Below are 57302 nucleotides of genomic sequence, written 5' to 3'. Positions count from 1 at the left end.
TTTTCATCTTAAAAAGTGGCTTCAGTCCGAGATCCTTAGGAACTTAAGGAGGGGGAGGAGGAAGGTTAGCTAGGACTTGAGCTGGGATTTGGGACTTACTGGCCTCCTTTGAAGTAGACACTTGGTTCCTCATGGCCATAAACTCCTTCAAAGTTTTACTCCCTCCTTTATTCAGAGCCATTCCTTCTTCTTCTTCCTCTTCCGAGGTGTCGTTTGGAAAAGCAGTTATTAGAATTAGGGAGTGGACGCTTGATTGTCTGTCGGTCTCTTCCTCGGCATCCGAGAGGGGAATCACTTGTACCTCTTGAGGCACCTCTTCTTCAAAACGGAACTTGTCAATTTGTTCCTTTAGTGAAGAGTTCGATAAAGCAAACCCTTCTCCTATTGCGGCTACTTCAAGGGGAACCTATTGAACTGGATGGGCGAGTAGGGGAACACCCTGTAGGACCGGATGTGCTACTGGTGGAAGATTGTACGGAGCCAAAAAATTAGGCTGAGATACGTCGATCTGAGCTATTCGATGATCATTCGCACTTATAGCGTTGCCGACTTCTTGAAATTTGTTTGAAATAAGTTTGAAGTCCAAAATTAGGTGGACGACACAAAGTTGCCCGTCTTCACTTACAAAAATTTGGGATCTCAGCAGGTAGTTGAGGACTGCAACATTAGTCAAGCTGATCCGAGGAGCTACGTGCCTTCTATCTGTTAATACCAAAAAAGAATTAAGCATAGTTAGAAACTTAAAGTCCATTGTTTAAAAACAGAAAACAACACCAACAAACAAACAAACATCAAAACAATAAGACAAAAAGAAGTAAAACAAGGCCGAGCACAAAGAGCCTAAATCTATTGTTAGGGGACCTAAATCTAAGATATCCCACCTGGCTCTCCCACTTGGGTTGGGCAATGAAGACTGTTATGCCACGCTCCTGAAGCAATCAGGTAGTCGTCTTTCATCCCCTTGTTAGATTTAGGGAGACAGGAGATGAGCCTGATAATATCGGATCAGGATTTAAGGTAAAATCCCGCCCTTTTGTTTATGACACTCATACATGTGGACCACATCGTGCCAAGTGAGTCCTAAGCCTAAATGTTGGTTCAGAGCATCGATACTACCTAGGATTCTAAAAAGGTTAGGTGCACACTGGTGAGGACAAATCCTATGGTTATAGAGATATTCCCTTGTAATATCACCCATGGGGAGAGTCATTCCCCTTTCTATGAAAGCTATCATAGGGATTATGACCTCCCCCATTTCTCGGTTAGTTGCTATTTCTTCTGGGGAATAGTACCGCAGGGCAACCTCTTGCAGTATGTGATATTCTCTCTTAAAAATCTCTATCTTCGCAGGGCTGTTTACTAAATACTTACATCTACCCATTTCGGACAAATAAAAAGGAAGAACACTGGAAACGACAACTGGGAGAAATGAGAATTTGAAGGCTGAGGAGGTTGGTCGAGGAGGAAAAGAAAGGTTCGAAGAAATCAAAATTTACGCAGAAAAAGATGAGTGTTGATCCTTAAAATCTTTAAAAGAACTCTCAAAGATCTCAAAAGAAACAAGGGTTCGATGATTTAACAGGTCTTATGAATTTGAATGCTTGAGTTCGCTGGAGAGTTTGAAAGGTTGTAAAGTAAGGGAAAAACGATTTCCTGCCAGGCCTTATATAGAAGGCAAATAATGGGTGGGAATTATCCTGCACAAGCCTTAATGAAAAATATCGACCATCGGATTAAAGCCTCATCGTTAGATGCAGGGAACATAACTCTGCCTGGAGCAATTAATGGCGCTTCGTGGATTTTGAAACGTCAGTAGCAATGATGACGCGCACAAAATATACTTCCACACGTGTAAGCTCAGAGATTTTGATCCTATTAGCCCTTCATTTTGAAATAAATCAAAATCCCACTTTTTCTCCTCGGATGCGAGGGAAAAACCGGAATTTTAAGGGGCTATTGTAGGAGTAAGGGCCCAAATTCGTATATTGGGCCTTGGGCCTTATTTGAGGGTAGGGATATGTCCGAGGATGATTAAATAATTGGGAGGGGCACCAAAGTATAGGATTGTAAGGAAAGAATGGAGGAATATAGTCTGAGGGGGATCTCCTTTTTGAATACGATGAATATTGATCAATTCTGTATTTGGGCGATTTGGGTGACCTTCCAAGAAGCTTCGACGATAAGGATGAGATCTAGGCACGTACAAAGGCGATAGGAACTTAGAAATATCTGAAGGAAAAGTTGCTACCACCGCATTAAATGCACTGCAGCAACTTTCCTGGCTTCATTTATGTGGAGAAGACCCCTAAACAGTGTAGCATCAGTTATTACAAACTCACCAAAAGCCAAAAAGGATTCTGATGGGACATGCACTCAAGTGAAGGCCTAGATGATCAACACGTATAGGGTCAAGATGGTCTGAAAGGAACTACATAAGGGAAAAGATGTCCCATATATAAGAAAGGGATGAGAAAAAGAAGAGAGAAAAAAGAAAAAAGGAATTACTGTAGCACTAAGAATTGTATTAACTTTCAGAACTATTGGTTTAATTCATAATCCATCTCCTCGGACAATCATTTTATCGAGTTTTACGTGTGTTTCATACTTGTTCATCTTTGAAATCCTTACTAACCGTTGTCCAATCCACCAAAAGCTTAGCTTTTTCACCCGCTTTTTACAAATTTATTGTACTGGGCTCATTGGGTCTATATCCTATATCCTTAGGGCTTGAGTTACACATTGTGATCCTTCAAGTATGTTAAAAGAAGATATTTCTACGGTTTAGAACAAAACTTTTTTTTTTTTTTCTTTTTTCTCTTATATAGGCTCCATTTGAGATTTGTTTATTTTGCTGAAATTGAATTTTTTTTTTATTTTTTTATTGAAAGTATTGTAAATAAAAATAAAAGTTAGCTGAAATAGTACAGCGAGACCCATAAATAATACCAAAAAGTACAGTGAGACCCATAAATAATAGTAAAAATAAGCTAAATAATAAAATAAGTTTTATTTTTTTTTATTTTTTGAGAATATAAATAGTAAAATAAGTTAGCAAAATTAATTTTTGCCAAATGGACATATAATACACAAAAAAAAGGAAAATGTTCATTTAATTTATTTGTGGTACTACCATGACCATATTCTGTACGTCAAAATTTTTTTTGGAGAAATTTTTGTACGTCAATTTGAGAATTAATTTAAATTTATTTTTTAAAAGACATAATTAATAATAGGATTTAGTCTCTTAATTATGTCATATGTCATCATTAGTTTTGAAAGAAATTGCTGAGTCTTCTTAATTTCACGAAAGAATACTGAATACTGAATACATTTCCAATTGCAATCAAGTAATCAATATGTGTAGGCGGGTTCAATCCCTGCCTACACTAAAATCCGATTTGTATCTTGGTCTGAAAACAAAGAACTATCATTAAGAGTGGACGTCGTAGGTTGAAATTCTCTTAATAAAAAATGTGAATTGCCGTGGTCCATAATCACTGAATCATACTTGTTTGAACTCCGCCTACACCAAAAACCGATTAGTATCTTAGTCTGATAACAAAAAGCTATCAAGAGTGAACGTTATAGGTTGAAACTTTCTCTCAAAAAAAAAAAAAAAAAAAAAAAAGTGAATTGCCGTAGTCCATAATCACCGAATCATACTTGTTTGATATTAAACGTTGGAGAAAATTTCTCTTCGGTGGTAGGTGCTACATTGAACTTCAGCCATGACTAATTACAAAATAATAATGATGCAACTTTTTTTTTTTTTGGGTTAAAGGGATTATACTTTTATTTGCTCTTTGCTGATTCAAAATGATGACTTCTTCCTTCTTCCAATATTGCTTTTAGAAACAAAAATCTTTCCTATCAATTTTGCCAATTCTTTATTTCCAAAAATATTTTATTTTATTTTTTAAAAAACAAAGAAAATGATTTCTTATAGTTTATATTGGACTGTCAGCCATGCAAATCGACAGTCATGCATATATATATATATATATATATTTATTCTAGACACAACAAGAACAAGTCAACAAACCCAACTCTTCCAACAATATTTTAACACCCACTTTCCCTTCTCTTTCCTCCATGCTTCCTCTGACATCTATAAATTATTGAATTTTGATCCATAACTTTGATAATAAGATTGAGAACATACCTTAGGAAACAATTTCAGTATCATCTGGAGCATACCCATATACTGAAAACTTGTTTTCTATTGAGGTGTTCATCTCTAGACCATTATACCTCAAAAATCCTCAAATCTTTATAGTTGCGATCACCAACCATGAGTAAAGCTTTGACAACTTTGTTGTTTTCTTGTATTCTGTTCTCTCTCTCTGTTTCATCCTATGCACAGACCTGTAAGTCCTACTCTTTCTCCTCTAACAGGGTATATGCCTCATGCCAAGACCTTCCTGTATTGAGTGCATTCCTTCACTATAACTATAGCAGTTCAGCCAACACACTTGATATTGCATATAGAGTCACTGGAGCCACAGCTTCAAATTGGATTTCTTGGGCTATCAACCCTACTGGACAACAAATGGCAGGGTCACAAGCCCTTGTGGCCTTTCAAAACTCTTCTGGAGCCATTCGGGCATATACATCCTCAGTAGCAAGTACTAATATTGCTACGCTGTCAGAGAGTACTTTGAGCTTTGGGGTGTCTAATCTCGCTGGATCATTTGCGAACGGTGAAATGACCATATTTGCTACTTTGACACTTACTAGTGGCATGACAACTGTGAACCAAGTCTGGCAAGTTGGTCCAGTCAGTGGAGATAATCCTCAATCGCATGATACCAGTTCCAGTGCAGCTAACATGCGATCAGTGGGCACTTTGAATCTTGTTAATGGAACAACTTCAGGAGGAGGAACCAGTTAATTAACTTCTTGTTGCAGTTAGTTTGTATGCCGGTTTTAACCTCAGCTCAAGTCTAATCATTTTATGATTAATTTGTTTTAAGCTCGTCTTAGTTATAGTGATATAATAATAATAAACCTTTATTGGAACACTGAATGGGTGCCAAGGGATGCCCAACTCTAATTATTTTAGAAGGAACAATGATCACATGTAACCAACATATTTTGGTTACAACTTACAAATGGATTAATTTATGGGTTGTATCTTATTATTTAAATTAAATAATGGGTTTTATATTGATCCAGGTTGAGGAAAGATGTTCAAAGCGATTTTAAATAATGATGATACCAAAAATCATTAGTGAGTCGCATAGTCCTCACGTGCTCTAGAGAAAACCTGCAGTGTACCGGTGTGGTACCAGCTAAATACCCTTTGAAGGTTAAGTTAGATAACTTTCACAACTCTAGAGTGCTAGAGTTTGGGTAAAATATGTATATCTTGATTTGTGAGGGTTTTAAGGTTTTTATAGTAGAGTAGAGGTGACTTTCATTTCTTGGCGAGGAGGGTCTTTTCTTGTAGGGAATATACTCATTAATTTACGTATTTTGCGGGATCCTTTACTTATAAGGGTTCCCTTGATTAGGGTTAATCGTGAGATACAAGATATTTCCTTGTATAGATATCTGTGGAGGTCAAGGTAGACCATGCTGGACCGGTCGGCTTTTTCATTCCGGTCGGCCTCTTTCCTTGTCTGGCGATCCCCCATCGGCTTCATGGAGATGCTTGTCATATGTTGTGGGTCCGTCTACCATGTGAAACTGTCGCCTTGATCCCCGTTTGTTAATATGAAACCGTCAGGTCCTGAGAGGCTGTCGGCTTCTTCATTATGCCAAAATACCCTTATCAAATAAATTAGTTATGCCAGCGGTTGGCTCAAATGATAGATGCAATGAAAGGTAATACTCTTTGCACTACATCAACTAGAACAGAGGGGAGTTGCGTTAATTTGTTTCGGCAGAAAATACTTTTTAGAATGATCTAGAATAAATTTATATTCTTCAACTTGCTTATAATTTCGTTAATATGTATTAACCTCTTCACATGTTCTATGCGCTTATCAAGATGGGCTTTTTCTCTTCTCAAAAAAAAAAAAAGATGGGCTTTTTCTTTTCTTTTAATTTTATTTTATAGTAATAAAAATAACATTTTTAAGTTGTTACTGTACATAAATAATTATAGTTTAAGACTACAAGTATAAAATGTGTCTTAATGACATTAGGGTTTTTTGGTGTGCAACTATATAGGCATACATAATCCCTAAGTGTGTAAAGCTCTCCGAATATACATTTCATTCAGAAAATATAGAACCACACACACTCTCATTAGCACTCTCAAATCTCAAGGTTCCATCACATGAGCTTTGAGTCCTGGCCTGTGAACAAAGAGTAGAATACCCTATTTGTGGTTTCTATCCGCCAGGAAGCCATTTGAGATTGTGGTGGCTGTCGAGGTTGTGGGAAGAGCTATGGTAGATTCATTTTTGCTGCACTAAGGTTTTTGGTTAGGGTTTAATAGTAAACCCAAGAGATATGAATTGAAACTCTTAGGGTATGTTTGGTAATTGTTTTTTCCCTTTATTTTCTGTTTTTAAAAACAATTTTCTATTTTTTAGATTAAAAAACTTGTTTGGCAATCCAAAGTGGATTGAAAATAAAAACTGTTCTCAAAACTCAATTTGTGAAGGAAACTGAAAACATGTAAAATGTTGTTTTCAGTTTTTAGTTTTCAAAAGTCAATGAAAACACGCGTTTGATTTAATGAATTTGTCTTATTTAATGAGTTAGCACTAGAGTTCAAATCCTAGTAACAACATATTTCGGTATTTTTTTTTTTCCTTCAAAAAACTATTTTTTAAATTTCAACTAACTAAACATGTTTTTTATTTCAAAAATACAAGAAATTCTTTTTTTCTTTATACTCCCAAAACAAGTTTTTGAAAATAGAAAATAAAAGCTGTTACCAAACATTACCTTAGTTTTTCATATGAGAATTCATTCCTATGCTTTTTCCTTCATCATTCAATTTGAATAGATCCATTAGCTATTTATTTTTATGAACATTGTATTTTTCCAGCAATTCATTCTAGGCAGTGAGAAATGTATCTTCATCATCATACCACTAATAAATGCTAAGAAATCTTGGTTAAATTGAGATTCACTTTTAAATAAATGACCCAAGTGTCTATTAGCATTATGCCACATGTGCGAACTAAGTAATGCAGGATATGTTTCAAGCTTGACTACTTGAATTGCAAATGACATTGCTGTATCTTAATCTAAAAAAAAAAAAAAAAAAAAGGTAATTGGTTTCTTTTCGGATATTGCTTCAAGGATGGTCTTAAATAATCATACAAAAAATTCAATTATTTCATTGTATAAAAGTGTAACTCCAAATATTATAATTTCTTTACAGTGACTGAGTCCCAAAAATACACCAAGTGGTAAAAAAAAAAAAAAAAAAAAAGAATGAAAATGCAAACGCAGCCATGAAACGCGTATCCAAACGCGTACGTAGTATCAAACGTTATTACATAAGCAAAGTGATTATAGTCAATGACCATTCTTGAATTAGCCTAGATTATATTAGTGATCAACTCTTTACAATCCAATTAAATAGTGTAAGAATATGAAGGGTTTTCCTTAACTTGATGACTGAAAGTTCTTTCCAACCTAATATCTTCCCCATAATTTAAGGCTCTTTGTTGCTTATTAGTATTACATAAATAATTATTGGGATCTTGCTTGGTAAAATTGAGGTTATCATTTCCCTCACTCGCATATTAATTATCCCATTTTACAAATTATTCCATTTTACTATCTTAAAAGCTATTTTATTTATTATACCATATCATTTTACATCACATCTAACATCCCAAACTCTATTTGTTTTTGCCATTTTATTTGAATATTCTTTTTTTTACTATTTCTCTCTCTTCCTCTTTCTCTCTCTTCCTTAAAGTAACCAACAACCACAACAACACCACCACCATCACCATGCCACCACCATGCCAACACCACACCAAAACCACCATACAACAACGTAACCACCACAGAAACACACCACCACCATCAATGACACATCCCCACCACCACGGAAACCCTCCACCACCACGAACAGAAAATACAAAAAAAACCCACCCCACACTACCAACAAGGCAACCCCCACCTCCACCACCATCAATCACCAACTAGCACCACCACATCAGTCACAACCCTAACCACAACCACACCACCAGGGAAAAAAAAAAAGGCACCACCACAATCCATCAACCACAACCATAATCCCCACCATCAACAACACAAACACCACCCATACCTAAATTAACTTAATCAAACCATGACCATTAGGACCTCCATGGCCAAAACCCATCACCAAAACTGATTACACGAAGTCGCAAACCACCATACCTACACCGATCTCACAACCAGAACCATAACAACCCTTGACCACGCCAATCTCACCACAAAAAATCACCCAGAAAAACACCAACATTGCTGTGAGAGAAGTAGTGAGGAGTGAAAGAGATCTCAACTGAGGATTGAAGGAGATCTTAGCATCGTCGGAATCACTTTCTCGCTCATCCAGTGACTGCTCATCTAGAAAGTCAAGTTCACGCCTTTGTCGAAGCATGCTTCGGCCAACAACGGCTTCAGACGAAGGAGGGAGACGAGAGCGAGTTAGAGAGTGAGAGAGGGGGAGACGAGAGATCAAAGATGAGCAAATAGAGAGTTGAGAAAGAAAAGGAGACCATAAGACCAGAGAAAGAGAAAGAGAAGATAGTGGAGAGAGATAATAAAGTGATTAAAAAACAAGATGTAGTTGTCTACAGTAATTTCTATAAGTAAGATTGCACTATAGCAAAATTGTAAAATTTTTAGATTTACAAGTCTGGGTAATGCATCATTTTTGTGACTTGATGCTAAAATATACCAAAATATGGCATATGGAAGACCGGATGTGAATGCTCTAATAAGCTGATAAGACTCATTTTGTCTTAATCATGATTCATATGACAAATCAATATCAATAGATTGAGTTGTAGACATCCTTTGTTGTGATGGCATCATGGGTATAGTGTTTGGGAGATAAAGATAGTGGATATATTCATCAATAAATTCATTTGTGCAGGGACGGAGCCAGAACTTAGAGTTAGGGGGAGCGACTTTGTTGTTGGTTATGTGCAATGACTTTAGCCTCCAACTTTGTTGCTACTTAATCGCTTAGCTACTGGCTGTTTAAATTTTTTTAAAGGATCAGATTATTTGATTTAGGTAAAATTGGTTGACTAGGCTTTTTTTTTTTTAGTTTTATTATTGGTAATTTTTGTTGTTATACTAATTTTTTTGGGCTTGTATATTTCTTTTTTAGATTTTAGACTAATAAATTTTTTAATGATCTTTAAAATGAGAAAAATGTTTGAACTATAAACTTTTTTACAAATTGTTGATAATGTAAATGATGAGCCCAAATGTGAACTAATAAGAATTTGCTGCTTTAACAGTTTGCAAAAATGTTATAGAAAAATTTGTGACTATAACAATACTCTTAAAAGAATCAATGATATTTTTAAATGGGCAAAAGTGTAATTTTCTAAAACAAAATTGCTAAAATTAGTACTCATATATATAGTAATATTTTTTTTAAAAAAAATTGGGGGGTGGGCGGGATTTACCCCTCCAAGTCCAACCATAGCTTTGTCCATGTATTTGTGCTTCACAACCACGTCTTGTTGTGCATGAGTCTTCTTAATGTTATGATCTCACTTGTTTATGTATCGAAATCCCTCATTGGCGCATGCAAATCTCCTTGAAGTAAATATTTTGGTCTTTTAAAATTTATTTAAGTACTCTTTTTCTACTACTAATTAGTAATTAGTAGAAAAAGAGTACTTAAATAAAACCTATTTTTCTTTCATACTGATTATAAAAATCAAATATAATATCATTAATTTGATTCAAACTCTATCCATCAAATTTGATGGTGTAAATTGCATGGACACATTAGGAGGAACAAGTACTCATATTGAGACATTCATCCCTAACAAAAAACTGAATATAAATTATAATTTTTATCTGTCATTTATTTATTTATTTTTAAAAGAAATGATATTTACCAAGAAAACAAAGTTTATAATGCTACAAAACATGGTATTGTATATAGTTTGATAAGAATTATACATGTAAGATATATGAAATAATTTTTAAGATGCAGAGATAATAAATTGATTTGATAAGAAATATTCCCAAAAAAAAAAGAGAGAAAAGAATATATGAATTACTTTTTAATTTGATTCTTTTAATGCTTTGACCCAACCCAAAAATCAACAATCCTACATTTCACCTATCGAAATCAAATATTTATACCAAACGCAAGACTACAAGAGTTTCACCAAATAAAAAAAAAAAAAAAATCAATATTCATCGTTTGAATTCTATTACATCTTTACCCAACCCAAACATTAAGAGCATTCGTAATAATGGAGGCAAAATTTTTAGCATTTAACATTTCAAAACACTATTTTATTTATTTTAATACATCATTTTATAATATATCAAACATAAAATGTTGTATTTTTTTTTCATCTTCATTTAAATATTATTATTTTTAGTCTCTCACTATGTTTCTCTCTTCTTATATATGTGTCTCTCCTTAGAGAAATTATAAAGTTTTTTGGTGTACCACGTCATCTGTTCACAATTCCACTAAAATACTCTTACTTGTTTAAAATTGTTGAGTCAGTAATCAATTTTTGTTTAAAAAAATTTCTAACTCAACAATTTTAAACAAGTGTAAGCATTTTAGTAAAATGGTGGACCACGTCACTTTCCCCATATGTACCTTATAATTTCTCCTATCCCTGAACAAACCCACCACTTTCTTCCCTATCCAACAAACCCACAACCATAGCCACACCCACAGCCAGCCACTACCAGCCACCACCATCAAAAAAAAAAAAAAAAAAAAAAAAAAAAAATCCAAGAACAAAGAAAAAAAAACCACCATCTAGCAGCCACCACAACTACAACAACTGCCACAACCACCACCTCCCACAATCACAATCCCCAACTACCAAAGTCACAACCCCAAACCCACTACCTCATCACCACCAACAAGCAGAAAAAGAAAAACAACCCACCAAAATCACAACCTCATCACCACCGACAATCAGAAAAAGAAAAACAAAAAGAAAAACAACCCACCAAAATCACAAACCCGTAATCCTCTCCCTCCCTAAGCTCACAATCACCGCTAGAAAACCCAGCCACATTCCCCAGAAACCATCCACACCCGTCGGAAACCACTGCAACTCTAATTAAAAACCCATTGCGAGACCCATGAGCTGAGCCACCCATGAACCACGAAGTCGACCCACAAAAAAAAAAAAAAAAAAGGAGAAGGAGGAAAGGGGGAAAGATGGAGTGACAGAAATGGGAGTGATAGAAATGGTGAAGACTGAACAGAAAAAGAAAAAGGAGTGACAGAGATATGGTGAAGGAAAGAGAAAAAGAAAGAAAGGGAAATATTATTTTAATAGAAAAGAGAGGAAGAATGATATAAAATATTATTATAGAAATTACACTTTACCACCTTAAATTATGCGTCGGATTATATTTTGCACCTTAAACTATTTAAATCCATAGTTTATATCCTAAATTATGACTATTGTTACACTTTACACTTTGCACTTTACACTCTAACGTTAGTTTTACTATTAAGTTTGAGAGAAATATAAAACATGTAACTTACACCTGTGTATTACTTAAATATTACTTAAATGACACAAACTTAAAAGACCAACCCCCTGTCTTCTCAATCAATTAAATTTTTTTCCCACCTTTCTCATGCGTACCAGCCCCTCCCCAAATCAAAAATACCTGCAGTCATAAATCCCCAAATCAAAATCATCTTCGCCACTACCCCATTGCTCCACCACCGTGACACCACCCTTAATTGTGGAGCAACACATTTTATTTATCAACTTTCAGATAAGCCAATGATTTTGCAACATAGCAAATGAAAATTCCTGAATGGTTTTGTAGGAAAAGCTGTTACGGTGGAGCAATGAGTAATGGTTTTCAGAATAACCCTCCATGCCATCCATGCTAGTTTCCTGGATTGCTGTAAAAAAAAAAAATATGTGCACAAACAACAAAGAATAGCAAATGATGATAGAAAAATTCAGTTGAAAGATTTGTACATAATCCAATTATTAATACCGCAGAATAGTATCTTCTTGTCCTTCCCTAGGCATCAGGATTGAAGAATGTCAAATGTCATCCATATCTACACACTTCCCATCCTTAAAGCACACTACCAACTATATAAATATGAACAGCAAAAAAAATACTAAGCTGCAACGAGCATGGAAATCTAGATTTTTTTTTTTTTTTCCCTAGAAAGTTATCGAAAACATGAAGTCCAGAGAGACTGATGCTTCTAGGAATAGCGGTAGTGGAGTGGTAGTGGTGTCAAAGATGATTTTGATTTGGGGATTTAGGATTGCAAGGATTTTGATTTGGGGGAGAGGGGCTAATACGCACACGCACATGAGAAACCCGGAAAAAAAAAGGTTTTGTTTTTAATTGATTAGGAAAAAGGGGTTTTTGGTCTTTTAAATTTGTTCCATTTAAGAAATGCACATGTGAAAGTCACATTATTCATATTTCCATCAAACTTAACTATAAAACTAATATTGTGGTGCAAAATGTAACAAGAATCATAGTTTAGAATGCAAATTGTGCATTCAAATAGTTTATGGTGCAAAATATAATTTGGAGTATAATTTAGGGTAGTAAAGTGTAATTTTCCCTATTATTATTTATAACTTTACTTTAAAGCTATAGTAGGGTATCAAAGATGACACTCTGCTGTAGCTTGGATGCTAAATATTATAGCAATAGCATCATTGATGTAGCCTTATTTTATGGTGTGAGCTGTTAGAACTTTTTTAGCATTTTACAGCTTTTCTGTGAATGCTCTCCTACATTTCACATATTATTCCTTCAATGCTAAACCCATCCATATAATCTAAACAAAGACATGATTGAAATTTCGCTATTACTTTGTTTATGGGGTGGCCAAAGAGGAGTGCATATAGAAATAGAGCTGCGGTTTTTTGTTATAAAACCTTGCATCCCTAACAATAACTCATTTGAGGAAAATTATTAGGTACTTCCGGAGTACCATAAATGCGTAGTCTCCCCTCTCAGATGAATGTCCACCATGAATTTAATTAGTAGGACCTACCATTCATTTGAGAGAATGGAAAACACATTTATGATACTTTGGGAGTCCACAATAAATTCCCCTCATTTGATATATTAATTTGTCCCCTCCTCAGTGTGAGCCATATGTTTCTCTCTTTGTATTTTTTTTTTGTTTTGTTTTGTTTTTTGTTTTTTAAGTTGAGGTAAAGCTAGTTTTGTTAAATTTTCTATTAAGTCAAGTTAAAGGCTTTTAAATGAATTGTCATATTCCAAACTCTTGATTTCTTTCAAATGAATCATGACCTTCAAAGTCTATATAAAAATGAAATAGAGAAGATTCTAGATTCATGGATTACTTAGGTTTTGGTTGGTCACTTTTGCTGTGAGATAAAGAATAGTTTATACTTATTTTGTTTTCCTAAAATTATTAAAATATTTTTCCTATTAAAAAGGACATCATTTTGGGACTTGTCAATAGCAAATTAGAAAGTCTATTGCCTCCAATTTTTTCACAGGAAAAAAATCCCACCATGGTTTTATATTTGTATTGTGGTGGGGTCTAATGAGATGAATTTGTTAGAGTGTGATTTAAAGAAAAAAAAAATAGCGGCAATTATATCGTGTATCTTCAGGAACAAAAACATTTAATAAAATTTATTAAAATATTATAGATATATATATATATATAAGGTATATTCATTATAAATTTCGAATATATTCAACTAATGACTAATTTGTTCATCTCTTATGTAATAATATTTAATAAGCCAACTAAATAAATCAAACTAGCATGTGTTTATAACATACACATTTAAATTGCTTAAATTCAAATGTGATAATATTTACAAATTACCCAAAAATAATAATTTATTTTCATCATATTGCCTAATTAACCCTATTTCAGTCAAATACTATCATCATGTTTATCATTTTGCAAACTTATTTTTTCGCTAAAATTTTCTTCATCGTCATTAACATTTACTATCTCTTCTTGTTCTTTTTATTTTATAATTTTTTTAAAAAATATTTCTTCTTGGCATTCTAGTTTCTTGGACATATAACAATAATGACAAAAATAAAAAATAATTCTATTTTCAATTAATATCTATTCATAGAATAGAAAATAAAGTGAAGTGTAAGTGTGTAATGTATAATCCAAATTTTGTAGAAGAAAGAGAGAAAAACAAAACTTATGAATATGTTATTTTATTAGGCTAAATTAAGTAACTTAGTAATTGTGTTAAAAACAAGTCTAGCAACATGTTAGATTCAAATAAAAGTACAAATTCTAACAAAAAATCTCATTTAAAAGCATTTATCATAAGATTTTACGATACGATATGATTCATACAATTCATGAGCATTTACAATACATTGATATAATATGAAACCTTTTACACACGATATGATATGTATTGTACAATATGTGATATGTATTGCGTATTGTACAATACTGACAATTATGCTCACATCAATGTGTTAAATAGTCGAGGGTGCAAATGGTTTATTGGAATTTTTTTTTTTAATCCAAAAGGCGGAGTGCACATAAAAGAGTTTCATAAAATAACGAACTAAGTTGGCCTACAAACCAATGGTTACAAACTCTCCTTTTATATATATATATATATATATTAATAAGATGTAAATTTTGAAAAATCTACCATTAGATTGCACTTTCTTATTAAATCTTCTATGCTTGTAAAATTTCAAGAAAATCAAATATCTATATTTATGTCATCAATCAAATGATTAGTTTTAAAGTTTTTAGTCTTAAATTATGCATAAAAATAAGTTTATGGATCAAATAGTAAATAATATTTAATTTGAACGAAATTGGACATGCATGTTGAGAACATAAATAACATGCAATCCAACGAATATATTTTTAAAATATGTAAATATGATAATTTTTTAGTGGGACTTTGTATCCATTGCCTACAAAATTTTAGGCAACCTTTGTTCTATAATAATTTTTCTAAAGTTTGAAAAGTGTTTGGTTTGACGGAAATTGATTTCAGGAAAATATTTTACGCATTTGTGGGTGTTTGGGGTGACTGAAAATGTTGGTCAATCCGATTGATTGTAAATAATGGCATTTATGATAGAAATTGGTTTATACTTTTATATTTTATAAAAAAATTTCCGCATCACCCAAAACTCATCAACAAAACTTCTACCACCACCGTCAGCCACCCAATTGCCGGCCCTACTAATTAACATCTCCAAATCTCAGGTTGCCAACCATCGCTATTGCTAGTCTCCGCCACCGCTGGTTGCGGGTCTCCACCACCATTAACGGCTATCGGTTTTTTGTAGCATTTTTCTCAACACAACTAAATACTTGAAAATATTTTCACTTGAAATTAGTTTGTAGTCTGAAAATATTTTCTATCAAACCAAACATAGCCAGAATAAAAAGAGAGAGGGTAAAATATAGTTAACACCCTTGGGATTTTAATTAATGCCAATTAGGTCCAAAACTTTTAAATTTGACAAACTTAGTCCTAAACTCAACTTGGATCTTAAATCGTTACTTATTTTTCTCATCTCTCTCATTGTGATTTGGGACCAAGTTGATTAGTTTTGGATTTGGTTGACATTAGTCCAAACCTCCGCCACCATTGGTTGTCGATTGCCGGTTTTCCACAGCATTTTCCTAAACACAATCAAATACTTGAAAATATTTTCCGGAATATTTGTTAGAATGCAACCAAATACTTGAAAATATTTTCATTTGAAATTATTGTTTGGTCCAAAAATATTTTATGTCAAACCAAAACGTAGCTAGAGTTTAAAAAAAGGGTAAAATACAGTTAATGCCTTTGAGGTTTGAACTAATTCCAGCCTTCTTAAAAGTGACAAACTTGGTCATAAACCCAACTCGGAACCTAAACCGTTACTCATTTATCTCTTCTTTCTCATCGTGACTAGAGACTTAAGGGCATTTTTATTTTATTTTATTATTATTTTTTTTTAGAGTCAAGGGCCTGTTTAGTTGTATTGTTTAAACAACTGTATTCGTTGTTTAAACAAAACAACACGTATTTCTACAATATATTTTTCACTTACATGTATTTTTAGAACATTTAAACAATGTTCCTAGAATAACGTTATCAAACAGTTGCTTAAGTTGGTTAGTACCGAAACTCCTGTATTTAAAAAAGAAAAAGAAAAAGAAAGTGTTAAAAAAGGTAGCGTTGTTCTGAAACGGCAGTCGTTTTGGGGAGAACAAAACAGTAGTGAAGAGGCAAAAGAGTGAAGATTGGCGTTCAGATCAACTGTGTGGGAGACAAGGAGTTAGACAGAGAGAGTAGTCAGTATGGGGGAGTGTTAGATAACATGAAAAAAAAATGGAGAAAAAGAGAGTGAGTTTGGAAGGAAAGAAGGTGATAATGGTACCGTACATGGAGGCACACGTACCAAAGTACCATGAGTGGATGCAAGACCCAGCTCTCCTTCAAGCCACTGCCTCTGAGCCCTTCACCCTTCAACATGAGTTCCAGATGCAGCTCACCTGGACCCAAGACTCTAACAGTTCTCTCTCTCTCGCTCCCCCTTTGTGTGTGTGTCATATTTGATCTTTCTGTGCACCGACTCAATTTTTTGATGAATGATTAAGGTTTTGGATATGGGTTTTCTAAAATTTTCAGTTGGGTTTGTTCAGTTTTGATTGTACATGCATATATGTATCTGCCTGTGGCACCAACTAATGTTGGAGGTGGGTTTTGCAGAGCTGACTTTCATTGTATTGGATAGGGAGATGTTTGTTGGAGAGTTCGTTTGCTGAGAAAATTGCGGTCGAAAAAAAAAATTTACATAATGCAAGGGCTTTTTAAATAAACAAAATTAATTTAGCTTCCCATATACAAATATAGTAAAATTCACTTGAACTCTAAGGCCTCGCTTAGGAGGAGGGAATAGAATGAAATGTAAAAGAATGAAAAGAATCATTTTAGAATATTCTTCAATTCCTTTGTTTGGGAGTTTTAATGGAGGGAATGGAAAGTCCATTACCTTGTTTGGGAGTTTAAGTGGGAGAGAATGGAATGGGTAGGAGAGAACACTCATTCCTTTCTATTCCCTTAAAACATCAAATTTTCATTCCCCTTGAAATTGGGAGGAATGGGAGGGAATGAAATTAGATTTAATGATTGTTTTACTAGAACTCCCAAAATACCCCTATATATTCAACTCTTTATTTTAAAATTGGGGTCTAATAGTAATATTATTATAAAATGATTCCATTTCATTCCCTCTATGCTGCTCCCAAACAAGATTACTTACATTTCATTCATTTTCATTCCTTTCCATTCTTTTATTTTAAAATATCCAATCCAGGTTACTTAATTCCATTCCATTTCATTCTTTTCCATTCTTTTCCCTCACTTAAATACATTCTATTACATTCCATTCTTTTCCATTCCCTTATGATCATTCCATTCCATTACATTCTCTTCCCTTATGAACTCCTAAGCGGAGCCTAAGTAGCCCGTTTCCATTAGTCTCTATTAATCTATTATAAGGGATTGATAGCATGCCCTTTTCCAGCCATGGTTGGTGATGTGAATTTATACATGAACAACTTCGATGATCCCAATATGGCAAAGATTGAGATAATGATAGCTGGACCCAAAAGGTACACTTACCCTTACTTTTAGGGATAATCTTTCAAATGAGCTCTAGCTCTACTGACACCTCCTTCAATTATAAGTTTTTGGTGGAGGCTGAGGTTGTGAGCTCAAGACCCATCAGGTGTGTGTAACTTACCAATTAACATAAGTTAACAAAATTCTGATGATAAACAGATTTTTATTTAGTGGTGGAGGATTGTGTGATTGCCAAATGCCTCTTTTCATTATTTTTTTAATCTCATTTATATGCATATTAACACCACCTTTGCTGGGATTTGGGTTTCATTCATTTTCCTTATTGTTTTTGCTTCATATTCAATTTTACAAAAGGGAAGCTGTGAATATAACACATGCATATAATGAATTGAGGAATGCAGCTAGTGGAGTGTGCTTATACGCACGAACTTCATATAAATGTAGTTAATCTATGTGTTTTTTGTGATGAGCTTGGGGTTATGCATATGGATTTCATATACATATAATTATATGAACTTCATTTACACATCCTATTCTCTTAGGGTCCGTTTGTTTTGGCTTCAAATCAATTTCAGAAATGCTTTTCTGTAAAATGATGTGTTTGGTTGTTACGGAAAATTGGGTCAAACTGAAAATATTTTCAGTGTTGACCATAAAATAAAGGACCCAAGGCGTAAAATATTTTCAGTTTTCATTTTCACTTCAAACCATTTCACTCCTCACATTACTCTTTTTGAGCTTCTCTCACACACATTCCTCACAGCAGCAGGTACTCTCCAAGCTCACTCACACTAAGGTCCAACCTCTCCCTTACGCTAAACACAGTCGATCCTCTCCCTCACGCAGTCGATCCTCTGCACCCACGGTGAGTTTCCCTTTTCCATTTCTTAGTCCGATCCACAGTGAGTTTCCCTTTTCCATTTCTTAGTCCGATCCACCCTCTCAATTCATTTCTTAGTCCGATCCATACACCTCCGACCCACCCTCTACAAAAGTCGATCCACATTCCCTCAAACCCATCTAGCCAAAACCCACCCTCAAACCCATAAACAACCCAACCTCCGATCCACCCTCTCGGATCCGATCTATATATATATATATATATTTATATAATTATTTACTTCATATAATTATTTATTTATTTACATCCGATCCACCCTCTCGGATCCGATCTATATATATATATATATATTTATATAATTATTTACTTCATATAATTATTTATTTATTTACTTTTTTTTAATTATCCATTTTTTATTTAATTATTGATTTAAGAATTTAACTTTTGTTGGTGTTACAATTATACAGAAATAGAATGCAATGTGATTTGTTGGTGTAAATATTGATTGTGATGGTATTATGTTGTGTACATTGTTGATGTTACAATTATACAAAAATATATGTGCATAAAAATTTTGGTACTCGTTATAAATGTGGTTTAGATGTTTTCTATTTGTGTCTGTTTTTATATACTGTGTAATCAATAACATGCTTGTTTTCATACCTCTTAGACCACAGTGTTTGTGATTTTTTAGATGAAAAAAAAAAAAACCAAAGCCGCAATTCTTGCCTTAGTTGCATTTGTCCTCCTTGTGGGGGTTGCATTGTTAAGGAAATTGCGGCGTAGATGACTGCCTAGGGCACCTTATGTTAATCATGCAGCTGAGAGAGAGGAATACATAAATAGTATTTTGCATGGAAGTGAGAGACATTGTGTGAGTCAAATTAGGATGAAGCCTATAGCTTTCCACCACTTGTGTCACATCCTCATTGAGGGGGAGCACGTACGCCCAACTGTTCACATGTCTGTTACGGAGTAAGTGCTAATTTTCTTACACATTATTGGTCATAATGTGAGGTTCCGTGTAATTGGTAGTCAGTTCCATAGATCGACTGAGACTGTTCATAGATACTTCAAGGTTGTCCTTAGGGGGGTCCTGAAATTATATAGAGCTCTAATAAGACTGCCTAGCAAAGATACACCCCCAGAGATAAGGAATAGCAGAAGGTTCTACCCATATTTTAAGGTAAATATTGTGACTTGTGTATTTTTGTAAATTTTGAAGATTTGTGTAATTTTAAACCATTATGTCTGTTCAAAATTAGGATTGTGTTGGAGCAATAGATGGTACACATGTTTGTGCATCTGTGCCACCTGAAATACCAGGAAGGTTTCGTGGTCGCAAAGATGGAACCACGCAAATGTGTTAGCTGCCATTAGTTTTGACTTAAAGTTCACTTATGTATTAGTTGGATGGGAAGGTGGTGCACATGATTCACGTGTGTTAAATGATGCATTTGCTAGGCTAGGGTGATTTTCAATTCTCGGAGATATTATAGGATTACTTCACCTTTTTGGTTTATTAGTTTAATAAATATTGTGCATTTTCCTAAGCATAGTAGTGATTTGGTTTTATTTTTGAATATATGTAGGTAAATATTATCTTGGTGATGCTGGGTATGGTAATAAAAATGGAATTTTGTCACTTTATTAGAGTGTGTGATATCACTTGAAAGAGTTTAGTGATCGCCCTCCTAAGAATGAGCAAAAACTATTCAACCTCCGACATTCTTCATTGAGAACTACCATTGAGCGAGGGTTTGGAGTGTTGAAAAAACGTTTTCGAGTGTTGGATGCAAAACAATTTTGGTCTTTTGAAACCCAAGTGAAAGTAGTGTTAGCATATTGTGTGATTCATAATCACATTATGGGGGTTGAACCAAATGACCATATTATGGAAGCTACAATGAACCAAGTAGAGTCTAGTGGCCCCCAACAAGAAACACAGTCATGTCAAGACTCCATTGAAGATAGTAGAGTGTGGAATGCTAAGAGAGATTAGATATGGCAAGCTATGTGGTCTTATTATACTAGGAGTGGAGAGTAGTACTTTATTTAGATTTTTATGATTGTAATATGTGTTGTATTTTTTTTTCTGTAAGGACAATGTATTTACTATAGACTTCTGGTGGTGAAAGGAAAAAGTATTTGCAGCATTAAAAAGTATTTCTAGCATTACATTGTTATTTCCAGTGTTAGCATGTTTCATTCTGTTGTGCACATGTATAAGCGTGGTTGTATGTGTGTTTGATTTGTTGTTCATATTCTGAGCGCAATTACTAAATGCTACTCTCACTATACATTTTTCATATGTAGTAATGTCAAAGGAAAAAGAGAAGGTGGGCGGCAGTAAACAGTTCAGGTGGCTGCCTCCCATGCACACGACTCTACTTAGGCTACTTGCTGAGGAGGCTGCAAAGGGCAATAAGCCTTCTAACACTTTCAGGGCCGGCTCCTTTGCTTTTGTAGCGAAGGAGATATCTGCACAATTTGGGGTCGAGTGCCACCCCTCTTATATAGAGAATCGGATGAGGACTCTGAGGACTATGTGGACCACTATTCAAACTATTAGGAAGAAAAGCGATTTCGGCTAGGATGATAATTTAAAGATGATAACATGCGATGAATAAACATATCAAGAAGTGATGGTATGGCTTCCAACTATATTTTCTTAATATAAATGATAATATATGTTTTTGGCTTTATAATCTATGAATTGAGAACAAGACAAGGTTGCTCAAGTACCCTCTTTATATGAAATTTATAGTGTCATTCTTTTTAGGATTCCATTGCTTTTACAAATTTTCAAATATAACTGTTATGTGCGGATCTACTGACAAATCTGGTCTTAGCATTTGTACATTGTATTTTCTGTTGTACTTATCTTCAAAATCATGGGTTATGTCTCCTGTTCCCTAACAGATTTTTCTATTTATCATTGACCTAAATCATCTAATGGCATCAGTGTTTGAATTGAATATTGAATTTATGAGTGAAGTGATTATTGCATTGTTATTAAACGTTCCTTTCTCCCTTATAGGCTCATCGGAAGCATGCAGAGTATCTGAACAACAAGATTGAGATGTATGATGAATTAGCTATTGTAGTGGGGAAGGATATAGCCACGAGTAGCTTTTCTAAGTCGTATGTGGATGTTGAGAATGAGCCAGACAATGGGGACAATACTAAGTTTGTGGCGGACAATGCGGAGGAAGGTGTGGTGGACAAAGGGAAGAATGCGGTAGAGTCATCCACCACTGGGTCGGGAATTTCCAAGTCTCGCAAAAGAGGGCATGCACCTCCCTCTAAGGATAGTGTGCTGACTGATCTGTCTGATCAGCTGAAGAAATTGTTGTGGCTATGAAAGAAATCAACTAGGGGCTTGTTGATTACACAACTCTTTACTCTGAGGTCATGGCTATAATGACGGCTGGGTATAGCGAAGACATGCTCGCAACTGCCTTTAACCATCTATGTGAAAATAAGAAGGCAGCATGGGGATTTCTAGCCAAGAATGCTAAGCTGAGAAAGCTGTCGATGAATAATTTTTTGTGCACACACCTCTGACTTGTTTGTTTCATGTTGACTGTGACGGTAGCTTTAGGGATTAACTTTTGTTGTAGTTCCAACAATTAGCTTTAGGGATTAACTATGGTATTATATATGTAAGTCTTTTATATTATTGGGACGATAAATTTGCCCAAATTATGTATTTGTACTATTCAGATACCATGTGTAGGTATCATTTTTGTACAACATGGAGGTGTAATGCCAATGGTGAAAGACTGATGTGGCTGTTTTGATATAAATATTATGGGTATATTCGGGTGATTAATTTTGATGTTGTGGTGGATCAAACATTTTGTACTGTTATAGGTTTGTAATGCAGGAATTTGTAAGGCATTTCATATTTTCTGTAAAATGATCCACAAACCAAACATGGGAATTGATTTTTCGTAAAAAGATCACCATTTTCCGTAAAATGTTTGAACGAACCAAACACCGGGATTGATTTTCTGTAAAACTGGTAGCATTTTCCGTAAAATGTTTGAACGAACCAAACATTGAAATTGATTTTCCGTAAAACAAATTCCAAGACAGCCAAATAGCCTGAATACATTTTCCTTTACAGGAAAACAATTTCCCTTGAAATGATTTTACACTCGGAAAAGCATTTCCGTTGAACTAAACACAGCCTTATTACAGAAAAAAGGGAGGGATGGGGGTAAATTACACCAACCTCCCTTGAGGTTTCAAGAAATGACACTGCCTTGAAACTATTGAAAATAGTACTCAATCCCTTGAGGTTTGTGATGAAGTTAATAGATAAGTCCTTTCACTCTGACGCCATTACTTACTTAAGCAGAATATTTCAAAAAAATGATTCCTACTCAAACTAACTTTACTCTGAACTATGATTAAATGTAACCCTTAAACTATTCTTACTCCTAGGATTTTCCCTCTTCCATTTCAACCCCACTATGCACTTAAAAAGTTGCTGGTTTAGTCTTAATTATAAGTGTGCATTTGGCATTAGTTCTTTAGCATTTTGCTAAAAGTGTGCTAAAATATACTTATACCTTGAAAAAGTGAAAAAAATAAGGTTTTAAAAAGCTGTACATAAAGCTAAAAGCTAGGAAGTAAGCTGGACAGGGGCGTAGCCAGGAATAAATACATGGGGGGGCCGGGTTGTAACATAAATATACTAAACGCCAAAAGAAAAACAATCACACGCACAAGACAGTATTTACGTGGTTCAGCAATTTGCCTTCGTCCACAGAGTTGTAGGGATTTCACTATTATCAAAGAAAATTACAATGTGCTGCTACAGTGTTTTTCTTTCTCAAAAATAACAACAAGACAAAACCCTAATCACAAAAAAAAAAGGCTTTTATATCACATGACGAATTAAAGGACAATTCATTCCATCTTTCACCTTTTTCCAATTATTAAAACCTCTTGAAATGAATACATCTGATCCGGGACGACCTATTGGTTTCTTACTAAAAAGGTAGCAAGGTAAACAATATATCGCATCCATTGAAGGTGAGTATTCCAACCAATCCTTATGTGAACCATACCATGAAGGTTGAAATCGACGACGATGAGTATCATCATTGTATGGATATTCTATATTTTCAGGTTGATATGGACCTTCTATGATATAAGCTCGTCGAATTTCATCTTGTATGTTGATAGGAAATTCACATATTTGTTTACGTGATCCTAGATCACGATCTATCTCTTCAAATTGAAGTTTTGGACATTTGGAGGGGTGTTCATCAGGCATTGAAATATTAACATTTGTTTCTACAGCCACAGGTGTCCTAATTTCTGAATTGCTAACATCTTTTTTCTTAAAGAATGCATCAATTGTTTTTCATTTGCTCATAATTCTTTTAGCTTTAAGAATATGACTCAAAAATTAACCTGAAAAGAATTTAAAAAAAAAAATTTAATTAGAAATTTTTATTTAGTTATATGAATGTTATTCATACTCAAGAAAAAAACAAAATTTTCACTATAATTTAAACAGTCAGCCAATTTTTAATACAACTTTAATTAATAATAACCCCTCAAACAAAAACAAAAATAATTTAATTAATTTGTCTTTTATAATGTATTGGTTAATTTAATTATATAGCTTTAATTATTATTGTTTAGTTTAACAATAAACTATATTGCTTTAATTTATTTGCCATTAATTATACTGCTTTAATTTGTTATATTGTTTAGCCCCTCGTACATATTACATTAAAAGAGCCGAACATTATACATTCCATGTGCAGCACAATAATTAAAGCAACGTAATGTGCTACACATTACATTGCTTTAATTATTATGTTGCATCCGGCCCCATGTGCCCATAGCCCATCTACCCCATCCCTACCCCACTTAATAGCCAAGACAAGCACAAAATGCGCCCCAATCACAATAGCTAGCTGCAATCAGAAAATTTCGCAATGCCAATCACAAATCATAACACACGTTACACTAAATGACAATTAATATTTCACCAAACACCTACACTGAGTCACTGACCAACAACAAAAAGGGATAAGATAAAGCCAAAAAAAAAAAAAAGACAAAAACACTAAAACATAAAAAAGCAAATTCAGCCAATCAGACTCTCAGAGAGTCACAATTCAAAAGAGAGAGAGACACTTACCGAGATGTGTGAATGTGTGATCAGAATTTAAAGATAAAAGAATAAAGAGTTAAGAGACTCTTCACTCTTCATAAATATTCTTTCATTTTTTTTTTCCTTCAGTGAGATAAAGAGAGAGAGACTGAGAGAGAGTTAGAGAGAAAAAGTGAAAAACCTTGTCCTTGAGAGGGAGGGCCGGACTGCCGGAGCGGAGGGAGGCAGGGAGCAACTGCCAACGTCAACGAGCACCGCTGCACAGCCTGCACTAGAGCAGAGGCAGCACCGCAGCACGATCTGCGATTTCAATTTTTCAGTGAGATCAGATAAAGAGAGAGACTGAGAGAGTCAGAGAGAAAAAGTGAGAAATACCTTGGGGGAGGGCCGGAGGGAGCACCGTCGCACCAAGGCCAAGCACCGGAGCAGAGGCAGAAAACTCTGCGATCTCCGATCTGCAATGAGCGGCGATCGAGCTGCGGCGACGATGATGGCGACGTCAACGTGACCGTGGGTTTGATGGAGCTGACGAGCTTTAGATTGTTGGAGTTTGATGAGCTTTAGATTTGGGGTTTGATGGAGTTGACCGTGGGTTTGTTGGGTTTGAGCTTTGATAAACACCTCTGTTTTAGTTTGTTGGAGTTTGATGAGCTTTAGATTTAAGGGTTTGATGAGCTTTAGTATTGGGGATTTGGGGTTTGATTTCTCTGCCACTGCTAGTGATGTGATGGGTTTCTGCTCTCTGCCAGCGACAACGCGACGTGATGCTCTGTAATGGTTTTTTTTTTTTTTTTGGTTGAGAATCCGTGGGCTAGCCGTGAGCGAGCTTGGGCTCGCCGTGGGCTTGGCTTGGCTTGGGCTTGGCTTGCCGTGGGCTGAGGCTCTGTTACAATTTTTTTTTTTTTTTTTGCTTGAAAGTAGAACAGATATATATTTTTTTTTAATTTGAGGTGTTCCTAATTTTTGATTGGGGGCTGGGAAAATGGGTGAGAAATGGGTAGAGGGGCCGGCTGTGTAATGTTGGGGGGGCCTAATTATTTTTTCTTCCTAGTCTAATGGGAAATTTTTTTTTTTTTTTTGCAGGGGCCTCGGCCCCCTCAAGCCACTATGTGGCTCCGCCCCTGAAGCTGGACACAAACAAACACTAAGTTTAACTAGAATGAGAGCAATCTAGTAATTTTCAGATTTTCTGGAACTCGCTATCTGTCATTGGCTGTAGGAAAGGACAATGAGTATTATTCAAAGTTTTGAGTCTTCTTTTTTTAATATTTGGTTTGTTTCCTTTGTTATCTAGAGTCCTAATCTTTGTAGTAATAGGTTATTTAGTCTCCTAGTCTTTCGACTAGAAAAAGGTTTAGAAATAGCTTGTATAAAGTCTTTGTTGTAGTCAATAAGACTCTTAGAGTTCTTGAATTTAATAAAATTCGAGCAATATATTTTAAGCTATGAGTGTGTGATTGCTTAGGGTTTATCTTTCTTTGTTTTTAATTCTATTCATTGTTTTAACCCTAAGAAGCCATCAAATTTCTTCAAAATCCAATCTTTTTATTACCTAAGTCTAACCCTACCTAAACCCTTAGACATCAAAGTGTATTCAAGAAACCTTCAAGATCTCATCAAGAACAGTGGTGATTCCTAAAGATTCTACATCAAAATTGGTAGCAGAGCCTATTAAGTCCTCTATCCTGTATCAATTTGGTATCAAAGCCCACTTAAATGTTTGTATTGTGTGAGTTTGGTATTAGAGCAGGTTTTGCCATGATGTATCCACACCATGGGAGATAATATACAAGTAGATTGACTTGCTAGAATGGTAGAACAGCTAAAGTGCCACAAAAGGAAGTAGGAAAGCCACAACAGGATGCTGAAAAATCAGAATAACTTTCTAGAATGGTAGAGCAGCTAGAGGAGCAAGTAGTAGACTCTACATGGCAAGTTCAAGAGTCAGACAATGTTCAAAAAATCCTAGACAGCCGGAAAACAAGCAAAAGAACCTAATGAGCTAGCTGAAGCGCTTAGACAACTTGAAGATGAGTCAAAACAAGCGGACCCCCCCCCCCACACATATATAAAAGGCATATTCATTATAAATTTTGAATATATTCAATTAATGACTAATTTATTCATCTTTTATGTAATAATATTTAATAAGCTAATTAAATAAATCAAACTAGCATGTGTTTATAACATACACATTCAAATTGCTTAAATTCAAAAGTGATAATATTTACAAATGACCCAAAAATAATAATTTATATTCATCATATTGCCTAATCAACCCTATTTAAGTCAATACTATCATCATCTTTATCATCTTGCAAACTTATTTCTTTGCTAAAATTTTCTTCATCGTCATTAACATTTACTATCTCTTCTTGTTCTTTTTATTTTAATAATTTTTTAAAAAAATATTTTTTTCTTGGCATTCTAGTTTCTTAGACATATAAAAATAATGAAAAAAAATAAAAAATAATTATATTTTCAATTAATATCTATTCATAGAATAGAAAATAAATTTGTAAATATTAAAGTGAAGTGTAAGTGTATACTATGTAGTCCAAATTTTGTAGAAGAAAAAGATAAAAACAAAACTCATGAATATGTTATTTTATTAGGCTAAATCAAGTAACCTACTAATTGTGTTAAAAGCAAGTTTAACAACTTGTTAGAACCAGATAAAAGTACAAAATTTAACAAAAAATTTCATTTAAAAGCATTTATGTATGTTTTGTATAATACATATGATTTTACGATATGATATAATTCATGAGCACTTACAATACATTGATATGATATGAAACTTTTTACGCACGATACGATATGTATTGCACAATACATTATATGTATCGCGTATCGTACAATACATACAACTATACTCACATAAATTTGTTAAATAGTTGAGGATGAAAATAGTTTATTGGATTTTTTTTAAAATCCAAGAGGCGAAGTGCTCATAAAAGATTTTCATAAAATAACGAACTAAGTTGGCCTACAAACCAATGGTTACAAACACTCCTTTTATATATATTGTAAGATGTAAATTTTGACAAATCCATCATTAGATTGCACTTTCTTATTAAATCTTCCATACTTGTAAAATTTCAAGAAAATAAAAAATCTATATTTATGTCATTAATCAAATATTTAGTTTTCAAGTTTTTGGTCTTAGAGTGCATTTGGCTCAAAATTAAAAAGCCAGTTTATTTTACTTTTCAGCTTATTTTTACTACTATTCATGAGCTCCACTGCATTTTTTTGGTACTACTCATGGATTTCACTGCATTATTTCAGCTAGTTTTTACTTTTATCTACCGTACTTTTAGCAAAAAGTTTTCAGTTTCAACAAAATAAACAGATTCCAAATAGATCCTTAAATTATGCATAAAAATAAGTTTATAGATCAAATTATAAATAATATCTAATTTGAATGAAATTGAACATGCATGTTGAGAACATAAATAACATGCACTCCAACGAGTAGATTTTTAAAATATGATAATATGATAATTTTTTAGTGGGATTTTGTATCCATTGCCTACAAAGTTTGTAGGCAAACTTTGTTTTATAATAATTTTCCTAAATTTTGAAAAGTGTTTGGTTTGAAGAAAATTGATTTCGGGAAAATATTTTACACATTTGTGGGTGTTTGGGGCGATTGAAAATATTGGTCAATCTGGTTGATCGTAAAATAATTGCATTTATGACGGAAATTGATATACGCTTTTATATGTTATAAAACTTTTTCCGTATCACCCAAAACTCATCAACAAAACTTCTACCCACTACTGTCAGCCACCCAATCGCCGCCCATACTAATTAACGTCTCCAATCTCAAGTTGCCAACCACCACTATTGTTAGTCTTCGCCACTGCTGGTAGTGATTCTCCACCACCATTGGTCGTTGGCCATCGGTTTTCCGTAGCATTTTCCTTAACACAACCAAATACTTGAAAATATTTTCGAGAATATTTGTTGAAACGCAACCAAATACTTGAAAATATCTCACTTGAAATTAGTTTGTGGTCTGAAAATATTTTTCAAACCAAACATAGCTAGAGTAAAAAAAGAGAGTAAAATACAGTTAACACCCTTGAGATTTTAACTAATGCTAATTAAGTCCAAAACTTTTTAAATTTGACAAACTTAGTCCTAAACCCAACTTGGATCTTAAATCGTTACTTATTTTTCTCATCTCCCTCATTGTGATTTGGGACCAAGTTGATTAGTTTTGGATTTGGCTGACATAAGTCCAAACCTCGGCCACCATTGGTTGTCAACTGCCGGTTTTTCAAAGCATTTTTCTAAACACAATCAAATACTTAAGTTGGTTAGTACCAAACTCCTTAATTTAAAAAAGAAAAAAGAAAAAGAAAGTGTTAAAAAGGTGGCGTCGCTCTGAAACGGCAGTCGTTTTGGGGAGAACAAAACAGTAGAGAAGAGGCAAAGAGTGAAGATTGGCGTTCAGATCAATCTGTGTGGGAGACCAAGAAAAAAAAAATGGAGAAAAAGAGAGTGAGTTTGGAAGGAAAGAAGGTGATAATGGTACCGTACATGGAGGCACACGTACCAAAGTACCATGAGTGGATGCAAGACCCGGCTCTCCTTCAAGCCACTGCCTCTGAGCCCCTCACCCTTCAACAGGAGTTCCAGATGCAGCTCACCTGGACCCAAGACCCTAACAGTTCTCTCTCTCTCTCTCTCCCCCTTTGTGTGTGCGTCATATTTCATCTTTACGTGCATTGACTCAATTTTTTGATGAATGATTAAGGTTTTGGATATGGGTTTTCTAAATTTTTCAGTTGGGTTTGTTCAGTTTTGATTGTAAATGCATATATGTATCTGCTTGTGGCACCAACTAATATTGGAGGTGGGTTTTGCAGAGCAGACTTTCATTGTATTGGATAGGGAGATGGTTGTTGGAGAGTTCATTCATGGAGATCCCCATGTTGAAGGTCAGTTAATCAATTACCCCTAGTTCGTTTGCTGAGAAAATTGCGGTCGGAAAAAAAAAATAAAAAAATAAAAATAAATAAATCTGCAGGATACAAGGTATTTTTAAATAAACAGAATTAATTTAGCTTCCCATATACAAATATAGTAAAATTCACTTGAACTCTAAGTAGCTTGTTTCCATATATTAATCTATTATAAGGGATTGACAGCATGCCCTTTTCCAGCCATGGTCGGTGATGTGAACTTATACATGAACAACTTCGATGATCCCAATATGGCAGAGATTGAGATAATGATAGCTGAACCCAAAAGGTACACTTACCCTTACTTTTGGGGATAAACTTTCAAATGAGCTCTAGCTCTACTGACACCTCCTCCACTTATAAGTTTTAGATGGAGGCTGAGGTTGTGGGCTCAAGACCCATCAGGTGTGTGTAACTTACCAATTAACATAAGTTAACAAAAATTCTGATGATAAACAGATTTTCATTTAGTGGTGGAGGATTGTGTGATTGCCAAATGCCTCTTTTCGTTATTTTTTATTTCATTTATATGCATGTTAATACTGCTTTTGCTGGGATTTGGGTTTCATTCATTTTCCTAATTGTTTTTGCTTCATATTCAATTTTACAAAAGGGAAGCTGTGAATATAACACATGCATATAATGAATTGAGGAATGCAGCTAGTGGAGTGTGCTTATACGCATGAACTTCATATAAATGTAGTTAGTGTGTGTGTTTTTCGTGATGAGCTCGGGGTTATGTATATGGATTTCATATAAATATAGTTATATGAACTTCATTCACACATCCTATTCTACTTATTACATAAAAAAAAGGGAGGGATGGGGGGTAAATTACACCAACCTCCCTTGAGGTTTCAAGAAATGACACTGCCTCGAAACTATTGAAAAATAGTACTCAATCCCTTGAGGTTTGTGATGAAGTTAATAGATAAGTCCTTTCACTCTGACGCCATTACTTACTTAAGCAGAATAGTTCAAAAAAATGATTCCTACTCAAACTAACTTTATTCTGAACTATGATTAAATCTAACCCTTAAACTATTCTTACTCCTAGGATTCTCTCTCTTCTATTTCAACCCCACTATGCACTTAAAAAGTTGCTGGTTCAGTCTTAATTATAAGTGTGCATTTGGCATTAGCTTATTTAGCTTTATGCTGAAAGTGTGTTTAAGTATACTTGTACTTTGAAAAAGTGAGAAAAAGTAAGGTTTTAAAAAGCTGTACATAAAAGCTAAAAGTTAGCAAGTAAGCTGGACACAAACAGACACTAAATTTAACTAGAATGAGAGCAATCTGGTAATTTTCAGATTTTCTGGAACTCGCTGTCTGTCATTGGCTGTAGGAAAGGACCATGAGTATTATTCAAAGTTTTGAGTCTTCTTTTTTTAATATTTGGTTTGTTTCCTTTGTTATCTAGAGTCCTAATCTTTGTAGTAATGGGTTATTTAAGTCTCCTAGTCTTTCGACTAGAAAAAGGTTTAGAAATAGCTTGTATAAAGTCTTTGCTGTAGTCAATAAGACTCTTAAGAGTTCTTGAATTTAGTAAAATTCGAGCAATATATTTTAAGCTATGAGTGTGTGATTGCCTAGGGTTTATCTTTCTTTGTTTTTAATTCTATTCATTGTTTTAACCCTAAGAAACCTTCAAATTTCTTCAAAATCCAATCTTTTTATTATCTAAGTCTAACCCTACCTAAACCCTTACACATCAAAGTGTATTCAAGAAACCTTCAAGATCTCATCAAGAACAATGGTGATTCCTAAAGATTCTACATCAAAATTGGTAGCAGAGCCTATTAAGTCCTCTATCCTGTATCAATTTGGTATCAAAGGCCACGTAAATGTTTGTATTGTGTCAGTTTGGTATTAGAGCAGGTTTTGCCATGATGTATCCACACCATGGGAGATAATATACAAGTAGATTGACTTGCTAGAATGGTAGAACAGCTAAAGTGCCACAAAAGGAAGTAGGAAAGCCACAACAGGATGCTGAAAAATCAGAATAACTTTCTAGAATGGTAGAGCAGCTAGAGGAGCAAGTAGTAGACTCTACATGGCAAGTTCAAGAGTCAGACAATGTTCAAAAAATCCTAGACAGCCGGAAAACAAGCAAAAGAACCTAATGAGCTAGCTGAAGCGCTTAGACAACTTGAAGATGAGTCAAAACAAGCGGTTTGAAAGTTTAATGGAGGAAAGTTTTGAAACTCTCGAATGCGGAAAAATAATTCAAAAAACCAGCTACTATTTAACTATTGTTGTGCCAAATACATCTTAGCAAGCCACACATTTTTTTCTATAACAAGCTAAAGCTAAAACAAAAGAAGATATCATCATGAAAGGAGAGATAAAAGAGATGGAGAAGCTTTTTCCAATACTTCAACATGTTCATAAAAGGTAAGGATGTGTCACTTGCAATGATGGTTCCCATTATTAAATTTGTAATTCCTAAAATGTTTAATCCCACTAGAGAAAAAGATGTTCCACTGTCATCATGATTTTAAGGAACAAAGAAAAGAAAGGAAACTCAAATTCAGCCCTTTTATCATATGTCAAGGATGCTAGTGATTTTATAATTGGTTGCAATTATTGGAGGGCAAAATGGTAATTTCATTAATAAGGTAAAGGTAAGATAGAACCCTTACTTTAACCAAGGGCAAGTTTGTCCCCCCACCCCCTTATTTTTTTTTTTTTTTTTTTTTTTTTTTTTTCTAATGTCCTGACAAAGTTAGGTCAAACATTGGTTTTAATGTTGAATGTCAGTTCTGTAATAGTTGGAGGGCCTGTTGTTTCTTAATTCCTCAAGGGAGGTTGGTGTGAGGACATTTTTATAGTCCTTAACTTCCCTTCAGTGATTATCACTATTTGTGTTATAGAATTAATAATCATGATTGTAGTTATTATCTTGTCTTTGCAAGTCAAATTCTCAAGGTTTTGGAAACACAAATGTCATCCAAGTATATTTAGATCCAGTCTTATGATCATAGCAGATACAGCTATAGATGGGGAAGCAAAATTTGCTATATTAGCCTTTTGGGCCATTGGCTGGCTCCAAAATATCATCACTTCAAATTTGTGTTTTGGATTGACCCTTCTACATTAACCCAGACCAGATCATCAACTAGTGATTTAACAACTCAGCTACTTTAAAATATATTTGTCAATTAATCTGTGGCCGGTGCATTAGGATAGTCTGATTATTGACACTCCATTTTGAATGTTTGACTGAAATGAATGCTGACCTTCATCTTGCTCAATTTTCTTTTGGATTGGCTGTGAACTTTATAAACTCCTTTACCTATTTAAAAAAGGGGAAAAGGCTTAATTACTTTCCTATACTATAATATAGTTCTCAAGCTTATATCTTATCATTTTGCGGTTGCTAGCGTAGTCGTGGGAAAGGACTTGGAAAGGAATCTGTCTTGTTAATGATGGCCTTTGCAGTTGAGAGCTTAGGGATACACATCTTCCGCGCTAAAATTGGGGAATCAAATGGAGCATCTCTTACTTTGTTCCGGAAATTGGTCTCTCTCTCTCTCTGTGAAGCATGCTTTTAATTTCATATCCACACATTCATGCAATGCTGGCCATTCATTTGAACAAAATTTCCCTTGCTCTTGCCTACATATGAATTGGTACACATGTACTTAGGGTTGATATCGGTTTGGTGTTGAGAGCATTTTTTGCACTGAACCAATGCTGTCGGTTTTGCAATATTTGGGAACAACATTGAACTGTTAGGAAGGACAACCGGACTAGGCTGACTGTACTTCAGTTGGTTTGATATGGTTTTCTGGTTTCCTCTAATTTTCTTATCAACCAAATGGATCAAAGAAATCAATCCTCATTCAATCTTTTGAACATTGAAACCCTAGATTACAATAAATTAGAAAGAAGATAGTTTTCATTCATATCAACTGCCACCACTACCACTGAAATAGGGAAAAAAGAAAAAAGAGTTGAAACCTGAGCATGATACAAAATAATGAGAGAGAGAGAGAGAGAGAGAGAGAGAGAGAGAGAGAGAGAGGATACAGCAAAGTCAGAGTAATGTATGTTACCTTNGGGGGGGGGGTGGCGGCGGGGAAGGGTTGTGATGCTAGGAGAAATGAGAAGTAAGATTAAGGTCTTGGAATGTTAATATATAAGGTCTATGCCGGCACCTGTGTGGGGGGTCAAACCAAGGACTCTTGATTAGGATACTGGTTACAGAACCACTGAAATATAGGAGAAGGTACTCATAAATGGGATATATTGTCCTCCCTCTCACTTTGTAGGGAGGATGTGTATATCCCATGCATGAGATAATTATTGAGGATATAAGTGCTATGCTTATAAAATAAAATTACATATATATCAGTTGGTGTTGGCATAAAGAATTCCAGTAATGATACCCAAAACAAATTTTTGTGATTTTAGAACCAATACCCAAAAAAGGCCAAAACCAAAAATTCTGATAGGTTTTTTATTTTATTTTTAAACACCCATATGTACTTACATGGTCTGCATTTTATCCCTCCTCACCCCCAACACTTTTCTTGTTTGTGTGCACGACAGATGACACTTGCTCGCTTTGTCCTTAACTAAACTCAATTGTGATTGGTGTAGGGATTCGAAGAGGCTTCTTATAGTGAAATCTTTAAAGAGGTAAGATTTTCAATCCTTACAAACACCAGTACACATAGCTGTGCTGTTGTGTAATTGTATTGGCTTATAAAGAAGTTAAATAGACTACAACCAGATCATTTATATCACCAAGTGTTTATGCATGCATTTTTTGTCATTGGCTTATGAAGAAATAGAAGCTTCTCGATTCTTGATATTAATGTAAGGAAATATTCTTCCCCCAGCATCAACCTTGTAATGGTGCAGGCCTGGTAACGATGGAATTTCTACACAGTTGAGCTTACAGATTATTTGGCTGCTCCTGCCCGTTTAGTATATAATTCCTAGTAATTTTATGACATGTTAGTTTGGTAAATAGTTCAGGATCTTGTTATCTAATGGGTTGGACCTATCTAATCAGAAGAAATCAGCTTAATTGGATTATTTTGACATTTAATTTTTATCAAATTATACAAAAAGATGAAGAGGAAAACTATTAAGGAAAATTTTACAGGAAAAAAAATATTGTCCAAACTGGTTGATTGACAGTTGCCAGGAAAGTTGTCAAATATTGAACTGGATCTATGTGGTTAGTTATGTTCTTTTCATTGTTCTAATGGGGAATAAGACTTCTATAATTATGAATAGGTTGAGCTGTAAGTTTTTGCTGAACTAGTTGCCTTATTTTTCATAAGCATCCAAGATAGCAAAATTTTACATTGGCGGAATATAGCTTCAACTGTCCTCCTGCCACTTAGCGTATATTGTTCCTTATTTGACAGGTGACTTTGGAGTTACAAGTAACAAAGCCCAAGCATGAGGAGCTCCTGCATTTGCTGGGTAACGTAGTTACTCATGCATAACTTTATCTATGTAGACCAAGCAAGTATATTGGATTAACTATGGTTTGAGGATGTCATCTCATGAGATGGCAGTTCACTTGAATGTAGGGGTTATGAACTAAAAGAAAGATATTTTGATAGATTATTTTTGCTAGATTTGTAATTCCTGATCTTTTGGCCCTTTCATTCTTTTTTGTATAGACCAAGTAAGTTTATTGGATAAACTGAGCTTGTAAAAATCTTTGCAAAATGTGGAGCATCCATGGATAAGAATATTTGCAAGTAGTTGATGGTGAGATTTAGTAGAATGGAGCCAGTTACATTAAAGTAGACGTCACTGAATATTCTTATATCTGCAGAGTCTACATTAATCATGTGAAAATATGTAATTTTGGTAAACATATTCATAGCAAAATTAAAGTATTGAAGGAGGCAAACTTGAGGACAGCCATTCTAGAGTCTAATTTTTGTTTCTACCTTGAAAGAAAATCTAGAATACCTACCGATTGAATGTTGGGGCCTGATGTTGGATGCATCTGAGGGATATTGTTTACAACTGAACTTCCAGCTTGCCAGACGTGATTAACAGTTGTTCCATTGTTTAGCGGGCCCACAACACCAAAAATAGTCATTTCATTTTTGGCATATGTTGCTGAGATGTTTGAAACCCGAAAGCTAAGAGCTGCTTGTTTCATTGAAGGGTTGTAACTGGTTATTGGTGTTGTATAAGCTGTCATAGTCCCATTAGCATTGAGAAAAGCAACAATAGCCTGCGATCCAATCATGCTTGTTCCAGTTGGATTGATTGCCCATGCAATCCATCCTGTAGAAGTTTGAGTTGCTCTGTAAGCAATCTGAATGCTTCTGGTGGATGGAATGTAGTTCCAGTGCAGATGGCTCTGTAATACTGGAAGGTCAATGCAGGAATTGAATACTTGGTTAGTTGAAAAGGTGTAGTTTGAGCAGGTTTGAGCAGAGGAAATGGAGACTAGAGAGATGACAATGCAAACTATCAGGATGGGTGTTGAGGTCAATGCCATGGGATACTGATGAATTTCTAGGAGCTTAGGATTACAATGATTTTCTGCTGGGGAAGAGGGTTTGAGGATTTGGAGTTAAACTGTTGGGACAAATAAGCTTTAATGCTGAAATATTTTCCAAAGAGCTTGAATGGAAACAAGAAATTTTTATCAAAGATGAAATTATTTGAATTTCCAGTCTTAAAAACTCAAATTTAGACAAGCATTCGATCCTTGATTTTGTAAAAGCTAGCGGCTGTTTTGATAGAAGCGTAAAAGAGTTTTTCTCCTTTTTAATAGAAGTGTTTAGTGAAGTGTAAAATATGGTTGAAGTGTGAACTTTTGTGAATTTTGTAGTCTCAGTGTGAACTTAATGAATTGAAGTAGAATAGTCATGAGAGTTGTCTTCATTATAGCATCACGAATTCTTCATTGACATTTCTCCTATGATGTAACTGCTTTTTTCCAACCCAACACCAATTCAACAACAAAGCGTAGTCCTAAAAAGTGGGCATAATTGTTTGATAAACCGACAAGGGATTAATGGCAACTTATAGGTGAAATGAAATACAAGTTTTTAGCTTTAGACAGAGTCTTTTTGAAACGCCGAAGTAGCATTTATTTATATATTAATCTTTAAACTTTGTTCTTCACATGAACACCATGTGCTAGGTGCGTGTCTATGAAGCCAAAGCCAAAACAAAAAGATAAGATAAGAATACAGAACGTAGTAAGTAATAGAAAGCTAGTGAGACAACCTATTAATAATTTAAAAAAAAGTCTTGTGGAGTAGAGTGGAGGAGGTAACTTTTATAGTAATAGACTGAAATCAAATGTGCAAGTCACACGCACCCGGTGGCTGTTTTTTTTAACTCGTTCAACGCGAATGAGTTCTTTTCTAACTTGTTCAACACGAGCAGGTTCTTTAAAACTGATCATGTACTCTAAATCATTTATCTACCATATTTCTTTTTTTTTTTTTAATTTTTATTACAAATAGTTTGACATTATTTTTTACTATTCTGGGTGTATTGTGTAGGATTCGAGGACGGAGCAGGAGCTTGGGACCGGTCCTAGGGTTGGGCGTATATTTCCCGTGGACAATCTTCATCTTCCACCTGTTGCTCCTGTCTCTATTGCTGCTGCAACTACTGCAGTTTCTTCCTTACCTTCTCTCGCACTTTGGCATTCTCGTCTTGGTCATGCCCCATCTACTCGGGTACAACAGCTAGCTTCTAAGGGTCTGTTAGGTTCTGTGTCCAAAGACAATTTTGATTGTACTTCATGCCAGTTAGGAAAACAGCCAGCTTTACCTTTCAATAATAGTAAATCTATCTCTAATAGTATTTTTGAGTTAATTCATTCTGATGTTTGAGGACATTTTCCTATTACTAGTATTGGTGGATCTCATTATTTTATTGTTTTTGTTGATGATTATTCTCGTTATAGTTGGATCTTTCCTATGAAATCTCGTTCTAAAATCTTACCAATATACAGTAACTTTGCAAAAATGGTTGAAACACAATTCTCCAAACATATCAAAACTTTTCGATCTGATAATGCTCTTGAATATACTCAATATGCTTTTCAAACTCTGTTACATTCCTATGGCACTGTACATCATCTAACCTGTCCAGGCACCTCTCAACAAAATGGTCGAGTCGAAAGAAAACTTCGTTATATTCTTGACACTGTCCGTGCTCTTCTTCTTTCTGCCAAAGTTCTTGCCCCATTTTGGGGTGAAGCTGCTCTTCATGCTGTTCATGCCATTAATCGCATTCCAAGCGCTGTCATCCATAATTAGACTTCGTATGAGTGCCTTTTTAAGTCACCCCCTGACTATCATTACCTTCGCTCCTTCGGATCTGCTTGTTTCATTCTTTTTCAGCCTCATGAGCACCCAAACTTGAGCCTCGATCTTGACTTTGTTGTTTCCTTGGTTATGAAAAAACTCAAAAAGGGTATTGGTGCTATGATCCTGTCTCTCATCGTCTTCGTGTTTTTCGTAATGTTGTCTTTTGGGAACATCACTTGTTTATTGAACTCTCTCACTTTCGTTCTTCCCTAACTAACTCCTCTGTTTTAGAAATCTTTCCAGATGAGTCTCCTATTCCTTCTACAGATACTCTTGATCCTGCTTTGGACTTCTCTATTTAATCTCCAGATATTTTTGATGATTCTCCTAGACAGGTTGTAGATGAATAGGTTTGATGAGCTACCCCACCTTGAGCCTAGGTCCCCTGCTCCTGCTCCGCCTGAAGATCCTCCATAAGACATTCCACCTCGCCACTCAACCCGGGTAAGATCCATTCCTGCACATTTACTTGATTATCATTGTTACACTACCCTTGCTACACTCCATGAGCCTCAAACCTATTGTGAGACCTCTACTAACCCTTTATGGCAGATTGCAATGAAAGAAGAAATTAATGTATTAATCAAAAACCATACTTGGGATCTGGTTACTCTTCATCCTGGTCAGTCTGTGGTTGGTTGTAAGTGGATCTATAAGATCAAGACTTGCTCTGATGGGTCCATCGAGTGCTACAAGGCTCGTCTTGTTGCAAAAGATTTTACAGAGGAGTATGGGATTGATTATAAAGAGACTTTTGCTCCAGTTGCTCATATCTCCTCTGTTCGTGCCCTCTTAGCTGTTGCCACTGCTAACAAATGGGACATTTTTCAGATAGATGTTAAAAATGCTTCCTTAATGGGGATCTGCATGAAGAAGTCTATATGCAACCTCCTCCTAGTCTTTCTGTTGAAACAAACATGGTTTATTGCCTTCGACGTGCACTTTATGGCTTTAAACAAGCTCTACGAGCTTGGTTTGCTAAGTTCAGCTCCACCATCTTTTGCTTGGGTTACACTGCCAGTCCTTATGATTCTGCTTTATTTCTTTGTCGCAATGATAAAGGCACCATTTTGCTTCTCCTATATTAGATGATATGATCATAACTAGTGATGACCTCAGTGGCATTCAAGAACTCAATGATTTTCTTAGTCAGCAGTTTGAGATGAAAGACCTTGGACATCTCAACTATTTCTTGGGTCTTGAGATCACTCGTTCCATAAATGGTCTTTATATTACTCAAGCCAAGTATGCATTTGACCTTTTATCTCGAGCTGGACTCACTGACAGTAAGACTGTTAACACTTCAGTTGAACTTAATGCACATCTGACACCCTTGGGGGGAAACCATTGTCTAATCCCTCTCTTTACAAACGATTGGTCGGCAGCCTAGTTTATTTCACAGTTACTCGTCTAGACATTTCTTATGCTGTTCATCAGGTGAGCTAGTATTTGTCTGCTCCACGATCGACTCACTATGCTGCTGTTCTGCGCATTCTATGATACTTGAAGGGTACTCTCTTCCATGACCTTTTCTACTCAGCTCAGTCTCCTCTTGTACTCCGTGCATTCTCTGATGCTGATTGGGCAGGAGATCTCACTGATCGCAGGTCCACTACAGGTTATTGCTTTCTCCTTGGTTCTTCTTTGATTTCTTGGCGAAGTAAGAAACAAACTTTCGTGGCCCGCTCCAGTACTGAAGTAGAATATTGTGCTCTTACTGATACCACATCTGAACTCCTTTAGCTATGATGGCTTCTTAAGGATTTGGGTGTGTCCACATCCTTTACTATTCCCATTTATTATGACAACCAGAGTTCCATTCATATTGCTCACAATGATGTCTTCCATGAGCGGACTAAACACATCGAGATTGATTGTCATTTTATTCGTTCTCATCTTGTCCATGGTGCTCTCAAGCTTTTCTCTGTCTCCTCCAAAGATCAACTTGCAGATATCTTCACCAAGGCACTTCCTAAGGAACGCACTCGTGATTTGGTTGACAACCTCAAGCTGGTCTCACATCCACCTTGAGTTTGAGGGGGCTGTTAATGTATATTATGTTATGGGCTTTAGGCCCAGCAAATTTACTTGTACTTGTACTACACTTTACTTGTACCGCACACATATGCTTACTTGTACTGCACACATATACCTCTTATATAAAGGCACGCATGAATATTCCTTGATTAAGAAATACAATACAATTATTCAATATTTCTAACATTTTTAAACACCCATATGTACTTACATGGTCTGCATTTTATCCCTCCTCACCCCCAACACTTTTCTTGTTTGTGTGCACGACAAATGACAGTTGCATTTATGCTTTGTCCTTAACTAAACTCAATCGCGATTGGTGTAGGGATTCGAAGAGGCTTCTTATAGTGAAATCTTTAAAGAGGTAAGATTTTCGATCCTTACAAACACCAGTACACATAGCTGCGCATTTGTGTAATTGTATTGGCTTATAAAGAAGTTAAATAGACTACAACCAGATCATTTATATCACCAAGTGATTATGCATGCATTTTTAGTCATTGGCTTATGAAGAAATATAAACTTCTTGATTCTTGATATTAATGTAAGGAAATATTCTCCCCAGCATCAACCTTGTAATGGTGCAGGCCTGGTAAAATTGGAATTTCTACACAGTTGAGCTTACAGATTATTAGGCTGCTCCAGCCCGTTTAGTATTTCTTAGTAATTTTATGACATGTTAGTTGGGGGGGGGGAGGGGGGTGTGGAGTGTGATGGTAGGAGAAATGAGAAGTAAGATTAAGGTCTTGGAATGTTAATATATAAGGTCTATGCCGGCACCTGTGTGGGGGGTCAAACCAAGGACTCTTGATTAGGATACTGGTGACAGAACCACTAAAATATAGGAGAAGGTACTCATGAATGGGATATATTGTCCTTCCTCTCACTTTGTAGGGGGGATGCGTATATCCATGTATGAGATAATTATTGAGGATATAAGTGCTATGGTTATAAAATAAAATTACATATGTATCAGTTGGTGTTGGCATAAAGAATTCCAGTAATGATACCCAAAACAAATTTTTGTGATTTTTAGAACCAATACCCAAAAAAGGCCAAAACCAAAAATTCTGATAGTTTTTTTTTTTTTTTTTTTAGTTTTATAATTTTTTTTGTTAATGTATATTATGTTATGGGTTTTAGGCCTAGCTAGTTTACTTGTATAGCACACTTGTACTTGTACTACACTTTACTTGGTACCACACACATATGCTTACTTGTACCGTACACATATGCCTCCTATATAAAGGCACGCATGTATATTCCTTGATTAAGAAATATAATACAATTATTCAATATTTCTAATATGGTATCAGAGCCATTACTCTGACCCTTTTCTTAGCAGTCTTGTCTTTATTGGTGTTACTTCATTCTCAATTACGCTTCCGCCGTCACAACAGTCGTCGCAGCCTTTTGTCGTTGAACCTCTGACGTCATCTAGCCATGATCTTTGGGTTCCGGACTTGCACCCGTTGCCATTGAGGAGTCCCACACCGTACAGGCCACTGCACGTACCGTCACCTCCGTGAATATTGCTCTGATCAAATTTCTACAGGCATCACTAAGATTGTCTTCCTTTGATTTACAAGCTGGTGAAAGCCTCACAGCCATCAGAGTTGCCACGCGCCCTCACGCGCCACCTAGAGGTTCTGCATCAGCAGCCCACGCTCTCCCACACGCCGTCTAAAGCTTCAGGCTGACGTCATCAGTGCCACGTCAGCCCTAGCTTACGTTAGCATCCAGTCACCTACTGACGTCAGCGCCACGTCATCCTGCTAACGTCATCTACGCTAACCGTTGACCGTTGACTTTGACTGGGTTGTTGATTGTTGACTTTTTAGGGTTGACTTTTTCAGTCTAGGTTCTCCTTACCCGATTTTTCGCGTAGATTTCATTTTTGCAGTCTATTTTTGCATATTGTGTTTCTAAATGGATAAAAATGATGTTTTTCTTCTTCGCCCCATCAATACTGTATTGGAGGGGAACAAGAATTACTTATCTTGGTCTCAAGTTATGCGCAGTTTTCTTAAGGGTCGCATGCTCTGGCATTACTGTACTGGTGCAATTACCATTCCTGTCAAGGGAGCAAGTGAAGAAGATATTGCCTTTCTTGGTCGCATGATTGAATGGGATAGTCACAACCACATGATCCTCACATGGATTCAGAATACTTCCATTTCCTCCATCTCCAATCTGTTGGGCAGCTTTGATGATGCAAAATCAGCATGGAATATGTTAGCCAAAAGGTACTCCACTACTCAAGGATCCATGAAATATTAGTTAGTAGTTGAGTTGCATCAACTTCGACAAGAACCAGGGCAATCCATCAATGACTACTATGATCAGCTTCGCTTTATTTGGGACCAAATTGACCTCTCTGATCCAATTTGAGCATGCTCAAAGGATGCTCAGCAATATGCTACAGTTAGAGATGAATTTTGTCTCTATGAATTCCTGATGTCACTTCACAAGGACTTTGAGCCCATCCGAGGTCAGCTTCTTAATCGCAGTCCTCCTCCCTTTCTTGATACTGCTGTAAATGAGTTGGTTAGAGAAGAAGCTCGGCTTGTAACCCTTCAAACCTAGAATAAGTTCAATGTTTTGGCTATTACTCATTCTGCTCCTGCCATTGAGCAACCTCAGCAATCAGGTGATTCCTCTGGCTCTAGCAATCGTCGCAAGCAGACCAACAGGAAGTTCTGCAATTATTGCAAGCGTCCTGGCCACACCATTGAGACTTGTTACCGTCGCAACAAATCTATTGCTGCTGTTGCTAATATTGAGCTTACTCCGCTGATACCTTCAATTTCAGCTGAGTCCCAGTCTTCTAGATCTACTATCAACCTCTCCCCCACTGAACTATAGGAGATCATAGCTCAGGCTGTTCGTATGCCTGGTAATGCATCTCTTTTCACTGCTTTCTCAATTCTGCCTGGTAAGTCTCAAACTTGGCTTTTTGATTCTGCTTGTTATAATCACATGACACCTCACTCATCCTTATTCTCCAAACTTGACCCTGCATCATATCCTCTTAATATTCATATCGCTGATGGTTCCACCATGCATGGGAATAGTCTAGGTTTTGTTTCGACCTCTAACCTCTCTGTTCCTGGGGTCTTCCATGTACCTGACCTATCCTATAATTTGTGCTCTGTGGGACAATTAGCTGAACTAGGATATCGCCTTATTTTTTACTATTCTGGGTGTATTGTGTAGGATTCGAGGACGGAGCAGGAGCTTGGGACCGGTCCTAGGGTTGGGCGTATATTTCCCGTGGACAATCTTCATCTTCCACCTGTTGCTCCTGTCTCTATTGCTGCTGCAACTACTGCAGTTTCTTCCTTACCTTCTCTCGCACTTTGGCATTCTCGTCTTGGTCATGCCCCATCTACTCGGGTACAACAGCTAGCTTCTAAGGGTCTGTTAGGTTCTGTGTCCAAAGACAATTTTGATTGTACTTCATGCCAGTTAGGAAAACAGCCAGCTTTACCTTTCAATAATAGTAAATCTATCTCTAATAGTATTTTTGAGTTAATTCATTCTGATGTTTGAGGACATTTTCCTATTACTAGTATTGGTGGATCTCATTATTTTATTGTTTTTGTTGATGATTATTCTCGTTATAGTTGGATCTTTCCTATGAAATCTCGTTCTAAAATCTTACCAATATACAGTAACTTTGCAAAAATGGTTGAAACACAATTCTCCAAACATATCAAAACTTTTCGATCTGATAATGCTCTTGAATATACTCAATATGCTTTTCAAACTCTGTTACATTCCTATGGCACTGTACATCATCTAACCTGTCCAGGCACCTCTCAACAAAATGGTCGAGTCGAAAGAAAACTTCGTTATATTCTTGACACTGTCCGTGCTCTTCTTCTTTCTGCCAAAGTTCTTGCCCCATTTTGGGGTGAAGCTGCTCTTCATGCTGTTCATGCCATTAATCGCATTCCAAGCGCTGTCATCCATAATTAGACTTCGTATGAGTGCCTTTTTAAGTCACCCCCTGACTATCATTACCTTCGCTCCTTCGGATCTGCTTGTTTCATTCTTTTTCAGCCTCATGAGCACAACAAACTTGAGCCTCGATCTTGACTTTGTTGTTTCCTTGGTTATGAAAAAACTCAAAAAGGGTATTGGTGCTATGATCCTGTCTCTCATCGTCTTCGTGTTTTTCGTAATGTTGTCTTTTGGGAACATCACTTGTTTATTGAACTCTCTCACTTTCGTTCTTCCCTAACTAACTCCTCTGTTTTAGAAATCTTTCCAGATGAGTCTCCTATTTCTTCTACAGATACTCTTGATCCTGCTTTGGACTTCTCTATTTAATCTCCAGATATTTTTGATGATTCTCCTAGACAGGTTGTAGATGAATAGGTTGATGATGAGCTACCCCACCTTGAGCCTAGGTCCCCTGCTCCTGCTCCGCCTGAAGATCCTCCATAAGACATTCCACCTCGCCACTCAACCCGGGTAAGATCCATTCCTGCACATTTACTTGATTATCATTGTTACACTACCCTTGCTACACTCCATGAGCCTCAAACCTATTGTGAGACCTCTACTAACCCTTTATGGCAGATTGCAATGAAAGAAGAAATTAATGTATTAATCAAAAACCATACTTGGGATCTGGTTACTCTTCATCCTGGTCAGTCTGTGGTTGGTTGTAAGTGGATCTATAAGATCAAGACTTGCTCTGATGGGTCCATCGAGTGCTACAAGGCTCGTCTTGTTGCAAAAGATTTTACAGAGGAGTATGGGATTGATTATAAAGAGACTTTTGCTCCAGTTGCTCATATCTCCTCTGTTCGTGCCCTCTTAGCTGTTGCCACTGCTAACAAATGGGACATTTTTCAGATAGATGTTAAAAATGTCTTCCTTAATGGGGATCTGCATGAAGAAGTCTATATGCAACCTCCTCCTAGTCTTTCTGTTGAAACAAACATGGTTTATTGCCTTCGACGTGCACTTTATGGCTTTAAACAAGCTCTACGAGCTTGGTTTGCTAAGTTCAGCTCCACCATCTTTTGCTTGGGTTACACTGCCAGTCCTTATGATTCTGCTTTATTTCTTTGTCGCAATGATAAAGGCACCATTTTGCTTCTCCTATATTAGATGATATGATCATAACTAGTGATGACCTCAGTGGCATTCAAGAACTCAATGATTTTCTTAGTCAGCAGTTTGAGATGAAAGACCTTGGACATCTCAACTATTTCTTGGGTCTTGAGATCACTCGTTCCATAAATGGTCTTTATATTACTCAAGCCAAGTATGCATTTGACCTTTTATCTCGAGCTGGACTCACTGACAGTAAGACTGTTAACACTTCAGTTGAACTTAATGCACATCTGACACCCTTGGGGGGGAAACCATTGTCTAATCCCTCTCTTTACAAACGATTGGTCGGCAGCCTAGTTTATTTCACAGTTACTCGTCTAGACATTTCTTATGCTGTTCATCAGGTGAGCTAGTATTTGTCTGCTCCACGATCGACTCACTATGCTGCTGTTCTGCGCATTCTATGATACTTGAAGGGTACTCTCTTCCATGACCTTTTCTACTCAGCTCAGTCTCCTCTTGTACTCCGTGCATTCTCTGATGCTGATTGGGCAGGAGATCTCACTGATCGCAGGTCCACTACAGGTTATTGCTTTCTCCTTGGTTCTTCTTTGATTTCTTGGCGAAGTAAGAAACAAACTTTCGTGGCCCGCTCCAGTACTGAAGTAGAATATTGTGCTCTTACTGATACCACATCTGAACTCCTTTAGCTATGATGGCTTCTTAAGGATTTGGGTGTGTCCACATCCTTTACTATTCCCATTTATTATGACAACCAGAGTTCCATTCATATTGCTCACAATGATGTCTTCCATGAGCGGACTAAACACATCGAGATTGATTGTCATTTTATTCGTTCTCATCTTGTCCATGGTGCTCTCAAGCTTTTCTCTGTCTCCTCCAAAGATCAACTTGCAGATATCTTCACCAAGGCACTTCCTAAGGAACGCACTCGTGATTTGGTTGACAACCTCAAGCTGGTCTCACATCCACCTTGAGTTTGAGGGGGGCTGTTAATGTATATTATGTTATGGGCTTTAGGCCCAGCAAATTTACTTGTACTTGTACTACACTTTACTTGTACCGCACACATATGCTTACTTGTACTGCACACATATACCTCTTATATAAAGGCACGCATGAATATTCCTTGATTAAGAAATACAATACAATTATTCAATATTTCTAACATTTTTAAACACCCATATGTACTTACATGGTCTGCATTTTATCCCTCCTCACCCCCAACACTTTTCTTGTTTGTGTGCACGACAAATGACAGTTGCATTTATGCTTTGTCCTTAACTAAACTCAATCGCGATTGGTGTAGGGATTCGAAGAGGCTTCTTATAGTGAAATCTTTAAAGAGGTAAGATTTTCGATCCTTACAAACACCAGTACACATAGCTGCGCATTTGTGTAATTGTATTGGCTTATAAAGAAGTTAAATAGACTACAACCAGATCATTTATATCACCAAGTGATTATGCATGCATTTTTAGTCATTGGCTTATGAAGAAATATAAACTTCTTGATTCTTGATATTAATGTAAGGAAATATTCTTCCCCCAGCATCAACCTTGTAATGGTGCAGGCCTGGTAAAATTGGAATTTCTACACAGTTGAGCTTACAGATTATTAGGCTGCTCCAGCCCGTTTAGTATTTCTTAGTAATTTTATGACATGTTAGTTTGGTAAATAGTTCTGGATCCTGTTATCTAATGGGTTGGATCTATCTAATCAGATGAAATCAGCTTAGTTGGATTATTTTGACATTTAATTTTTTATCAAATTATACAGAAAGGTGAAGAGGAAAACTATTAAGGAAAATTCTACGGGAAAAAGAATATTGTCCAAACTGGTTGATTGACAGTTACCAGGAAAGTTGTCAAATATTGAACTGGATCTATGTGGTTAGTTATGTTCTTTTCATTGTTCTAATGGGGAATAAGACTTCTATAATTATGAACAGGTTGAGCTGTAAGTTTTTGCTGAACTAGTTGCCTTATTTTTGATAAGCATCCAAGATAGCAAAATTTTACATTGGCGGAATATAGGTTCAACTGTCCTCTTCATAATCCTGCCACTTAGCGTATATTGTTCCATATTTGACAGGTGACTTTGGAGTTACAAGTAACAAAGCCCAAGCATGAGGAGCTCCTGCATTTGCTGGGTAATGTAGTTACTTATGCATAACTTTATCAAGCAAGTATATTGGATTAACTATGGTTTGAGGGTGTCATCTCGATAGATGGCAGTTCACTTGAATGTAGGGGTTATGAACTAAAAGAAAGATATTTTGATAGATTATTTTTGCTAGATTTGTAATTCCTGATCTTTTGGCCCTTTCATTCTTTTTTGTATAGACCAAGTAAGTTTATTGGATAAACTGAGCTTGTAAAAATCTTTGCAAAATGTGGAGCATCCATGGATAAGAATATTTGCAAGTAGTTGATGGTGAGATTTAGTAGAATGGAGCCAGTTACATTGAAGTAGACGTCACTGAATATTCTTATATCTGCAGAGTCTACATTAATCATGTGAAAATATGTAATTTTGGTAAACATATTCATAGCAAAATTAAAGTATTGAAGGAGGCAAACTTGAGGACAGCCATTCTAGAGTCTAATTTTTGTTTCTACCTTGAAAGAAAATCTAGAATACCTACCGATTGAATGTTGGGGCCTGATGTTGGATGCATCTGAGGGATATTGTTTACAACTGAACTTCCAGCTTGCCAGACGTGATTAACAGTTGTTCCATTGTTTAGCGGGCCCACAACACCAAAAATAGTCATTTCATTTTTGGCATATGTTGCTGAGATGTTTGAAACCCGAAAGCTAAGAGCTGCTTGTTTCATTGAAGGGTTGTAACTGGTTATTGGTGTTGTATAAGCTGTCATAGTCCCATTAGCATTGAGAAAAGCAACAATAGCCTGCGATCCAATCATGCTTGTTCCAGTTGGATTGATTGCCCATGCAATCCATCCTGTAGAAGTTTGAGTTGCTCTGTAAGCAATCTGAATGCTTCTGGTGGATGGAATGTAGTTCCAGTGCAGATGGCTCTGTAATACTGGAAGGTCAATGCAGGAATTGAATACTTGGTTAGTTGAAAAGGTGTAGTTTGAGCAGGTTTGAGCAGAGGAAATGGAGACTAGAGAGATGACAATGCAAACTATCAGGATGGGTGTTGAGGTCAATGCCATGGGATACTGATGAATTTCTAGGAGCTTAGGATTACAATGATTTTCTGCTGGGGAAGAGGGTTTGAGGATTTGGAGTTAAACTGTTGGGACAAATAAGCTTTAATGCTGAAATATTTTCCAAAGAGCTTGAATGGAAACAAGAAATTTTTATCAAAGATGAAATTATTTGAATTTCCAGTCTTAAAAACTCAAATTTAGACAAGCATTCGATCCTTGATTTTGTAAAAGCTAGCGGCTGTTTTGATAGAAGCGTAAAAGAGTTTTTCTCCTTTTTAATAGAAGTGTTTAGTGAAGTGTAAAATATGGTTGAAGTGTGAACTTTTGTGAATTTTGTAGTCTCAGTGTGAACTTAATGAATTGAAGTAGAATAGTCATGAGAGTTGTCTTCATTATAGCATCACGAATTCTTCATTGACATTTCTCCTATGATGTAACTGCTTTTTTCCAACCCAACACCAATTCAACAACAAAGCCTAGTCCTAAAAGGTGGGCATAATTGTTTGATAAACCGACAAGGGATTAATGGCAACTTATAGGTGAAATGAAATACAAGTTTTTAGCTTTAGACAGAGTCTTTTTGAAACGCCGAAGTAGCATTTATTTATATATTAATCTTTAAACTTTGTTCTTCACATGAACACCATGTGCTAGGTGCGTGTCTATGAAGCCAAAGCCAAAACAAAAAGATAAGATAAGAATACAGAACGTAGTAAGTAATAGAAAGCTAGTGAGACAACCTATTAATAATTTAAAAAAAAGTCTTGTGGAGTAGAGTGGAGGAGGTAACTTTTATAGTAATAGACTGAAATCAAATGTGCAAGTCACACGCACCCGGTGGCTGTTTTTTTTAACTCGTTCAACGCGAATGAGTTCTTTTCTAACTTGTTCAACACGAGCAGGTTCTTTAAAACTGATCATGTACTCTAAATCATTTATCTACCATATTTCTTTTTTTTTTTTTAATTTTTATTACAAATAGTTTGACATTTTGGTCTTTTAAAAGAAAAATGTTATATTACGAAAAGAACATCTTCCATTATTTATTTACAATTATTTCCACAATTACATTTCTTAATTTATATAAAGTTATTATGAAGAAAATTATAATTTTCAAAATGGTTTAAATTATTCTCATTCAATTTTTTTTTTCAAAATTTTACTTTAATTTAGTTATTTATACTTTTATCTGTGTTGAACTTCTTAACATATGTATTTATTTATTTTTATTTTTAATATTTATATGTTTTAATTGGTAAAAAATTGTATCTTTTTATTATAATCCTTAATAAGTTATTTTTAATTGAACATAATATTCTTTCATGACTTATGATTTAGGTAAATGTTTAAATATCGACTCTCTATATATTACCATGATTTTTTAATAGGGTTTGTATTATGTTTTTATGTTAGAACCTCATTCGCTCTCCATTGTGTGTGTGTTTCAAAAAAAAAAAAAAAAAAATTAGATCATTAAAAAAAAAAAGTTGACTCTTTATGTTGACATAATTGGTAGAGTATAAAATGAAACCCAAAAAATGGGATGAAAATAGACAAAGAGTTTTCAGTGATTATTATTGTGTAAAGCATTCTATTATATGCTTAATTATTATTATTATTATTATTATTGTACGGTCACAATTTTCGGCCCAAGCCCAAAAGAATTGGTCAATGGTCTAATGAGCCCAATACGATAAATTTTTAGAGAGTGGGATGGAGAACTAGGTTTTAGTAAAGGTCAATAATGGTTGGTATCGATTATAAAGAAGAACACACGAATAAGATATATATAAAAATGATCACAACTCCCATCGGAGGAGGCAGATAATGGTACAAATTGATATAGGTGGTTTGCAACTCAGTTCTGCATGCTACAATAGTTTCTTCCTCATTTTTCCTATCCCTTTCTCATGCAAGATTCGTTACATTATATAGTTCTTCTTAGTTCATCTTGATCGTACACTTGTTGGTCATCTAAGCCCTTACTTGAGTGCATGTCCCATCAGACACCTCCTCTGGCTTTTTTATGAGTTACGGTGACCAAGAAAATATTGTTTAGGGGTCTTCTCCACATAAATGCGGCCAAAAAAGTAGCTGCAAGGTATTTAATGCAATGGCAACAGCTTTCCTTTAGATATTTCCTCGCCTCCTTCACACTTGCGTGTCTCAGAGGTATATCTCTACCACTAGAGATTCGATGGATATCATTCTCACAGTTGGAACTCAAACTTGAGGCGTGTCACCCGTTGCCAAGGATAGGTTTCTACTCAGACCACCCTTTATTTATTTCTTATGTGTCATACTTTAAATTAGAGTTTCTTCACTCCATTTGTCTCTCCTCGAACGTAATTACGCCATTGGATAAGGCCTAAGACCCAATATATAAAATTTTGGACCCTTTTCCCCCACAATTATTATTATTATTATTATATATCTATATATATATATATATATAATATGTTTTAAAATTGGTCTATCAAATTTTACCCTTTTTTATAAAATTTTTTGTTGGGTAAAATATTGTTAATTTTTATATAAATTTTAGTTAAACATGTGGTTTGATTTGGTAAATATATAAAAATGTTAGTTAAGTTACAAGACTCTTAGCAATGTTGTATCATATATCTATGATTATTTTTTTAAGAAAAAAATTAGAAAATTTATTTAGCTAAAGTTAGCGATGTTAGTATTATCTACCTATGATTATTTATTTTTTCTAAAGAAAAAAATTAGAAAATTTATCTATATTAAAACTTTATAGAATGATGTAAATATGACCGTTTTATTCGGTTGATTACCTAAACTAGAAATCCTTCTTTGAATTATCTGGAAAGATGAGAAATTTGNTGTGGTTTTTTTTTTTTTTTTTTTTTTTTTTTTTTTTTTTTTTTTTTTTTTTTTTTTTTTCTGATGAGAAAGGACATGGAGAAGTTAGGTGAGAATATTTGCATCGTATTGGTCTTTGGATCCTTGTCAAGTTGGAGTTCTAGAAGGTTAGATAAGAAAAATTCCGCTTGACTTTATTAGTATTTATTTATTATTTACTAATGATGAGGGATATTACTAACTCAACTATTTTTGCTATTATTTTTACATATTTTATTACAATAAAGTTAAGGAAGCAACAAAATTTCACACTCCTCTTAAATTTGTCTATCAACTCACACCTAGACTTACCACAGTTTGCAATTTAATTTTTCTTTCAATGGCCAATTTATGAAGTGTTTGACAAAATTATGAGTGTAGTAAAATGGTTGTGAACGTTTAATGTGACCATAATATTTAGGACTTTATTATTATTATTAAGATACTTGCATTTTGGAAGTTGGGGGAGAGGTTTTTTTTTTAAATCCCATACATTTTGACCATCTATTAGCCATATTAGCATAATTGGATGGAAAGTTGACTAAAATGCTAAATTGTTACACATTTGAAATTTGAAGAATTATAATTAAATATTTGAAAATTGAGGAATTGCTCATTTCCCAAATTTGAGGGACAAAAGATGTAATATGCCCTCTCTCTCTCTCTCTATATATATATATATATATTACTATGACTTAAATGGCTAGGATGGTTATATTGATTTTACGATATAAATGGTAGATAGGCATACGTGCAAGTTAGATGTTTAGGTGTTCAGTGTAGGTGACCTAAAAGCACATTTGGGTGTCAAAGCTTTGTGAGCAATAAAAATGTAAACTTTAACACTAAAACATGAAAAACCACAGCAAGTGAAGGACAAAATATTCTCCACTCCTAAAAGTTGTATAATATATGAAAAGTTTAAGGTTAAATAAGGTGTTGTTCTTCCCAAAAACCTATCATTTTTGCCTTTCTTTCCTACCCAGATTTCCTACCTCTCCACCCTATTTGCTCAGCAACATTCTCCTCTTATAGTACGAGGAGAATGTTGTTAGATGTACAATAACAGATGTCTCACTCTCATTCCTCCCCACAAACTCTAATACAATTGTTGTACTATAGTTGGAGGAGAGAGAAAAATCGCCACTGTCAGGGTAGTGAGATGAAAGGCGATTCTACTACATCGTGAGGAACAAGTATCGACAAGGAAAAGGATTGCATGGAAGCTGAGGGCATTGCACATGTCTTTGGTAGTGGTCCAACTTGGTACTATCCAATAAGGGGTGTTCTACAGCCTTTGACCAACAAAGACCAAATTCCCTTTCATGGTAGTGCTTGTTGTCCATGCTAGACTGTGCATATTGCTTCCCCCAATGGTGATCAAGCTATTGGCACGAGCTAGGGGCCTAGCTTCCCTCACCAACACTTCTCTCTTGTACCTCACGGTTTTTCCACATGATGTAACCAAGTTAGCGTGTTTGCTTGCACTAGTTTGTGTAATGTACAATAGGAGTGGCAATGTTTGACACAACTCGCAAACTACATGAACATAGTATAGGTATTTGAGAGTTAGGGTTTAGCCTTAATAAGTTTGGGTTATAATCGAGACAACCCATAATCGACATAATAAGAAACTTGTCAACTGTGGGTTGGCCCGCTTAACCCACATCAAACACTGTTATATATTTGTGTCAACATGAAATGACCAAATTTCAAACCTATTTAACCAATATAACAATTAATATTAATTTTATTTTAGATGTTATTTGTTATAGGTATTTTGATGTTATGAGTTATGACTTTGTATAAAATTTGTTGTTTATTAAATTTAAAACATTATTAATAAGGTCCAACAAGTTGAAATGGATTGTGTTTGAAGCGGGTTAAAGAAGTTGTATGTGTCAACCAATACAACTTGTTTAATGTCAAGTGGGTTAAAATGGGTCATGTTATATTTGTGTCAACCCAACCCAACCTATATGTTAAGCGTGTCAAGTGAGTCGTATTGTGTCAACTCTCTTCATAAACAAGTCGTGTTAAGATTGAAGAGTCATGACATGATTTTTATTGAATTGCCACCCCAAATCCATGGCGTAACATTGGAAAAATTATATAGTAGAATAGTCTCATAAGATACCCTCTCAGTCCCCTTCTATCATTAGACAGCAACCATCGGCATCTCTTTTCTCAATGCCTTCGGGCCGCTCAGCCACATGGGACACAGAAGGATTTGCTAACTTTAACATGCTGCTAGACTGCTAGTACACTGAAGTTTGGCGGTAGAGTTTCACTGATCTCGTAGTGGCTGTTAGAAAAGGATTTGGTTAAGTGTTCTGGAATGGATTAGCATATGTTAAGAAGTGGGTTAGTAAAAAATCAGGTAACCTAGCAAGTAGCAACTCACTTTCGACTTAAGTCAAACACCTTTTTTGGGTGAGCAAATTTTTTTTCTCCAAGAAATCGTTATAGATTATCTAGATTAACTGTTTTGGCTTATACGAAATCATCATCTTTTAGAATCCCTTAAGTGTTTCTTAGCAATTTCTTAATTAGGTTGTGTATGTTTGGTGTATTTGCACTGATAGCTTTTGGTTATTTATTTATTTATAAAAACTCAAGTTTTTTCACCTCACTTTCATCTATACGTAAGATATTGCATTTCTGGCTGTTTCCTGTTTGCTTCTTAATTTAAGGCCTATAACCTTTCACATGATCAAATGTATAAAAAAATTGATCTTATGGATGTTGTCGATATTTTCCCATATTATTTCAAGCCCTCTGTTTTGACATGATCTTAAGGTTCGATCATTTTTAAGTTTACAATCTGGACTCACATAACTCTATTCACATTTTGAAAGTGACCATTTAAAAAGGTTGATTGGTTCGATATAGTATCCATTTGGCATGATTAATTTTACCAATTTATTTTACTATTCAGCTTATTTTTACTACTATTCTTATTTCCCATTGCACTTTTTGGTACTATTTATGGGTTACACTATACTATTTAAGCTAACTTTTACCTTTATCTATAGTACTTTCAGCAAAAGGTTTTCAATTTCAATAGAATAAGCGAATCCCAAACAGTCCCATAAGTAATGGGAATCATTTTAGGATGATTGCATCCCTAAAACTTAAAAAAAAAAAAAAAATTATGTAGGAATATTATACAAAGCTTAAAAAACCAGGGAAGAGGATCTCGTACCGTACCGGCCGGTACGGCCGGTATATACCGTACCGGCCGGTGAACTGGTACACTTACCCCCCTCATTTCGTACCGGATTTAATACCGGACGTACCGGCATTATACCGGCCGTACTGGCGAATTCCGGGTGTTTCGGCCGAAAAATGAATACTGGCCGAAACACGAAAAGTCTCGTTTGTAAGGAAAGAAAACAGAGAAAAAGGAGAAAAGGAAGAAGACGATGACGAAGCAAGGGTTGCGCCGTGAAGCAACTGCTTCTTCTTCTTCAGTTCTTCTTCTTTTTCTTCTTCTTCTTTCCTTTTTTTCTTCTTCTCTGTCGGTCTGTCCGTCTCCCTCTCTTTTTTTTTTTTGCCGAACCTTTTTTTCTTTTTCTTCTCTGTCCGTCTCCCTCTTTTTTTTTTTTTGCTGAACCTTTTTTTCTTCTTCTTCTCTGCGGTCTGTCCGTCTCCCTCTCTTTTATTTTTTTGCTGAACTATGTATGTGGTCTGGTTTCTCTTCTTACTTTCTCTTTCTTTGTTTTGTATTTGCTTTTGAAGTTTCCTAAGCTCTCCATGTGACTATAGTACACTGCCACCAGCGGCCAAGTATTAGAAACATTGAAAAGCTTTTAATTTTTGAATAAAAGGTGAGCTCTCCACGTTAAAGCTTTCCACCACTTCTTTTCAGCTTTGGCCTTTAAGCCCAAATGATGTGACAATAATGTACGTGTATTGCCATATTGCCACGGTATTACAACAAATTTATATTTAGACAATGCTAATATTATAACATTTTAAATAATTTTTGTTATAATTTATCGTGTGAGGAGTTGTAAGTGATAAAAATGTGAACTCACATACACTCACAATTTTTTTCACCCCCCACATATACACACATATATATAAACAACTTTTATATTTATTATAATATACACATACATACATACATACATACATACATATATATATATATATATAAAATAGCGGTAAATCCGAAACGGTACACCGGTATTGACCGGTATCCGAAATATATCGTACCGCTGACTAAACCGGTACAGTCTTCGGTACGGTATTGACTCCATTGTAAAAAACCCTATATAAGATGAGTATAACAATATTAAAAAAAAAGGGTTAAATTACCATTTACCTCCCATGGTTGGTCATGTCACTGGTTACCTTTATCCCCCTTATGTTTGAAGTAACATGAATCCGGTTAAAAATAAGCATTAGTCATATACGATGAAATGCGTGAGTGGAATTTTTAATGGTGACTTGAAAAAATACCCTTAAAACTATGAACAAAGTTTAGTTATAAAATTAGCTATAATTTAAAATTACAATCTTACTCAATATCTTTTTATTGGATGTGAATTTTGACAAATCCACCATTGGATTGCATTTTCTTCTTATATCTTTCATGCTTGCAAAAATTTTAGAAAATTAGATATTAATAATTATGTCATCAATAAATTGTTTAAATTGCAAATTTTTGTAGTTTATAGATTATATAGTAAATAAGATTTGATTAGTACAAAATTTTACATGTGTATTAAGAGCGTAAAGAACATGCAATTCAATCGTTAGATTTTTAAAATATGTAATAATATTAATTTTTTTTAAGGAAGCTGTTGATGGTGTAATGAAAATGCATAAGTCCTGTTTCGTCCGTATGGATTGTCTGTTAGAAATAAATGAAGAGATGGGACGTGTATAGCGTGCTTGTCCCTAATAACTTCGTCCATCCTTTATTAAGGACGGACGTAGACTCGTCCATCCATAATAAAGTATGGACGAGTTTGTTGGACCATGAGCATATTGAAGTCAAGTCTTCTAAACTTACCGTTATGAAGCACTAGTACAAATAAGTAACTTCTATTGCAGTTATAGAAGTTACTTCCGAATCTTCTGAATTCCTTGACAATAGGAGCAGTTATTAAACAAAATAACCATTCCATGTGTACTATATAAGCATTTCCTTACGAAGAGGTAAAGGGAGAGACATTTTTTTCACAAACAAGTAAATCCCGAAAACACTTCTTTTTACTTGGAATTATAAACCCACTGGCTTTACCATCGAGGATTTTTGGCCGACCTCTACCAATCTCCTCTGATTTTGTATTTGTTCTTTCAGGACTCAACCTTAAGATCATCAACGCCCGAGATTTTCAGCCTACTGATTTTCGAGGATCTATCAGTTGTAGTCTTAGGCTATAATCAATTTTATAGCTAAACTTTATTCTAAAACTATCATTTCTACTATTTTTTAGCTGGAAATATTTTAGATGCAAACAAGTTTCCCTCCAATCCATTATGTGACTATTGAAGAGATCATCCACATATAATTTAAGTCACATGATTTTTGAATGAGTTATGTGATTTGTTTAAATAATACGCATAGATAGTCCTATAAATTGTCACGAAGTGGGTCAAAGGAGATTTCTCCAAGCTGGTTTGGAGCTAATCTTTGTCCTAGTTAGCCCCTTTTCTTTCTCTCTTTTTCTTAGAATGTCCCTTTAACACTTCTCTTTCTCTCTAATAGTTTTTCGTTCATTGATTATGGCTCCACCTTTAGGAATACTCGACTTGAATTTGGTTGGTGTGAGGTTGGAGATGGACTCAATCTTTGATTGGTCCATGTCACTAGATCTTTTGGAGGGAATGAGCCATCACTTATGGCAACAAGTGGATGTGGTTTAGGTTTTGGGAGTTCCTTAAATGTTTTTTTTCCCCTCTTTTTGTGGTTGTGATGGGATTTGGTTTGGAAGTCCTCTGACGATGACCACCAATGAAGAACCAATTGTTCATTGGTTCTTCAAACAACACCCCCCCCCCCCCCCCCCCCCCCCCCCCCCCCCCCCCCCCCCCCACCCCCCCCCCCCCCCCCTCCCCCCCCCCCCCCCCCCCCCCCCCCCCCCCCCCCC

At 35.4% G+C, this 57302-nt stretch overlaps 4 protein-coding genes across 6 annotated transcripts; 2 read left to right on the top strand and 2 right to left on the bottom strand.

Annotated features, from left to right (window-relative positions):
* Positions 1–4115: 4115 nt before the first annotated feature.
* Positions 4116–5168, top strand: LOC112040946 (cytochrome b561 and DOMON domain-containing protein At5g47530). Its single transcript, XM_024073867.2, has one exon. It carries the CDS (start codon positions 4292–4294, stop codon positions 4889–4891), a length of 600 nt encoding a protein of 199 aa, XP_023929635.1. The 5' UTR covers positions 4116–4291; the 3' UTR covers positions 4892–5168.
* A 23860-nt stretch (positions 5169–29028) lies between these two features.
* LOC112018541 (GCN5-related N-acetyltransferase 9) lies at positions 29029–35458 on the top strand. Of its 3 annotated transcripts, none has more exons than XR_002883620.2 (6): positions 29029–29408; positions 29608–29679; positions 29890–29992; positions 33095–33227; positions 34261–34350; positions 35091–35122. XR_002883620.2 is itself a non-coding variant. In XM_024051071.2 (6 exons), exons 1-6 carry the CDS (start codon positions 29225–29227, stop codon positions 35169–35171), a joined length of 612 nt encoding a protein of 203 aa, XP_023906839.1. In that variant the 5' UTR covers positions 29045–29224; the 3' UTR covers positions 35172–35458. The 3 variants fall into 3 exon arrangements, 2 of the variants coding, with proteins under 2 accessions (XP_023906839.1, XP_023906840.1); XM_024051071.2 differs by having other exon boundaries at positions 29045–29408; positions 34312–34350; positions 35091–35458; XM_024051072.2 differs by having other exon boundaries at positions 29065–29408; positions 29905–29992; positions 34312–34350; positions 35091–35458.
* Positions 35426–36608, bottom strand: LOC112018542 (cytochrome b561 and DOMON domain-containing protein At5g47530). The gene has a single exon (XM_024051073.2). The coding sequence runs from the start codon at positions 36188–36190 to the stop codon at positions 35624–35626; it is 567 nt and encodes a 188-aa protein (XP_023906841.1). The 5' UTR covers positions 36191–36608; the 3' UTR covers positions 35426–35623.
* Positions 36609–47594: 10986 nt separating this feature from the next.
* On the bottom strand, positions 47595–48782 carry LOC112040945 (cytochrome b561 and DOMON domain-containing protein At5g47530-like). Its single transcript, XM_065774842.1, has one exon. The coding sequence runs from the start codon at positions 48334–48336 to the stop codon at positions 47770–47772; it is 567 nt and encodes a 188-aa protein (XP_065630914.1). The 5' UTR covers positions 48337–48782; the 3' UTR covers positions 47595–47769.
* Positions 48783–57302: the final 8520 nt, after the last annotated feature.

This window comes from Quercus suber, unplaced genomic scaffold, assembly GCF_002906115.3.
Source record: "Quercus suber isolate HL8 unplaced genomic scaffold, Cork oak 2.0 scaffold_99, whole genome shotgun sequence".
NCBI lineage: Eukaryota > Viridiplantae > Streptophyta > Magnoliopsida > Fagales > Fagaceae > Quercus > Quercus suber.
Note: the sequence above shows the minus strand (reverse complement) of the source record. Positions and strands in the feature narration are given on the sequence as shown.

Excerpts from the sequence above, each read along its gene's own strand:
- LOC112040946 (XM_024073867.2), top strand. The coding sequence starts at position 4,292 with ATGAGTAAAGCTTTGACAACTTTGTTGTTTTCTTGTATTCTGTTCTCT.
- LOC112018541 (XM_024051071.2), top strand. The coding sequence starts at position 29,225 with ATGGAGAAAAAGAGAGTGAGTTTGGAAGGAAAGAAGGTGATAATGGTA. Across the intron at positions 29,409-29,607 it reads CTGGACCCAAGACCCTAACA|AGCAGACTTTCATTGTATTG; the intron begins GTTCTCTCTCTC and ends TGGGTTTTGCAG. Across the intron at positions 29,993-33,094 it reads ATGATAGCTGAACCCAAAAG|TCGTGGGAAAGGACTTGGAA; the intron begins GTACACTTACCC and ends TTGCTAGCGTAG.
- LOC112018542 (XM_024051073.2), bottom strand. The coding sequence starts at position 36,190 with ATGGCATTGACCTCAACACCCATCCTGATAGTTTGCATTGTCATCTCT.
- LOC112040945 (XM_065774842.1), bottom strand. The coding sequence starts at position 48,336 with ATGGCATTGACCTCAACACCCATCCTGATAGTTTGCATTGTCATCTCT.